Source organism: Triturus cristatus, chromosome 8, assembly GCF_964204655.1.
Source record: "Triturus cristatus chromosome 8, aTriCri1.1, whole genome shotgun sequence".
NCBI lineage: Eukaryota > Metazoa > Chordata > Amphibia > Caudata > Salamandridae > Triturus > Triturus cristatus.
In genome coordinates, this window is record NC_140591.1 from 379,142,033 (window position 1) to 379,214,121 (window position 72,089).

Consider the following 72,089-nt stretch of genomic DNA (forward strand, 5'->3'; position numbering starts at 1 on the left):
AGTTTAAGAGTTCAATCTGGACACGCAGTCTCAGTGCTTGGCATATAAGTTTGAGAGTTCAATCTGGACACGTAGTCTCAGTGCTTGGTATATAAGTTCTGTTCTCAGATGTTAGATAGAGGCTTGTTGGCGCAGATGTATCTGGTGCCCTTAAGGGGTTCTGTTACAGGGGGTTAGGAATGGAGAGGGCGACTAGATCCTTCCTAGTCAGGCTGGCAGAGAGTCTCTGGGTCCTCCTACTGCTGGGCAAGATCAGTGGGTTTCACAGGGTCCCTCACTCACTTAAGAGGCAGCACCTAAATCCTGTCACTCTCAGAGGCATAAGTCCCTGGCTAGGCCCTGGTGGATTCTTCCAGCTCTGCTTCACCCCAACGGCCAACTCACCACAAAAGTTTCCCTCCCTCTCTTAAGTAGCCCTAGGTCAGGTGACCTCTGGCCAAGGCGGCAAAAGAAAAACCACACCTCCCTTCTAGAAGGTTCCAGCACATTCCAGGAGCTTCCCCACTCTACCTATGGGACAAAAAGGCGTGCTGGAGTCGCAACATTGTTGTGGGGTTCCAGCCAGCTCCTGGCAGCTAGGGTGCTACTAGAACAGGCCACTCTGCAGTAGCAGGGGCCTGTGGCAGCCATCTTGGGTGAAGGGAGCACCTGCACCTTAACACTACAAAAACGAAAAAATTCAGGGAAAAAGGGCCAAGTCCAACACACTCCAAATTCCACAGTGCTGGACCAACGGAAATATCTATCCCTGTGCCACAATGCCACTGAATGCTTCCCGATCAACACAATTATGCAGTAGCGTACTTATTTGTCCTACTTATGCAGTGCTGTAGTAATGCCCATTTGTGCTTGCCTTTCACAATGCACAGTGATGCACATATGTACCACAGCAAATACATTATGCTTTCATTAATACACACTGAGAAACACTAACTACCTCGCATATAGACACAGGCTGAAGTACAGGCAGGCAAACAGACACACTGTGGTGCACACAAAGGCTCAACACACAGATTTCCAAATGCGCATGCACAGCCAGACACAGACTGCTCAGTGTACAGCAACCAATAAAGATGTGCAGAAACACACTACACACACAAACATGTGAGCACACAGGAGAAAGCTTTTCTTTAGAGCCTGCTGCCGGAGCACCCGAACACCGAGGCTGTCTAGTCTTGATTCTACCTTCTGCCTCTTCCCCCACCCTACATTTCCAGCCTCTTTAGCTCCCTCTTGCAGACGCTTTATCGTTTCTGCCTGCTCCCTGTGTCACAATGCTCCTATCTTTCTCTGCCTCATTTTTTCACACTTTCTGCAGTTCTCTCTCTTAATCAGTGTCTAATGATAAAATATATATCTTGGTTTCTGTCTCCAAAAAGTGAGTGCCCACCAACTGCAATCACCCGTACCAATTAAGCCCTGCACCCCTGACAACACCTCCTACATATGCCAAAGTGCAGCTAAAACTCATTTCAATCATCCACTCAAGAACACCAAATTCAAATTGGAGCGTTTTGAAACTCCACCTGGTATAAGGAAACGCTTCATAAACGCTTCAACACGATTCATAAAGATCCATGTTATTTTATGATATTGGAGCTTTATAAAGCACGCTACCACGAAAAATGTCTTGGTGCTATAGCTTTTATTCATAGCAGTGAAAATTCTGCAGCGCAGAGTTAAATCTGTTTTATTTCCTATGTCTGCGGAATATTAAAAAAAAAACTTGCGGCTTCTTCGGCCTCTCTGCATTTTTAGGTCTCACCTAGCGTTGCAGCACCATGCGTTGCTCGCTCTGGCGAGATATATTGTAGATGAGGAGATTTCAGAAGGGGACTTGAAGCCCCGCCGATCATTTTCATTGGGTCGTGTCAGCGTTTATGCTTAACGCTGGCTTCCCATTGAAAATGATGCTTCTTGGTCACTGCCCTTTCTCCTTTTCATCCGGCCCATCCGGACTGGATCGTCTGCCTTTCGGCTGTCGTGAGGCATATTCTTATCTAAAGGGGGGTGTAGTGGGGATCATGTTTCTGAAGTCTGGTTTTATTGTGGCTTGCACAGGCAGCCTCTCCTCGCTTCAGCCCCCCACGCCCTCCGCCCACCTCGGAGCACACGTCCGCTCAGGGAACCTCTCCTCGACCCCCACCCCCCCGCCTTCGAGCACACGTAACTTGTTTTAGACGCATGCGCATATACCACCACGATGCGTTCACGTTACTGTTTTAAAAAACACATTTACCTAATTTTACGTCAGAAATGTGTCAAGAATTGTTTTCTATCCTATCGTGGTCACTCTGTCCGTTTGCCTATTTTCGAACGTTTTTCTAAGGCTTGTTGGCCTTCTTTATGTGCTGACGATAGACACTCTGACGTCAGTATACTGCCCCCTTTGCTGCCCGTGCATGCTTTGCCAGCGGGGCTGCTCCACTTGCGAGCCTGAGAGTGGTGGCTATGGGGAGCGACTCTACCTGCGATATTACGTGGGCCATAAGCAAAAGTTCGGTCACAAGTTCCTTGAGTTTGAGGTTCGACCAGATGGTAAGTTCCCGAGGCTGCTAGATGGGGAGTTTTACAGCACCTATCAGGAGCCTAGGCGCCTACCCGAAGAAGGTTCCTGCGTGCACATTGATAGGGACTTGGGCTGCCCTTCGAGTAGTGTCCTCATGAATTTATATTAAACACTAGTTTTGATAGGGTCAGAAACTGTACTAAGGCGGTTGTTCTGTTAAACCCAGTTTAACACCTTCAGTCTCATTGATTGCGAGAGAGGCATCGGTGTCCGGGAACCACATTGCACAGCCCACTTTTCTCTAGACGTGGGTCTGACACAGTGGTGCACGTATGCAGTTTAGGCAAATCCCGCATCTTAGTACACGTAACGCAGGGAGTAATTTAGAGTCATAGCCATATACCCTGTCCATGGTCCTTTGTGCTTGCGGGGGGCATTCTGATGATTTGGTTATTAAGAGCATTTCCGAGCGTGCCCATACATGCCAGGTCTGCACTCTGCAATAAACTCACACATCTTAGCCGAAGCATTGTATAGTAATTGCCTATTATATGCTTCATGTTGATAATATAACATAATAGAACCATCTTTATTCCGGATATGACAATAAAGGTGCTTGATACAGGAAGAAACATGGATCAAATGTGATGGTTAATATGCTGTTCGCAGGGCAACCTCAGATGTGTGTTTTGTTTTGTTTTTGTTTTGGCCAATAGCCAAAATTTATCACCGGGCCACAGTTTGAAAAAACAGAATTCTAGTTACAAATTTAGTCAGGTTGACACTACAGGACAACATTGCGATATATTTGTGTAGGATTTGTAATTTTGGATTTCCATCTAGTATTAATTTTTTTCTCTGGTGAATCAGACCTTTCTAAAAAAGGAGCGTTTCCTCTTTGGTTTCTGTTTTTTGGGTGTAGCCATACTTAGAAAGAAAGTCTTTAACTCGCTAGGCTTTTAGCAGAAAAACTAATTGGAGGCAATATAGATGCCAAAAAGAAAGCATTTAGGTAATCTAAGGAATGCAACGAACTTTAAAAAGTTGACCTGGGCATTTGGTGATCTAGATGGGCTGCTCGTGTTCCATATATGTGGGCTTTGGTTGTTGTTCTGTGATGACCTGTCTATGATGCTTAAAGACTTTGGGGCAGATTTACAAGGAAATGATGCGTTCTGCATTGATGTGTGTGTTTCCTTGTGCTGCAGTGATAGTAATATCACACCTATATCTGCAGTGATAGTGGTCTCATACCTGTAACTGCAATTATAGTAACAATACATGGGTATATGTAATATCCACTCAGAGTCCTTATTCCAAAATGCGTGAGTATTAAAATTTGTAATGCATTAGATTATTGTTATAAAAAAACATTAATAAAAGCCAGTACATTTACAATACAAAACTCACTAGTACAAATGCAATAGATTTCAAATTTACAACAAAGTGAGCTATTGCCATTTTGCATTACACCATTTGATTACTGCTTCACGAAGGGGAAAAAGACAATAACATTTACAATGCCAATAGCTGAAAACAATGTCATTGCAAGACCTATTGCATTGTAAATGCTTGTTGTTTTCTATAATGAGCTGGTGTACGAAGCTTTCCTCAGTGTCTTGTCTGGTGGCAGTAAGAGAAGAACCGTTGTTTATGTTCACTTTTTCAGTGATGCTTATAGAGAAGTTCTCAGAGAGCCCAAGTGAGCAGTATTGATAGAACGTGTGAAATATGTGCACAGTCCACCACTCTGCCTCCAATTCACATTAAGAAGTGTGCAGAAATGTGTACGTATTAATTACGGTGTCCAGAAGTCTTTCATGGCACACTTCGCAGTAACCCGTTTTCAATGCATGCTTTGTTCGAGCAGTGAACCCAGCTGATCGCTCTCACTGCTGGTGATATGATCAGAGATGTGCCCAGTCCACAAGCCCAACACTAAGAAGTAGTAACGTGTTTTACTTTACTCTTTATGTTGTCACCTATACTATGACTGCCAACAAAAGTAATTTTAAAACTTACATTATTAGCCAGGTAAGTAAGTGGTACTGTTTGTTCATCCTCGGCAGAAAAAAACGTTCGGAGTTTGCTTTGTTGGGATCTGCACTTTACAAACAGCTATCCACAGCTAAAGCCAAGTCCACTAAGGTAGCTTACTGACTGACATCATGCCTGTTCGTGTTACTTCCTCTTCACGGAGTCTATAAAAATGTGTGCCTCGAGGTGATGTCCCATTCATTTCCCCCTTTTCCGTATGTAATATCCTGCCTCTCCCCCACCGCCTCAGTAAGGCAATGCTCCCATTCCTCTAAATAGTGACGTCACGAGATAATAACTAAACACAACAAGGAACCTCAGGTGGACCTGCCAGTGACGCCTGTTATTGAAGGGGCGTCCCAGATCAGAAAGGAGCCCTTACAGCAAGATACGGTGATTTTTTGTTGTTGTTGCAGATTTATATAGCGGGAACTCGACCCGAAGTACTGGAGCGCTTTACATGTCACAGGTTACGTTACACATTCAGGCACCTGGAGATTAAGTGATTTGCCCAGAAGTCTAGCCGAAGGACCACATCCTCTGGTAGAGTGTGCCCGTCTTTGGCATAACCTCCGTATTAATTGAGTTTTACACAATTAGAAATTGGCCAATTGTTTCACTTTCCACATGTTCACTCTCTGCTTCCCACTCACCTTTACGCAGGTACCAAAACTCACAGGAAGACTTGCACAAGCTCTACGCACGTCCTGTAGCGCCGGAAGTGACTTCATTGCTCTGCAAGCACCAACGGAAAACCGTTTGGGTGCAATGGTATTTTAAAAGAGGTAGTGGCGCGGCTTCGCTTTTCTATTTAACAGACTGTGTGCGCCTACATCTGCAAGCAGGAAAACGATTGATTCTGGCATCTCAGGTAAGGAAGGGCATGTGGGACCGGTTGAGAGCAAATTGGATTCTGGATTATTCATGTGCTTACTCCCCCGTTTAGTTTTCTCATCTCTGTGCCCACGTAAGTAGCCTATACAATCAACGCTTATGACTACAAAACTCCAGTAACTAAATATTGAAAAGTGGGGGGAGGAGTCAAGATGTTCTTTTGAGCAGGTCTCTATGCTCCGACTGGGCCCACCGACATTAGTGGCCCTGCAGATGCTAGCAAGGTCCTGGAAGGGGGTATTGCTGCTGCCGCACACGAGGTGACCCACTGCTGGAGCGTCGCAGCGCTCACAGGGGCTCAAGAATTGACAAGGCCACTGCGGCAAGATGGTGACCGCAACCTTCCCGCTCTGCTAACTTGGAGCCGGGGTCGTGGGCTAGCCTGGGCCAGGAGAGTGCCACACAGTGCCTCCTGATGCTTGCTGTGTGTGCTGCATACTCCAGTGGTTCTGGCTGCCCAGAGGCAGCAGATTCGATACGTAACTGCACATCATGTAGTGAGTCCACCAAGGAGGCTCTTGCATGGATTGGAGCCGCCGAGGAGCTGAGGCTGCTCTAATGACTAGCTGGATTACAAGAAGGCGCACCCCTTGGATGAACTACTTCACATGCCTTAGAGACCGCTGCCCCGCAGGATGGTGTGATGCAGTTTTAAGTATAGTCACCATACAGCTCCCTGCCCCCTCCACCCTCAGACTAACCCTATGCCTGATTAAGAGTGCATCGGGATACGTATGGTGCGCATAGGTACGTTAAAAGGTCCTATGAGAAGGCCTGGGGTAAATTTCCGTTCCGCTCGCAGAAATTGCAATAATTTGACATTTTCGCGTTCCGCGGAGAGCGTGAAAATGTCAAAATTTCCGCAGTTTAGCGATAATTTGGTTCTTGCTCGCGCGCGATCGCCTTACCTGAATCCCCGCGTTCGCCGACAAGTTTTCCCGATCCGGTCGCGTTCTCCACAAGATATTGGATTGTTGGTAGCCATTTGCGCTGTCTCGCGACAGTTCGCGCCCGCAGTAACATCATGCGTCGCGCGATCACGCCTTTCTTCTCGCGATCATGCACCGCGAGAAGAGTGAAAACAAGATGGCCGCGCCCGCAAGCATCCGCATGGGTAAGTTGGCGAGCCGCGAACACGCAGAAAATACCGCGAACGGGCGGGAAAAAAACTTCCGCATCTTCGCGATATTTTCGCGTGTCTGCGGAGATTTTAAACATTTTTGCGATAATTTGCGAAAGTCGCTTTCGCAAATTCCGCCCACCCCTACCTATGAGAGTCGTCGAGTCACTATAGTGTATGCTTTATCTCTCACTTTTTCCATCACCCGCAAGCAGTTAAGAGGACCTGTCAGGCACTAGACAAAAATGTTTACCAAATAGGCTCAAAAACAGAATACACAAACCACCCACCCCGCACGGTGTTGCATTGTACCCAAGTAAACAGGCACTTTAGCGCCCCATATAAGTGTAGTAAGTGCTATATAAAAGGTACAATACAGAATGTCTCGACCCATGCCACAGAACCGACACTGAAGCTGAATAAATAAAGTGCAGCAGCTCCAAGTTCATAACTTATATTGCAGGCGTGCACAGTTAGCAGATCCTCTTTTGAGAATCGAGAACCTGAACATGGAATCCAAAAGCACTGACTCGAGAGTTGCTTATTTGTACCGTACGATTATATAAACTCGACCCTATTAAACAAAAGTATGCTTGCATAGCGGGTGAACACTTACATTGTGTTTTATTTGTGCTTTAGTTCTGGCAAGAGATACCTAGTTAACCTATGGTAGCATTCAAGTGTTCTCAGCAAATATCGTTTAACTGATGAGTTAAAAAAAAATATATGTTCAAGCATGCACACCGGAACATCTTGAAAACCTAGAAGGATTTGGATTTCATTAATCGTAATAATTCTCCCTTATCTCCAAACACTGATGGATCACATTTTTCTGCAACTAAATATAATATTCTATCCACCGACAACACAGGTTTTAACCATTAGAAAATTAAACATCATCATTTTTTCCTAAACAATATCAACTCCCGACCTCTAAGAATTAAGATAAATGTACACATCTGGTGTTTATTTTGATTTCTGTTGTGTTTGCTGAGGGAATACAATATAGGTTTTCGATTTCGTACGCTGAAATATGGATGTTTTAAGCCATGCTTAGGTAGTACTCTATTTACACTCAAATATTTTCATTTTGGTAAAGGAAACAATCGGCTGCTCAGCAAAAATAACACATCGAAACAAAAAGGGAATTGCTAGCAAATTATATTTAAGAAATGTAGAAAGTAGGCAGGACTGCGTGTAGGACTTGCTTGCAAGAAGATGCCCAGCTCGGAGGTACCAACCCACTGAACTGTTATCAAAATAAATACACTTGTGGTAATCAAAGTGTTCAAAATTCGAATTGTCTGGAATTCTAAATCTACTTTAAAACATTTCTGCAAAAAAGATGCTGCAAGGTATTTTTTTAATATCAAGGGCCAGATGTACTAAGCATAAGGTTGGTGTGGACTAGGGTTCCTGGAGTTTAGGGTTTAGGGCATGTTTGTTTCGTGCATATTGGAGGTGGCATGGATTGGCTGCGATTTGGTCTGTTTTCGTGCATTTTTTGCTGAATGTGGGTTGCTTTTGAATGGGCGCGAGTGGGATGTTTGGTATAAAAGTCGTACCCATTCCAGTGATGGGAACGGGGTGCAGCATGGTAAGATGTTGATAACAGGTGGGATTTGTGTCCCTACAAGTTTCAAGAGTATCAGTCAAGTGGGACTGGTAGAAAAGTAATTGTTTTAGAAGAGCTGGTGATTAGTGTTATCCAAGGTAATCGTAACGAGCAATGGTTTTCACCTGTGTGATTAATAAAAAGCTGTTTTTTGTTGTACGCTGTAGCTTGCTGAGTAGTTGTAAAATATAAGTTACAGAAAATCTGTTTAAGTGTTATGGCTTGTTTATGCACAAAAGGCAATATATTGCTCTATTACTAGTGAGGGTAAGTAATAGCAACATTTTGAAAAATGAAAGAGGGAAATGATAGAATAAATTGATGTAATAGCAATATGTTTTTCTAGGAGTTCTGACAACCTTGGTTCACTGCACGTGCAGCACCATTAAAATCATGGCAATAGTACTTGCTAGATAACTGCACTTGTGACTGTCTGTTTAGTAGTAATATATAGCAGTATTCTGCGTTTATCGGGGTCCTTAGAGCTTTTGTCCCCGGTGCGACTCCACCTGCTGCACCATTCAGATCAAGCCCCTTTTATCTGCCATGTAACTTCTTTTATAGTAGTAAAACATAGCAATATTACGTGTTTAGAGGCGTTCTGACAACTTTTGGGACCTGTGATACTACATCTGCTGCGCCATTCAAATCATGACCCTGTTGTCTGCAAGGTAACTGTACTTGTGACTGCCTGTTTAGTAGTAAATATAGCTTAGCCCTTGTACATTAACTTTACTTTTAGTGTGCGATGTTTATTACAACATTAAGAATTTGATCACAATGACCAAATAGGTTATGTTGAAAAAATCAATCTGATAATGACTATAAAGTGCAAAGAAATGTACTGAGGCATGAATAAGAAAGGCCATAAATGTTCAAAGGCTAAACCATCTGCTTTACACAACTAATACAAGCATTGGCATAGCCAATAAGTCTCGCCTTTGGGACCTTATAAGTGTTTAGCCATGCAACAGTTGATGCTGTTGTACCAATGATATTGTGCTGTATAACTAAATACTTATAAGGTCCCAAAGTCGAGACCTATTGCCTATGCCAATGCTTGTTGGTTTAGGCCTGTCAAGGCGCATAATTAATGTTTTTTAAGTTCTGTTTTTCAGTTATTTCTCAATAGATTATCTGATTTGAGTATCTTTACTATTGAAACTCTCCATGTGGACATTGAACACCACTTTAATCCTTAGGCATTAACAGGCATAGCATACCCATCGATTTTAAGAACGTTTTTTTTTTTTTTTTTAAGGACTGAGAAAGGAAGTGCAGATTCAAGCCCAGTTTCAGAACAATGACTGTAGGTGAAAATGTCTCTTTTTCGTCCCGAAAAACCGGCCTTTCCCAAACTGTAATTTCTGTGCATTTGTGAACAAAAAGCACCAAAATGCAAAGTCCACTGCTTTAACATTAAGGAATAGGCAACTTGGGAGGGAATCACATGCTTCTCGTTTGCTTTCTTTCTGATTACGTTGCCTTTTTCTGTGTTATCATGGCAGGAGTAACCCTCTGAAACACAAAACAATAATGCTGTGGTGACAGCTCTTGCCAGCATGTTCGGTGTAACAAAAATATGTTTTATGATTGTGCTGGGTATGTTTCACATGAATCGCACTCTCCCATTTGTTCTAACTGGAATGCACTGGTCTGGCGAGACTTATTGAGAGGGCTCCAAAAAGTGGAACCAGGCCCACCTAGAGCTACAGTGCATGTGCGCGGGCCGTGCTTTTGCGCGATTACTTTCACTTTCGCGGCCACTTTGATGTTTGATCGCGATCACTTTCGCGGCCGCTTGTTTTTCTTCCACTTGAGCAGCCTCTTAAATTTCCTCGCAATTGTTCTTGAAATTCAGAAGAGAAGGTCATTTTCAATTGCAAGTCTCCTATGGGGATTGCCTTTGAAAAGGAAGCTGATTTTCCCTTCTCTTTCCTAATAGCAATAAAAAACAAATGTCTCTGCAGATATCAGTTCGTGTAGGCATGTCACTTAAAAGACTATAAACAAAACGTGTAGTCCTCAATCCACATGATTGTGAGGTTGGGACGCACACTAATGATAGGGAATCTGTCTGCTTTCGCTGTCTCACGCAACCCACTTACTCATGTGAAAGATGCACCGAGAGCTTTGGGATTTTTAAGTCTATATTTATCCAGAGAGTGGCTAGAAGACTAGTTTCTCTATGTTCAACTGCACCTTCTAAAAGGCTCTGTCGGTTAACAAATAGCAGAATGATGGATACGTTTTGAAAAATTATGCATTTTTTTTTTTTGCATCTTTTAAATAGCGCGAACTCGACCCGAAGGTATTGGAGCGCTGTACGTGAGCACCGTATTTACATTACAAATTCAGGCACGGGGAGATTAAGTGATTTGCCCAGAGTCACAGGATGTGGACGCGACCTCGAGGCTCGAACCCTGGTTTCCTGCACTAAAGTCGGCAGCGTAGCCGACGGACCACATCCTCTCCCCTAGCTATTATGTCACGGTTCTAAACCTAACATGCGTCACTGTGACGCTAAGATATATGAATCGAGTAAAATGTCTCTTAACCCTTTCGATGCGCATGATGGAGCGGTTCCGTCATGTGCATCGGTTACGCTGTGCGGATGGCGGAACTGCTCTGTCATGGCCCCGCCCGCGCACGAACCCTTTAGCACAGCGCAGTAATCCGCGCCGCGCTGAGGGGGTTAATAGCATACGTTCTCAACTTGATTTATTGTCTGCGTTCTCTTCCTAGTATCTCAGATCAATCTATTAATAATGCTTTATACTACGCCATGCTCGCCACTATTGATGATGAACTGCCTTCCAGCAAGGCAAAACATGAAAACCAAACCCAAATTGTTTCCCTCATTCAAAACGAATTGAAAGAACTCTAAAAAAAAATTGAAGCATGCAGAATGACCGTCGCGACGCCTATGTGAGCAATCATTGAAAAATTATAATCGCTGTATAAACGTAAATGGTCCATCAAAAATACAAACTTTTCTTTTTTTTCTCACAGCATGTATCCTTAATGCAAGTTACAACCAAATGGAGATTTTAAGCAGTGAATGAACTTTCTTCCATGGTCAACTCCTTAAATGACTGTGTTCTTAAGCTTTGTGCGATCAACTGACCATGTATTTCAACCAACATTTGAGAGCCTCTGCTCTTTCATAGCTAGATCCTTTGTTACAGACAATTCTATTGGAATTCTTCCTGAACCAATAAATACATTGTGGACTAAATTCTCATTACTTGACCTGGATAATGTCGTACCTCTTAGCCCACTGTTTTGGTTCACTGCTTCACCCTATCCCTGTCACATTTCTTTATTTACTGTGTATGTTGCTGCAACATTAGTCAATATTGTTGATTCTTCACTTTCTCAAGGCACTGTTCCTGAAACTTTTAACATTGGCACTGTTATTACCCTTCTGATAAAAGACAGAACTTGATGAGATATTACCTTCAATTGACCAATCAGTCTGCTAACAACTGCTGCAAAAATCCTAGAGATAGTTAAAACCAAGCAATTGTGTCACTTTCTATAATCCAATCAAATATTGGACGATTCCCAAGCTGGCTTCTGCCCCCATTGCCGCATAGAATGTCTGTGCTGGCAGTAATGGATGATCAGTGCATGCATGCTGGCAACAGTCATATTAATGCTCTTATACTCCTACATATGCCAGAGACATTTGATACTGTGGTTCACTAGCTTCTTATTAGCCTTGGCATACAAGATAAAGTCAGCAGTAGCAGGCACAGATTGGTGGTAGGAGGGTAGGAGCGGGCGGGGGGAAGGAAGCAGGAGGTAGGGGGAGGATGTGTGAGGAAGCAGGGGAAGCATCTAAAAAAACAAGCATTTGCAATGCAATAGGTCTTACATTAATAAAAGTTTTAGCTATTGGCATTGCAAATTATAATGCAACGCCAATACCTCAAGCTTTCAGTAATGCGAGACCTATTGTATTGCAAATGCTTGTTTGTTTTTTTGATCAACATGGCTAAAGCCATTTGGGTTAATCTCATCTCTTCTTTCCGATCTTTCAGGGCGACTGTGTTCCCCTCTTCTTTCTCTTTCCTTCCCCTTCCTTTTTCTTTATATCCCTCTCCCCTTCAATTATCGTCCTACTCTTTTTATCATCGATATCTTTATTTTTGCAACTTCTGCTTATGGTACTTAATCGCACTATTTTTCTTCTTTCTTATGTCCTATGTTATTTCCCTCTCATGGTATTTATATCCTCTTCCTCTCCTTTCTCTTGACTTGCTTTCATTTTCTTGCTTATCATTACTTAAATTTTATTGATGCCTGGTTTTCGTGTTATCTCATGGAATGTTAAAGGTATTCGCAATCCTGTCAAAAGCAGGGTGTTTTATCTCATCTAGCGCGATTGAAATGTCATATTACATTGCTTCAAGAAACACACCTTAAATTGCAAGATTTGTCTTCACTGCGTAAACAATGGGTAGGAGATGTGTTTTGCTCTCCGGCAATGAATAAAAAAATGGTGTTATTTTGTTTCATAAGTCTCTAAATGTTCAGGTACAAAATGAGTTTCATGATAATAATGGTAGATGGTTGTTTATAAATACTATTGTTAATAATATCCAACTCTCCTTTTGCAATATTTATGGTCCAACTGGCATTGAGCTAAATTTTTGGAATGATTTTTCCACTCTTCTTTCCTCGCATGCTGTAGATGACTTGATTGTGGGCGGAGATTGTAATCCACTCATGGACCCCTTTCTTGATCAGAAATCACATGCCAAATATGTTCCCAATAAGTTGCAGAAAACTTTTCATAAAGCCGTTACTTCTAGACGTCTAATAGATACATGGAGAACTTCTCATCCCGACACTTTGGAATTTTCCTTTTTTCCCCCATTCATAGATCTCATTCCCGTATTGACTACAATTTTCTCACTCAATATGCCCTACAATTTATATCCAACTCAGAAATGGGCTCTATCCTTCTCTCAGACCACACCCCTGTCATTTTAGATATGGATTTCCTTTCACCTTCCCCTACATCTCGTCGCTGCTCTTTAATAATTCTCTTCTTAGATTCCCAGTTTATTGAGCAATTTACGCTTTTTATTGAGTAATTCTTTCGCAACAATCTTCCCTCTACTTCTCCATTTCATTTTATTTAGGATGCCTTCAAGGCCACCGCTAGAGGTGTCATTATTGATTTCGTATCTCGGAAGAAGGCTGTTCTAGAATCTTCCCTCTTCCTCAAACAAATCAAAACACTCGAACATCAATAATTCTATTGATACCCTATCTTCTCATATCAAAGCAAAAATGCAATATAACAAACACTCCTGGGAATCCGCATGTAGTAATCTCCTTAAATTTAATGCAAAAATGTGTGGTGGACTGAATAAAGCGGGCAAATCTCTCGCCAACTACCTTAAAATCAAAAAACAGAATTCCAAAATAGTAGCTATCACCGACAACTCGGGAGTTAGGCACACCACAGATGAAAAAATTCTTGATTGTTTTGTCCAATATTACACTTCCCTTTATACTCCAGAGTCTACCCCCCTCCTCTGCACAAATTGACTTTTTTTTTTTTCTTCTTTCAAACCATCCCTAAAACCCTGATAATCTTGCATCCCTTGATGTTCCTATCCTAGAAATTGAAATCATTAACACTATTAATCTCTTACCCAAAGATAAAACACCTGGCCCGGATGGCTTCACTGTTTGATTTTTCCTTCACTTTAAAAAAACTTTTAATACCCCATTTATTCTCACTGATCAATCATTTTCTTAGCAAAGTGGAGTCTAAGGGATCCTTCACTCAGGCAATGTTGTACTTAATTCCCAAAAGGACAAAGATCCCTCCTTTTGCAATAACTACAGGCCCATTTCTCTAATCAACACTGATTGCAAAATCTTTGCTAAACTACTCGCCCTCCGCATTAATAAAATTATCCCTGACGTCATCAATATTTATCAATCTGGGTTTGTCAAAGGTAGATCGATCACCAACAATTCAAGAACTTTCCTCAACATTATTCACTTTGCTTCTAAAATAGATTTGCCAGTGGCTGCCATCACACTGGATGCTGAGAAAGCGTTTGATAGGGTAAGCTGGGATTTTATGTTTGGTGCATTGAGATGGCATGGTTTTAGTCCCCCCTATTATTCGATATATTTAATTATTATACTCAGCTCCCTCTACTTCTATTTGGATAAATGGCTGCCAATCTAAATATTTTCCTCTCCTTAGAGGCACCAGGCAAGGATGTCCCCTTTCCCCACTTCTTTTTATTCTTGCGTTAGAACCCTTCTTAGAAAAAATCAGGCGCTCGCTGTTCTACACAGGCTTCCAATTTCAGAACATTGACATTAAGATTACTTCTTAGACAGATTATATTTTACTCTACATCTCTAATCCGTCCACTTCTTTACCTTCTCTTTATTACAAGAATACTCCCTAGTCTCTGGTTACAAATTGAATATTGATAAGACTGAAGTTTTACCTTTAAACAAATTCTGTCTTCCTCATATGTTTCATGGTTCAGGCTTTGAATGGAATCCCAGATGTATCAAATGTTTAGGAGTCCTCTATGCCAATACTATCAGGGAAATTATTAAAATCAACCATGCGTAAATATTTAAACTCTCCGTCCTGATTGAGGGTTGGTCCCCTCTTTTCTTATCCTGTTGAGGGAGACTAGCCACTTAAAATGATGTGTCTACCTATTAATTTTTATTTTTCAATGTTCCCAGTTTCCCTTCCGCTTTCCTTTTTTAGCACCATTAACCGTTCTCTAACAACATTTTTATGGAATAAGCGCAAAGCTAGGATTTCCCTCTCACCTACAGCAACCCAAAGAATTCGGTGTAGTCAATTTTCCTAATATCAACTGCTATCACTCACAAATATGGCCCTTTTTAGCAAACTCCTCTCTTTCTCCCTTAACGTGTTGGAGTACATTAGAACACCCGTAACTTTTTACCCTTATTTTTCACAGCTATTCGCTTGTCTCAACCCCCGAAACGTTTTTCCACTCCCATATTTAATCATTCCAAGGTTATAGCTCTCCTTATTTCGTTTCCATCTGTCCTCTGAAGATTTTTTTCTCCCAGTCTCCAATCTGGTACAATAAATTCTTAAAGATCAACAATAGAGTGCTTTTTTTGAAGACATGGATTGATAAAGGTATTATCACTTATGACCATTTATTGTTTCCCCGAGGGATTTCTTAGATATTCATGACTCGTTTGGCATTTCCAACACACATTCTCTTCATTATCCCTTACTGAAGGCCTCTCTAACTCCTTTCTCAAAGTTGCTCTCCTACTACCCCTGCTCAGACTTCTCCCCCCTCCACTTAACTTTTCTAACACACTCAAAGCTGCTATCATTTTCAAATTACTTTCCCGTCCTTTTGTAGAAAGATCTAAGTCTAAATTCGAACTTCTATGGGAGAAAGATCTAGCCCAGGAGTTTTCATTTCAGACTTGGGCTTCTATCTGGTCCAAAATACACACCTCTTCTCGATCTGCCAGCACCACACAAACTCTATATTTTTTCTATAACAGACTTTTTTTCACTCCCTCCGATCTGCTCAAATTCAGGTTACTAGAGTCCAAAAAATGCTGGTCTTGCTCTCGTGAGAATAGTGACTTTCTCCATATGTTTTTTCATTGCACGATGGTTAAATCATTATGGTCTAGTATATGGTCAAAACTAAACGACTTCTTATCCACAAATTTTCCTTTTCAGATTTTACATATATTTTTGGGTGGTTCTTCACCTTTATGGGATGTTCAATGTTATGTACGTAATTTTATTGACCTCTATCTAGCCATTTCTTTTCAGACTATCACCACCAACTGGAAGGATACATAAAACATTTCGTATCCTGCTTGGTGGAACCTGCTTTGCCATCACCATAGACTTAATCGTTCCTATGCCACCTCCGTACCTTTTATTAATCAAAAAGGATTTGTTATGGTCACCTTTAACCCATTTCCGTTTCAGACATATGCCCTGAATTACCCTTCTCCCTTTTTAAAGTACCCAATGTTATTTTTAATACTTTTCTAGTTTTAACTGTTTATAGAAGAATTTATTATTGAATATGCATTTCATACCTTCCCCTCCTCTCTTTTTCTCTTTTTTTCCCATTACCTTTTGAAAACTTTAAAAGGCATTTTTTCCTTTGTATAGTTTCTATTTCCCTCTTTTGGGAATGATTTGCATCTATTAATTATCCTCTTTTTTCCATTTATTGACATATGTCTGTTATGTTTTACTATATTTATCAATTTCAATAAAGCTTTCTAAACTTTAAAAAAAAATGAATCCCCATATGTAGTGGGAGGAGATGCGGCCCTAGGTATTAAGGATGTTTGCCCACTGTTTTGCCTGTTCTACAATTTGCATTTTTATAGCGCTTAGTACCATTTCTAGGGTCATACTTCAGAATCTGAGAACCCTTATACGGTTCCAGGGTACTAGTTGACTGTGGTTTAGTTAAACTGGTATGTTGACTTTGGGGGTTTACATTGGCTCATCATCCTGTGATTCTGGGCAAATCACTTAATCTCCTGGTTCCTAGAAAAAGTGAATGTGTCTGTCTGTAATGTAGCTGGCGCTCATGTCAAGTGCTCCAATACTTTCGGGTCGAGTTTGCGCTGTGAGGGGACAAGTACTCGTTGAAGGTCTCCAATCTCTGCCTGCTGCTACTCTTGGGAACTCTACTACAGACTGTGCCTGTGAACAGCTCGTATGACCAGATTATGCACAGTGTAATTTATAGTATGTTGATTTTTCTTGGACCCCTGTGGTTTGTAGGGAGCACAGGCGGTCCCAGAAGAGAATGTGTTGCTCATCAGCATTAAAAATACAAACCAGGTGCATTGCTTTTTAACCATGGTATGTAAGGCAAATTAACCTTTTAAGGATGGTCAAAAGACATACAACACATTCATTTTACCTTCTATAATGTAAACAACAGTTAATTTTCTCTCTTTTATGAATTTTGAATATCTTTTTCTCTGTGAAAAAGACAGTAATAGAGCCCATAAATGTACTTTTTTGATGACATCATCCTCCAGTGTAAGGCTATGTTTCTGTATCGCTGGAAGTGTTCATGGGGTTGTCTGACAGGATTACTCTACTAAAGTATCATACCAACAATAAAAACTGGTTTTCCCTTTCCAACTAAGTTTAAGATCACACATTGCTACATACGTTTCTTTACATTGTTTATACTGCCAGAATTAGTATAAGGTAACTTGCAGGAATGTCACGTTTCAGCACTGTGCCCGTTGGGCCAAATAACCCCTGTTAGATGCATATTAGTTTATTGGACTGGCACTTTATGGTTTTAACTGATAAACTGTAGCTTCCCGTCTGAGTGCCTTGTGCCAGACATCACTAAAGAGGCACTCCTATGGCTAATAACCTGTCATATTTTCTATTCATTCAGGTATACATTAAGATTGTTTCGAACGTTGCAAAAGAAAAAGGCTTCAAAAATGGTCCATTCTAAAGTTTTCAATCTTCCTGCCTTTCCAAATTCCAACTGTGAAACAGATGCGTCCAGAGACGGAGCACAAACCAAACGTGCAGGGCAGCAGCATTAATCATTGCACACAAACCCCTGGCCAATATCCAGACAATATTAATGGGACATTCTTGAGGGATGTTCATTCTCTAATTCGGTGAAATAACGTGTAGCGATATTGCAGTGTTCAAGTTTTCCTCGGTGAGACATTACTTACCCATCCATAGTTCTGCCTGTCGAACTGTGTAACAAGCGGTAACTAACAAATTTGATAGTTCAAAGCCTGCAAAACCTGGCATCTTGCACATTTTTCTCGCACACACTTTTCACAGCGTTTCACCAGACAAAATCTGTGCCCAGGGTGTGTGCAGATTTTGTACACAACAGTTGCGGCTCGCAATACTCGTGGGTGGGGGAGAGAGTGTCACGCTGGAGTTACCGGGGGGGAGGGAGGGGGTTAAAGATAAAATAAAGGGTCCCCGCGCTGCCTCTGCTCCTGCACTGGGGTTCCTGTTCCGGAACGGGCATACTCCCTCCCAATGGCAGTCCCGGACAGCGCCTAGCCGGGCACCTGTTGGGAGGCCCTTTTCTCTATGTAGGCTGCATGCAGTCTACATAGAGAAAATGTAGAGTGCGCATGACTGCTTTGGTCGGCCCCAGGGTCAACCAAACAGTCAGGGTACTCAGAGTGGTGCAAGCCACTCCTCCCCAACCCGCCCACTCGCCCGCCCCAACCAGGCATACCCCTGCCTCTGTTTTCACACCGCGCGAGAAGCAGAAAATAAAATGGTATTTAAAATACCACTTTATTTTCTGATTTTCGCACTACGAGAAAGCAGTGGGCGGCGCTCCTCTGCCCTAAAGGAGGAGCTGCCCCTGTTTTTTTTTTTTTACTAAAACATTACTATGCTAAACATTATTTGTTTGAGAATTATTTTTTTGATTTAATATATTTGTAGGTATTTGTCATATGTATTTAACATTCATATATTTTTTTTTTTAGACCTTTTTAATAAATATATTTGTATTTTATTTTTAACCTACTTGTATGTGTTTTATTTATTTTGTTTTTCAAATATTTTTGGTAATATATTGTTTGTATTTTATTTTTAACTGACTGGTGTGAGGATATTCATTCTTACCTGTCCGCAATTCAACACTTTCCTTACTGTTGCTCTCACTGGAGTGGGATAGCAATTTTTACCTCTCCGCTATCCAACACTTTCCCTATTGTTGTACTCTCTGGAGTAGGAATAGTAATTTTGACCTTCACTATCCAACACCACCCCACTGTTACACTCACTGGAGTTGGAATAGTTATTTTTTAACCCATCCGTTATCCAACACTTTTCCTGCTGTTGCATTCACTGGAGTGGGACATTTAAGATTAAAGATTTTTAAATAGTTTTAATGTTTAAATTTATAATGTGTTTTTTTTTTATAAATAATGTTGTTACTGGTGTGTGTGTGTGTGTGTGTATATATATATATATCCAGACGAAAGCTGCACCAAAATTGAGGCACCACACATGTGCGTCTTTTCAACCTTTTAATTTCGCCAAGTTGCAGGGAAATCATGCTCACCATCACAGCGTAAATCACCAAACATGTTTCGGGCTACCTTAGCCCTTGCTCACTGGTATTCTTCGGGAGGCACAGCACAAGGTTTCCCGCCGTATTTGCAGCATTTAAAGTATAGTCCCGCCCAGTGGGCGTGCCTCGCAACGGCATGCTGGTCTCAGTAGTTTTAGGCTGATTGACATCACTCATGGATATCGCTGTGTCTCCCAAATGTCTCTTAAACCCCAAATGGGTAACTGTAAATGTCAAGTCTGGGTCCCTGCTCGTAGTCTCGCCAAAAATGGTCACGCCATTCCGTTGTGCGCCGATAAAATCACAGCGCACTGGAGCTGCTCGTCCGCAGCGGGGTGTCTCGCGACCTGGGCAAGGCCGCTAATATTTCCAGACGAAAGCTGCACCAAAATTGAGGCACCACACATGTGCGTCTTTTCAACCTTTTAATTTCGGCAAGTTGCTGGGAAATCAGGCTCACCATCACAGCGTAAATCACCAAACATGTTTCGGGCTACCTTAGCCCTTGCTCACTGGTATTCTTCGGGAGGCACAGCACAAGGTTTCCCGCCGCATATCCATGAGTGATGTCAATCAGCCTAAAACTACTGAGACCAGCATGCCATTGCGAGGCACGCCCACTGGGCGGGACTATACTTTAAATGCTGCAAATGCGGCGGGAAACCTTGTGCTGTGCCTCCCGAAGAATACCAGTGAGCAAGGGCTAAGGTAGCCCGAAACATGTTTGGTGATTTACGCTGTGACGGTGAGCCTGATTTCCCTGCAACTTGCTGAAATTAAAAGGTTGAAAAGACGCACATGTGTGGTGCCTCAATTTTGGTGCAGCTTTAGTCTGGATATAGATATATTACCTACTGGCGGTCGCCAGTAGGTAGTTATAGTTAGGACCCTCTTTCCATAGGAAAACCGCAACATTCTATTTGGAATAACTTTGGCACCGGTCGACGAATCCTCGCGAAATTTTCAAAATAGGTGGGGCGCTACGCTCCGCTCCTACCCTGAAAGTCTCGGGGGGGATTCGTCAAGCGGGGGCTGAGAAAAAAGGGGGGTCCCAAAACACGTTTTCCCATGCATTTTTCCATAGGACCTTTAGACACAGCTACAGCCCGAACGGCTGAACAGAGTTACTTGAAATTTGGCAGACAGGTAGTCTACAGGTCAAGGAAGTGCCTTTTGTAGGTTTGGTGTAAATCTGTTCAGTAGATCCTGAGAAAATTGCATTTGTATCAATATATATATCTGTGGCAGCGCTCCGTAAGCTTACCGTAAGCTTACCGTACGCGTACGGTGCCGTGTGCGAGCACGATTCTGACTGGCTGTTAGATCTTAGTAAACATTCGAATCGGTCGAAACCAGGAAGCTGCGTCCGTCATTTTCTCTCTCGCACTCTGAGGGGTGGACGAATAACAATGGAGAAAACATGTAAAGGGGCTGTTTAGACAGCTCCTAACCACCTAGCCTTGATGAAGGTGTCCCCAAAGAACCACCAAGGCCAAAAAATCAATTTTAATTTTTTTTGAAAAATCGCCGATTACGCTTACGGAAAAAAAATATCCACAATCTCACCACCCCGTGTGCAAATGGTGCCCGAAGCGCACCATTTGTGCATGGCATATATATAAACAGTTATGGTAATCTAAAAGATTTACTTTCACAACGAAGCGCATAATACGTCCTCCATGTGCGCACGGTGCGCAAAGCGCATAGTGCGTACATGGCCCATCAAGCGTAAAGTGGGCGCGCACCGTGCGCGCACGGAGCGAACTGCGTTAAGTGGGCGCGCACGCCACGAATGGCGTAAAGTAACTTAGCATTTAAAAAAACGTACAAATTCACTGAAAAAACCATAGGTTTCACACACGTTATAGTTAGGAATTAGCATTTAAAAAACCTTGCAAATTCACTGAAAAAACCATAGGTTTCACACATGTTATAGTTAGCTGGACATTTTACTGATAAAAAACCAATGAAATTCCCCCGTTATAGTTAGTGCAGGCAACTATAACTCACGCGACCGCAATCCTCTGCTGATGACATATGTGTCTTTATGAAAAAAAAATATTTGTAATATATGTATAGCTAAAATTTAATGGAAGAAGACCTGGGCAAATAATTGTCTAAATACAGTATTCGCATCAGCAGAGGATTGCGGTCGCGTGAGTTATAGTTGCCTGCACTAACTATAACGGGGGAATTTCATTGGTTTTTTTATCAGTATAATGTCCAGCTAACTATAACATGTGTGAAACCTATGGTTTTTTCAGTGAATATATATAATTTTTAAATTGTACAATAAATTAAAATGAATAGTTTTAAAGTATATATTTAAATTGTGTAACTTTTTAAAATTCAATTTATTATGTATATTAAATCTACTTTGTTGTGCTTAAATTACATTTTATATTTAATTATTTTTTATATATTAAAACGCACAATGTCCCATACGAGAGGAGCGCCTTAACAGTTGGTGCCTGCAGTGAGACCAGGACAGTGTCTCGCTATGTATTATTTGCAAATATGATTACGCAGCACTCCTTTTGGCTTCAAAAGGTCTTTATTCAGATGCAAATCTCCTACGCGTTTCGAACTCTGTTCTTGATCACGGTAGTTTAAACAAGAAGTCCTTTGTCAGTTTTCTGTTTTTATACGTATGCATACTGCTATTCATTACAATTCATTCTGGGTAAGAGTTTTTCATGTAGTTTCAGTCTACAATAAGCTTTATTGATCCGTTTTGTCCTGCCAAGTTAGGGAGCGAGATTGCAAAGATCATCATATTTTACCAGCACTAAGGGATGTGCGAGTCTAATACGCGCACTACATGTGTTGTATAACACAAACTAGATCAGATTCCGAGGTCGGATGACCTATCAAGATCAGTGCTTCTGTGTGGATTCTTGGTCCAACTACAATTACGGCTATCACCAGCTTGCATCTGAATAAAGACCTTTTGAAGCCAAAAGGAGTGCTGCGTAATCATATTTGCGGATAATATCTATATATAGATATATATAGAGATATTTTGTACAACTATATTTTTCAGATCGATATTTTTGTACATACCTGTTTACGTATAGGGAGTCAATATTTTTGCATTCTATATTTTTTTAATCGCTATTTTTAACATCTCTATTTTATACTTTGATATTTTGTCAGTGAACCTCTGTCTAGACGATATGGCGAACATGTCCTGATCTGATTGGCCCTTTCGATAGAGACACTGGCCGGATGAGACTTTGTTTTGAATGTTAGATTTATATAATTTAAGGATGTGTTTTTCCCATTCCGATGATGAGACTGGTGACGCTTGGATTGATTTCCTTATTCCAATGCCCCAGAATGCCTTGTTTCTGCTTTTTGCTGCAGTTTGAATATCGACCCAGTTTCTATCTTTTTGTTCTTGCTTTTCTTGCTCTTTTTTTTCATTGGAAAAGTTTTTTCCTCTTTCTTATTTCTTTGTCGTGTGGCACAGAAAGATTGAAGTTGCATTCTGGTTAAATTAGTTAAGTGTACTGACAGATTTTCTGTTTGCTTTCTGTTTTGATGGATTTGGCCTTTTATTTTGACTAGTTATATTTGCCTGAAGGGTAGCCATGACTGATTTACGATATCTTCGTATCTGGTTATGGGATCACCTTCTCTTATAAGGGCTGGCAAAAAGGAAGAAATTGCAGTATTCTTTTTATTGATTGCTTTGGAATTCCAATGAATCCTCCCTGACTTTTGGTTTACATCTGCCCGACCGTTTAAGGCACATAAAGACCATGGGGAAGTAGACTGTGTTAAAATTTCAATTCCCATAGTCAGATATGCATGATCACTTTCGTGTGTGTACTGAATGATTAATGATTGAAGATTCGTGAAAAGATCTATACTGAAAATTATAAAATCTAAAATAGATGATCTACAAGTACCAATTCTAGTGAATGCGGTCGGGATATCTCCTTCTACCATTCCGTTTAGAGTGACGCCATTAATTGCTGCTATATGAGACAGAAGCAGTCCCTGGCCCCTTTCTCTCAAAGATTACTTTGTGTTGTCACTGCAGCAGAGGCCACAAGTAGAGGCAGTGCAAAAGGAGGCCTTGTGATTCTACATAAAGAAGAAATCGATTGGGATCCTGAACAAATTGAGCTCTCTCTCCCGAACATGCAACGCGTCAACATCAAGTGCCAGAAAGAAAGTATGAAGCCTGCCCTGGATCCACTACTCTAATATATACATTGTGGTGGGCGGTGCTAAATGCTGGGAATGCACTTTGTGCATTGTCATGCACAAGGTGACAGGCATGTCCGTGACAATGTAGGGGGGTACCATAGGTATCCCCCATGTGCACCCCCATACCCTGGGGCCCGCGACAGGCCCCCGAAAGCAAATTCCGCTTGGCTTTCCATGGCTGGGTTTCCGCCATGGAAAGCCCTGCACAGCTGCCCATGCTAATATGGATGGCGGTGTCTAGCAGACACGCCACCATATCCAGTCCCTTTTCCGCCTGGTCGACCGGCGGAAAACCAGCGGACGGTCTTTCCATCCACTGGGGTCCCCCTGCCATACTAATATGGCGGGGGGAAATGGGTGGGGGGTGGGGTATGATGTAGGGCGGATCGCCACCGCCATGCGGCCGGTGGCGATCCGTCCTACATCATAATAGCCCCCTTCGTTTTCTGTTTAGATGGAGAGCCTCTGCTTTTTTTAATAGAATAATTACTAAGCACTGGGGGAATATAGAGACACTTATCTTCTCTGCCCTTGTCTGTGTCTGAGGTTGTGAGTAGGATTTGGGCTTCTTGAGTGGATTGTTTTTTCTTCTTTTTGTCCATGAGGTATTGCAGTATGCCTGTTTGACTTTCAAATATCTGGTCTGTATTTTCCATGTTCTTTTCTAAACGTGATAATAGATTCCATGATTCTCTGCAGAGACAAGATGGTGCTTGAAATGGGGTCTCGCCTATTCGGAGATTGTCGCTTAATGAATGATGTGAATTCAGAAGATTGTTAGAGGCTTTGCACGGCATCAATAAGATTACTCGGTGTGCTGGTGAGCAAGTGTAGTGGATCTTTTAAAGATTCTATATAGTTCGGATGGAGAGGTGGCAAATGGTCTATATCCGGGAGAGTGAAGTCGGTAGCTGGAATTTGTGGAGGTTCCTCCAGCGGTTCTCTTACGATGCTTTGAGGGAAATGCTCTCCCACTGTCGTAAATTCCACAGACTCCAAAGGCGCCGTAGACTCTAAAACTTTTGTAAGGTCTGCCATCTGTTTACTTTTGTGAGCTACTATCTTATATTGGTCCGTGTAAGTCATTGAGTTCTCCATCCGATGGCTGCTTTATCTATAGTGATAATTGATTCTTGGAGGCCTCCCTGCTCAATTGGAGCTGATAAATCCCTGGTTTTCGGAGTAATTGTGAAGAAATTTGTAATTGCGGTTTTCCCTGTTTTTGCTCCAATGTGAGCCACTTTGAATATGCTTTTTATTGATGCTTGGGCCGTGCCCACCTTTTTCATATGTACTGTGCGGGACCGTAACTTTTTTTTATAAACCATACTGTTTTAGTGCGAAAATCACCTGGTTTTGTTTAGTTTAGGAGTCCTTGTATGGCAGCATGATAGAACTAAGTTAGACCTAAGTTAGCCTCAAAACTGACTGTCTTTTACTATTGTAAAGCATATCTCTGGTCCAACCATAGTAGATAAGGAGGTGGTGAAGTGTGGTTATTTCCTCCTTGGGGAGTTTTTAAAGAGTTATTTCTTGATTGTTTCTTCTAATCCAGATTAGAAACTGTGATCCCTTGTGTTCATCAACTGCATGGTGGAGTGAGTGGGAGCCCTCTGGCAGACAGCAAGCCGCACCTGATCCTAGCCAGGCTTCCCCTGCGATCACCTTGGGGCTCACTCTCAGCGGGAGCTGAGAACCACTCTCACACTCGCAGCTTTTGGAGATAATCCTGTCACTTGCAAAAGTGGTGAGCCAGGGATACCTGAGATCCGGAGACCGTTAAAGAATTCGACCCCGCTCGGTCAGATGAGGCTAGCCAATAAATAAGGATGGGTGGGGTTGCGGTTGGGGCTATGGTTAACGGCAGACTGCCGGCTCACTGGGGGCGTCTTCAGTGTCTTCAGCGGTGCCACAGGTGGCCAATGCAATAAGGATGCCCTCCTGCCCAGCTTCTCTGCTCCCTGCAGCGCCTCGCCCCACTTCGCCCACTTGCCCACTTGTTGCAGCATACCTCCTGAGCAGCTCCTGTTCCTTGATTTCCCAGCGAGTCGAAAACGTGGCCGACATAGCTGTTGTGGCAGGTGCAGTTAGCACAGGAGCCACGGGGCAGCAAAGGAGTGGCGGGAACCGGCGTTCGAAAAGTCGCGGCGATTCTCTGCTGGATTTTTGAGAGCTTCCCGACCTGGATCACTAGCAACGTGAGCAGTGTGAGCAACAAGCCTGTTTGGCAGAAAAAGTTATGACCCTACTACATTTTACAACCGTAATTTCCAATTGGGAAGGAAAGGGAGCCCTAAATGGGGTGTTTCTGGCATCACAATTTTAAACCGCAACTTATGAGGTTGGATTTTAAAGTGTAATTCTGAAAATGCCCCTTTTACAAAGTTTCAAAAAGAACAGATGGAGGGAATGCTGAACAAATCAAACATTCAAGCACAGTCCTAGATCTTGGTTAAATTCATCATTTTGTGTTTACCACTCCAACCTGGTTCAGACCCAGCCATTTGGAAATCATTCTTGACCCTGCTCCCCGTGGGAAAGGGCCAGCCTGAACTACCTGGCCAGGTTTTCCCTGGACCAGAAACAAGCATCCTGTTATCGGTTTCAGGGTATCACCCCAGCTAGCTTGAATCCAGTGGTACAGTGAGCACAGGACCCATGTCTGAGCATATCCTTCCTACTTAGGGCGACAAATGCAAAAAACAGATGATGTATGGATCGCTGAACAAGTCAAACACTCACCCCAGTCACAGATCCGAGTTAAAACCATTGTTATTTTGCTCACCACGGCACCCCAGTTTGGACGCAGCCATCTGCAAATCAGTCTTGACCCTGATCCCCATGGGAACAGTGCAGCCTGAACTGCCAGGCCAGGTCCTCCCTGGAGCCGAAACAAATATCCTGGGACTGATTTTGGGATATCACCCCTCAGCAACCAGGCTAAATTGAATTCAGTAGCAGGTTGAGTACAAGTCCCACGTCTGGATATACCCTGCCCACTTAGGGCGACAAATGCCAAAAGAATAGATGATGGACGGAATGCTGAACAAACCAAACATTCACCACCAGTCACAGATATACAAGTTAAATCCATTGTTTGCTTGCTCACCACAACACCCCAGTTTGAACCCAGCCATATGCAAATCTGTGAGTCTGCACTCCATGGGAACAGTCCAGCCCGAACAAGCATCCTGGAATAGGTTTCATGGTATCATCCCATATCAGCTAGGCTAGTGTGAATCCAGTGGCACGGTGAGCACAGGACCCACGTCCGGGCATACCCTTTCCACTTACCTCAACAAATGCAAAACAGCAGATGATTAATGGAATGCTGTACAAACCAAGCATTCCCCCCCCCAGTCACATATGTGGGTAAATCTGTAGTTTTTAAAAATATTGTTTCCTAAATATGCCACCCCATTTGAGACCCAGCCATATGCAAATCAATCTAGACCCTGCTCCCCATGTAGACTATCAGGCCAGGTCTTCCCTGGACTGAAAACAAGCATCCTGGTACTGGTTTCAGGGTATCACCCTTCATCAGCCAGCCTTGCTTGAATCCACGGGCACGAGCACATATCTGGACATACACTTCCCACTTAGGGCAACAAATCCAAAAAGAACAAATGATGGCTGGGTCCAAACTAGAATGGCATGCTGAGAAGAAAAAAGGATGGATTTAACTCGGATCTGTCACTGGGGGTGAATGTTTGGTTTGTGGAGCATTCAGTCTGTCATTTGTTCTTTTTACTCTTAGAAAGTTGGCCTTTTCCTACTGTAACCATTTGGTGCCTTCTGCCTGTTTCCCAATACACGTCTGGGGTGGGTGTCTCCCCCACTTGAAAGGCTTAACTGGGTAGAAGTACTGGACCTCTGACACTACCAACTCAGAACACTTCTGAAACAGAAGACTTTCTATTAGGAAGAAGGATTGCTGGGCTGCTGGAGGGACTGCTACTGTGCTCAACTGCTTTGTTTTGTTGGCTTGCTCCCTGCTACCCTCTTACATGGGAGTGAGAAGTACTGGACCTACATTTCTAAATCCCAGGACCTAAGTATCTCTAAGGGATTGTTTGCTTGCTTCCTGTTTTCTAAAGTCTCAGAGATATCAAAGAGTTCACTTCAACCTGCAAACAGCACCTGGACTCTATCTGCTGTGAGTCTTGTTCTGCCAAGTAGTGCCAATCAATTCCTGGGCCTTGGACGTGAATTTAAAGTGCTGCATCTGCCAAAACCTGCCCATCAACGTTGTTGCACCAATTGGAACTGTAACATCCCTGCCATTGCGGGAACCAGATCTATGCATCGCACTTGGCACCGCCACATCACCTCCGAAACAGCAGCTTCAGAACTGATGCATCGCCACCACTGTGTGGAGAAGATGGACACATCGCCTATACATCGTGGAGACATTTGGTGCACACATTCAGAACCGCCGCACCTCGGAATTGCCACATCACTCACAGAACCGACGCATCACAGATATTGCATAAAGAAATGACGATTCTCCAATTACTATGCAGAGAATCTTGATTTAATTAAAGACAACGGAGGCTAACATTATGCATATACTTTTAATTGCTGCCCAACATGCAGCCCTGTAAACAGCATTGAATACATCACAAAGTAATTTAATGGTTAAACAAGCTCTATAAGTATCATGTGCAGTGCTGCTTCATCCTCTTTTAGCTGCGCGATGCAAGTGGTAAATCGCTTCTTACTTGGTGAATGTAGACTTTTATGCATTAGGATCTATAAAGAGAGAATTCTCACAGTAAAGTACTGGAAGGAGTGAAGAAGGCAGAAGAAATAATACTGACCTAAGCATAATGCGTAATGAGTGTAAACATTTAATATATATCAAAATGAATACTAAATAGTATATACACAACATGAAATATTATAACCCAAAGTCCTCGGGAGAGTAGAGTGGGATAATGTTAGCCTCCGTTGTCTTTATAGTAATTGGAGGATCGTCATTTCATTACAAGGCCGAAGGCTACCTTTATGCTCGTTTAAATTCATTCAAGGCTGTGTTACGAAGATGCTCAACTGTCTTAAATAAAACTTAGCAATGGTACTAGCATTAGACCAGTCAGCTGCTTTAACAGTTTCGCGGAGGGAATGCCCTGCCCAGAAGACTGAATCTAGAGAGATCTAGAACTGCTTCGCTCATAATCGTGCAAATCCATCTAGCTAAAGTAGCAGTGGAAACTGGCTTGTGTGGTTTGACATATGATAGGAGTAATTGATCAGGGCCATCTGCTCTGACTAGCTATTTTAATGTCCTATTCTTTCATACAATTAACCACACACAATTTCCTACAATTGTGCAAGAAAGGGTAAAAAACTGATTCTGACATAGTCTTTGTTCTCTTCCATGTGTCAAAATGAACACCTTCTGAAGAAGAGAACCTGTTAGAAATTTCAAGACCATTGATGTCAGAGACCCTCCTAAAGGACATTAGGCATAAAAAAGTTGCAAGTTTCATAAAAATGTGTTTGAGAGAAAGTAGGGTATTGTCTTGCCAACTGCAGAAAAGTTCAAAAATCAAATTTACATCCCAAAGAGGATTATAGTGTGATCTAGGGGGTCTTTTTAATTTCACCCCCTTCATGACTTTTAATTAAGGCATTACTTCCAATAGCTAAATTATTTATTAAAGCATGTCCTGAGGAGATTGCGGATCTATAACAATTTATAGTTCTGTAGGTAAGACCGGAGTCAAAAAGACGTGATAAATATTTGGTTATTAGTTGAATAGTGGCTTCCAGGGGATCCAAGTTCCCCTCCAAGCACCAACTACACCACTTCTTCCAGATACCCAAGTATCTTTCCCTAGTCCCTGGTGCCCAAGATTCCTCTAGTAAGCTTTTAGCCTCTCGTGAAAGGCCAGAATTTCTCTTGGATCCCCTAAGATCCTCCAAACAAGAAGGTTCATTTTCCCTTCTAGTATAAGAGGATGCCCCTCTCTGTCTGGACCCAGAAGAAGACCAAAGGATGCTGGGATAAGGTGTGGGATGTCTATTGAGTGTCCCATTGCCCCGGGAAAACATGCTTGGGCTTTCCAAAAGGGAGTTATTAGAATGATATTGCTGGACTCTTGTCTCACTTTCCAGAGGACTCTGTATCATGGAGAAGGGGAAAGGCATAAGCCCCTATCTTCCCCCAATTTTGCAGGAAAGCATCTACCGCTAGGGCATTCGTGTCTGGTCTCCAGCTGAAGTAGGTCTGGACCTGACAAGTTAGTCTGCAGGCAAAGAGATCCACTGGGATTGGGCCCCAAAAATGTTCTATCAGAGAAAAGACATCTGGGTGTAACTTCAGTTGCTGAAGTCTGAGAAACCTTGAGTTACAGTCTGCCCTTACATTTGATACCCCTGGGATAAACTCTGCTCCGAGTGTAATTTTGTGTTGCCAGCAGAAGTACCAAATTTGAGCTGCTATATTTGATAATGTCTTGGATTTGCCCCCGCAACCTGTTTGAATAAGAGACAGCTGAGAAGCTGTCTAAACGAATCAGGGTGTTCAAATTCTTTATTTGCTCCTAGAATCGCATTAGGGCATTCAGACAGTAATTCTCAAACAATTTATGTGAAGGGGTTGTTCTTCTAATGACCATTTTCCAACAGTTTCTATGTTTCCTAATTGGGCTTCCCAACCTTGGTTACATGCATCTAGGATGAAGTCCGGCAGCTTTCCAAAGATGGCCTTCCTGTTCCATGCTTCGAGAGTCATCTGCCACCATAGAAGATCTTCTCAGACGTCGTTCGAAAGGGATACCAAGTCCCTGAAAGAAGACCCGTAACTCGTGCTAAATCCCTTAAAAGGATGGATTCTTTGGATAAAACTGACTTTGATTATTTCTTTATCTTTAAGACTTTTTTGCGTGGTAAAACTAGCTGCGACAGGATGGTATTACTTGGAACCCAAGAAATCCGAACTCTTGAAGGGGTCATGACAGATTTCTCTGCATTTATAATAAAGCTCAGATTTTCCAAGAGACCTGTTATCCAGGATAAGTGAGTCAGTACTTCTGACTTGCTCTGGGACATAATGAGAATGTTGTCCAGATATGAGCCAAACTCCTCTTTTCCTCAGATAGCTTACCACGGTATGGAGAACTTTGGTGAAGTACCATGGCGCTGAAGACAGGCCGAAGGGTAGACATAGGAATTGGTAAAGAGTTCCCTTCCAAAGGAAGTGGAGATACTTCTGACAGACCCTGTCCATGGGTATTGTAAAGTAGGCATCGTTGAGATCCAACTTTACCAGCTAGTCTTGTGTTTGTAACATGTCTCTTAAAAGATGGATACCTTACATCTTGAAATGTCTGTAGACTAAAAGGTGTTTAACTCCTTGAGGTTTATTACAGGCGCCAGCCTTTGTCCTTTTTTCTACCAAAAAGATTGAAACCCTTTTCTAATGTTTCTAGAGTAGAAAGTTTCTCTAAGGCTCCCTTTTGTAGAATTTTTGACACTTCTGAGTCTATCAACACTGCTTGATCTCTATTCACTCTCATTTCCCTGGGAATTTTGTGTTGAACTGGTGCATCCCAAAAATATATCTTGAAACCTGATACGGGTTCCAAAACCCAAGGATCTTGTTATTTTTTGCCAACCGTGGGTAATAAAATCTTTGTTTCCTCCCTTCCCCCCTACTTTTATAGGTTTGTGTAAAGTAGTCACGCTGAACTTGATATCCTTGGTTAGAAGGTCTTGATCTTCCGCCATGGAATCTTGTGCGTCTTCCTCGTGGGGAGAAATTGGAGTTTTGGCGATAACCTCTGCTGTAAACAGTCTTCTGAAAAAAAATCGAACCTTTAATTTCCGCGGCTGACAGTACCCGCCTCCTGTCAGCCCGTCCAAAACTGGTGTGTGAGCTGAATACTCTCCGCATGTTAGTCTGAGCTTTACTAAAGGCTGTGAACGTTAAGACGTACTCCCCCCCCCCCCCCCCCCCCCCTCCCCACTTATTTGACGAAGTCATCTCCAAAGAGAAGTCCCCTGGCATCGCCCATGTCCTCCTCAGGGGATAGATCAGCCAATTTTGGATTGTTGGAGATAGCCCTTTTTGCATGGTTGTCCCTAAACTTTTCTATTTCTTCCTCCTATTTTTTCCTGACCTGCTGTTGTTGGTTTTAGGACTCTGGGCACGTTACCACTGCTGATCAGTGCTAAAGTGCATATACTCTCTGTGGAAAATGTGTTATGGATTGGTGTTTTCATGATTGGCCTATTTGATTTATGTGTCAGTCCCTAGTAAAGTGCACTGCACGTGCCAGGGCCCATAAATCAAATGCTGTTGGTGGGCTGCAGCACTGGATTGCGCCACCCATGCAAACAGCCCGTAAAGTGTAACCCTGGCCTGCCATTGCACAGCTGGTGTGCAGTCTGGGACTGCCATGTTACTTGGCAAGTGCACCCACTTGCCAGTTCCTAAACCTTCCCTTTTCTACATGCTAGTCACCCCTAAGGTAGGCCCATGGAACTCCTGTGGGCAGGGTCCATTATATGTGAAAGGTAGGACATGCCCTGGTGTGTGTGGCATGTCCTGATAGTGAATTACAGCCAATTTAGTTTTTAGGTCTTGCCTAGCGTTGCAGCGCAAATGCGCTGCCATCGCTTTGCGAGGCATGCAGTATACACTAGTGTGGAAGCTCCGCCCACTCTCCGGCCCATCTTCTTAATTGGCTTAGGTTCTAAATGCTGCCTTCCGTTTGGTTTTGTTAGTCCCTCCCTATAACAGCCATGTAAGTCATTTGTGTCCTTCCACGGCTACTCGCCCCTTCACAGCACAGACTACTTTTTTCCTGGGCCCCCCTCCTGCAGTCCGATGCCTTCTCGCCGCCTGCACGCATTGCTATTTGCAATGCAATAGGTCTTGTGTAAATGCGAGTCCTATTGCATTGCCAATGCTTGTTGGTATTACTCTAATCTGTTTCACGCAGTGCTTTAGGGTCACATTATATAACCTACCCTGTAGATAAGACAATATCCGCGGTTCAGCAATTAGACGAAAGAAAATGTATGCTCTCCGGCTTTCCCTTATTCGCCGCTCCAATGTCGGTGCCGACCGAGCCCACAAGAGGGCAGCAGAGCTCCAAGCAAAATGACTTCACAGAAATTTATTTTCAAGACAATCAAACTGTCCATCTCAGAACCATCATTTCAGTGTACGCTGCAGAATATGAAACTTTTCTATTTCCATACATGTGGGCTAAGTAAAATTCAGCCATCCAACACACTTAAGAACTGATTTCAGACATTTTCAATTGTGCGCCCCAGGGAGTATTGTCCTCTTGTTCCGATCACGATATTGCTTCAAGAGGAAAGGTTTATCCATTCGTTAAAAAGAACAGCTTAAGTGCTTTTTACACTGGAAAATAAACATCCGGAAATTAATTTAAAAAAATCAGAGATTGACATACTCCAATTTTCCTTGCTGAGTACAAACGTGTCCCCTACCTCTCCTGGCCCAACCAGTCTCCTGTATGTGACAAACTCTTGGGGCTCCCAGACATTTCCCAGGTCACAGCGCGGGCAAGAAGATGTACTCTGCAGGAGGATGAGAGGCTCTGCTGCAGGGTTAACCATACGCAGCTTGTTCTAAAACCCACGGCATAGCAAATATGTAGTAAGTAGGTTTTAAAAATGACTTAAAAGGTTTCTCTTTGCTATAGAGTACATGCAGTTCTCTTGGTTTATTGACTTATTCAAGTAAGTGAATTGTGTAGCTGTGGTGCGCCAGACCCCTGGACTGCTCACTTCACTGGTGTTACATTTTGAAATAACACAGCCTGCTGTGACCTCTGTGTGCATCTCCCAGCCTCTCTTGAGGCTTGCCCAGCACCATGCTAACATGACACTGCTAACTGCGCCAGCCGGAGTCCGTGAGTCAGCTGACTTTAATTAATGTACGCTATAGGCCCTGAGGCAGCTGGGCTCTGTGTTAGGGCCTCACACCCCGTTAGGTGGTTCGGCAGTGTAAACGCAAGTCCTTGCTCCTTTTAGTGTTAATTTTTAGTGGAGCCATGTGACCTTTTTTTGTAGCTGTCCGCTTTTTTTTTTTTCTCCCTCCTAGTGATGACATCTGAGGCTAATATTAGTAGTTACTTCAAGTCTTAATTTCCTGCTTACAGCATTCACTTATGAGTAAGGTGGCCACTGCAGTGACAGCTTTACCGACTTAGTTCACCCCACTCCATGTGAAAAACCTTTTCCCATCATATTAATTTTTTGCATGGCCTTGTCTTGGACAACAAGCACCACCTGGTAAAAGTGATTTGTTTTATTCTCCTTGTTTTACCATGCTCCTTTTCTTTTATTTTTGTCTAATAGGCATTGCTTCTGCCTTTTTATTCTTATTAGTCAATACATTAGGCCAACCAACATTCACAAGTTTATTATATGATCAGCATTGTACAAGAGAAGCAATAAAATAGCAATAGAATAAAACCCATACTTCCTATCACTTTTATGAAATATTTAAGTAAACAAGACTGTCAAGAACAGAAGTATGGGCATGGTCTTCGATGCTATGTCATGTGAAGTGATGCTCACCCTCTTTCATATCTGCCAAGGTTTCAGATTGCTATGTATGATATTTTGATAATTTTGTTGTAATTATGACTCAACCACCTCATGAATTTGCAGCAGTTTTAAGATCTTCGAGTTTCTCAATGCTCAAATGGGCCATATTTCTGATATTTGTTTCCCTCATCTTTTATTGGTTGATTTTGCTGGCGAGAAAAGTGTCACTCATAGTGGTTCTAATGGCACTCATAATTACACAGAAATTATGAAAATGTCACACATAGCAATCTAAAACCTTGGTAGCTATGCTCTTGGGTAATTTCGGCGTTTCCTGCCTCGTGCTTCAGCTGCTCGGTGTTTCTCCCACCAGGACACGGGAGCAGTAAACCCCGAGCCCTGCAGTGCACAAGGAATTTCACTTCCATTACAGTCTATTAAAGGAGCAAGTTGGTCAGAGCACGAACCCGAAGCACTTCCACACGTGGGGTGCAGGAGCCTGCGAGTGGAATGTGAATAGGAAAGCACTGCGCCACAGTGGGATGAGTGCTGGGTGCATTATTGAAGGAAAAGTATTTTTCAGATGCGTTGGTGCTTAATTTGTCAAATAATGAATACCGCTGCCCAAAGCTCTGCTCGGAAGCCCTATTAAATAAATGTTGGCAGGCCGAATACCAGGGCTCTCTAGAATTGAACCACCCCAGGCCTCTTTAATCCAGTACCTGACACCCTTGGCTAATTTATTCCTCTTGCTGGTTCCTGCTGTCTACCTTTGTGACTTTGTACTGTAGTCTTTTTCATCCTCCTTCTGTCCCCTTTGTGTGTTTAGGTCGAGCATTCGAGACCTCTTGTATAAACTTTTGGATATACTAATTATATACTTATATGTGTATGTACTATGTGGGCTTTGGAGATCAGCCCTAGGCCTTGTCTGCTTCCGCTTAAGGACTTTTTTTTTTTTTTCTGTTCAACTGCCTCTATTTGTCTTGATGGAAAACTACCAGCAGAGGTCAGTAAAATACCAGAATCACTTTAGCATGCTCTAGATTACATTCCATAGAAATTGTCTTCCACGAGCACCCGTAGACAATTTTTTTTTCCAAATCTTGTATTTTCAGTGATATGACCACCGAAGGCCCTGATTTTATGTTAAAAACAGAGCTTTGCACTATACCATTTCCAGCTGAAAGGCAATATTTCTCTCCATGTGTTCTCATACCTGGTGTGTCACGCAGTTTGGTGCTTACACTCCCTCCATTTTAAAGAACAGTAGATTTTCTGCACCCACGCGAACGTGCTGCATAGCTAAATACAGATAGGTTCCCAAAGGCGAGACCGATTGCATTGCAAATGCTTGTTAACTATTGCAAGGCTACCTGTTCCCATAGGCCAGAATGTGCAGTTTGATTATAACCTCTTATAATCCTAACTGACCCAGGGAACTTGGTAGAAAAACAAATCTAGTATGCCTGAACACAGAATGAGAAAATACTTCTTTTAGTGAAGTTGGTTTTAATATTATGTATTTGAAAATACCACTTTTAGAAAGTGGGTATTTTCTTTCCTAACCATCCAGCCGGCCTCTGCTAGGTTGTGTATTGCATGTCTGGTTTGTGAGTGACAGGGGCTTGGGTGGCTCCAGGAGGAAGGGTGAGTCAGCACTAGGCTGAATGGACCTATCTGCATTGGAAGTGGTGGGAGGAGTAGCACCTGAACCTGAATAGGGCTGTGCCTGCCTTCCACAATGCTGGCTTCACCTCCTGTAGTGCGTCTGACACTGGCCCTCACTGACAAAGGAAGAAGTTGTGCACTGGCAGAATGCACCCAGAACTGGTTTGGACTAGGTACAGACACTCTCTGCCTTCAGAGAACAAAGGATTTGCTGGTATAAATATTGGGGCCCAAACCCCAGAACTTTATGACTCTTTTGGACCAAGAAGACTGCCAAGAAGACGAGCTGGAGAAGCTGTGAGGAGGGGCTACCACTTTGCTGTGTTGGCCTGCAGTGGCTGCTTCTGTCTTGGGCAGTGAAAGGACTGGACTGAACTTTCTGCTATCTACTTTTGTGAGTTTCTCCAAGGGCTTGAGGTAAAGCTTGCCCCCTATTCAAGAAGTCTCAGGAACAGCAAAGACTTCAAGCTCTTCTGCCCTCAGCACTGGGAGCCATGTGTTTTGTGCTGCAACAGAAGAAAAGCAACTCTAAGACGTCTACGACGCCGCTGCCGTCTCATTGTCCTGACGGCACCTCAGAGGGCACCGTGTCAACGCTGCACCGCGACCCTGGTCTCACTGACGACTCCTGCTGACGCCGCCACTGAGCCGTTGCTCGCACTGCGACCTGTGGGCACTGCACTCTGCACCGCCTCGCTTTACGACGACGCCTTGGTATCCCAGACGCTCCACGCCGGAATCAACGCCGCTCCTTGTACCGTGGTTCGAGGGCACCGCTTGTAAAGTTACAGGACGTACCACCCTTATCTCGCACCCCATCCTTGGCCTACCGACGCCGGTGCAATCGACTCCAGTTCATCAGCCGACGACAGCACGTGTAACTTCGAGGGCCCCCTACAACTCCTGCACTGACCTTCGGACGCTGTGCTTTTGGAAGCTCAACGAGAGGTCGCCGACACTCTGCATTTCTAACAAGTACTGTTTGCCGGTATTTCCGACACAGTAGCTGGCCTGCGACTCCGCTGTAAGCCAGGACTGTTTGGATTTGTTTGCTCAGGACTCTGGGATAGCCCCGGATGGAGCTATTGACCTCATGGAACGGGTTTTCAAGGTTATTTTGATAACTGAAGATTTTTAAGTACTGTATTGTGGATTTTTATCATTTTTGGTCTTGTCTTAAGTAGTGCTTACACTGTATTACTGTAGGTTATATGCAAATGCTTTACACACTGTCTCTAAGATAAGCCTGACTGCTTGTGCCAAGCTACCAAGGGGATGAGCAGGGGTTATTTTAGGAGTGTAACTCCCTTATCCTGACTAGTAACATTGGTTCATCCTTAGAAGGACAGCTTTTTGTCTTTCTGTTATCAAGTTAGTGTTGTCATTGCCCAAAAGCATATAGCACGCTGGGTCCATCCTCTCAGGAGGTCGACGTTTACGGAAGTATTATTTCCCCTTGCTACCTCAGCCATATCCAAAATGTGCGTAAGCGGGACAAGTATGTCCAGGAGTTTAACCTGCCATTGTTTTGGACATTTCTAAATGCCCTTTCTGTGATATTTCCCATATTGAAAAAGAAAAGTAATTAGTTTGGGGTTCAGGTTAGGTGTGTTACAGGCCTTGTCCCCAGTAGAGGGTCTGGGGCATTCGCTCTTGATTAGATTGCGGGTTTCCTTGTCAAGCCCTTTCTTGACCCATTGACTGAGATGTTTGGCTACATGGTCAATAGGCCCCTAATCAGCACTACGTGGGTGCCTAATGGTGGTGGGGTTGAACATCTCCCCTCAAAGGGATCCTTGATCCCAGAGGAAGTTGAAGCTTGATCTAAATCACTATCCAGCATATCGGTAGTGTCAAGCGTATTATCCTCTGGATCGAAAATAAAGTCATCCACTTGCGTATCATCATAATCAAGTTAGTCCACAGAGGAGTTATGGACGTTATTAGTTTCTCTTGTGCTACGAGGGTCACTTCGTTCTATCATGCCGTTATGGACAACTCTTCTTTGAGCGCCGGAAGTGTGGCTTTTCTCTATTGTGCTGTGAGGAGCACCAATCTCTGTTGTAGAGTGAAGGCTATCTTTGTTAAAGGCGTGATTAGAGGCCTGATCCAAGTGCTTCCTCTTCTGGGAAGCATTCCCCCGTCTTAAGGGGTTCAGAAGTAGATGGGGAGTCTCCATCTGAGAGGGAGAAAAAGTTCTTCTCAGAGGGACTTGCCCTGTTCCTCTTAGTTAACGTGGTGTCCAGTGCCTCTTTAGCTGAGGACCTGAGTTCCTCTTCTATGAATATTTTCCCTCAAACTATCATTTGATGGGGGATTAATAGGATCTGAGTCCATTCGATATGATAACAAGGCACAATTTAGGATAATCTGGGTGCCTTAAACTGATTGCTCACTTCTATTTAGTGTGGACAACTTTCCTTGTTTCTTGAAACGAAGGTTATATTCAATCCAATATTGCATTAAAACAAAATAGCCACTAGAGGGAGTCAGCGTATTAAAATAAATTGGGAAAGTTGAAAAAATGGTTGGCTCCTGCAAAACTCTTCTTGCAGTTAATCCGTTTCAGCTCGTGTAGTGTACTACTCAGCCAGGATGTGCATGTTAGAATGTTGAAGATTAGAATGTTGGTATGATTCCGGCAGTTGCTGAATGGGCTGAGCAGATACAGACCGCTCCTGGTGGGGCTCTTCTATTATACAACTTAATACCAAATAAACCTACATGAAAACTACCAAGATTGGACTTCTTCTTGTAACATTACATTTGGCGACGATTTGAAAACGCCCTGCGCGTCAACTTCCAAGAAACCTCAAGATAAGGATACCTCAAGATTCAAAAATTCTGAAGCAGCAGCTCAACTCATCTGGCACTATGAGCCCCACTAGTGACCCCCCACCGGTCGCCCTCGACTCCAAAGTGCCACTTTCTAATTTCGGATCCTGCTGTTTTCCAGTGGCTTTCAAGAGTTTCTTGTCCGCATGCCAGTTCCTGCCTGCATGCCAACTACTGCGACACTGGTCGTCCTCAACTCCTGTGTGCCACCCCTGCTTCATTTCCCTCTCCACTGCTTGCTGCCCTTAAAGAGATGCCTGTTCGTTTTCCTCCTAACGTTATTCAGTACCATGCACCTTCCCAGAGTCTACTCTGCCCTGATCCGGTCTTCAAGGATAAGTCCTCTACTTTTTAGGGATAGTGCTTCCTTGGGAAGTTGATGGGAAAGCTGTGAGTTGCCTGCGTATGTGAGATTTGCCTGCCTTGGCAGCTGTTCGACATTTCCACTCATTCACCACTTCACTTTGCGTGGTTCAAGATCTTGGCGGTGAGTTATTAATTTAATTTACACTCTTTTACGGTAATCCTTGGTGCGCTCCTCAAAAGCAGTTCAACTGCCTTCCTGACATTTTTAAAAATCGCTCGAGCGCACATACATTAAGCCAGCACGCGCTCTCACCGTCATTTCTGCTGCCTAGCTACCCCGTCTCCGTTCTCCAATGACGTCTCATGCGTTCAGCTGTGTTATCCTCCCTCCACCCCAGCAAGAATCTACCTGCCTGGAGCCACCCGGTGCGCCGCCGCGCTGCGTGCCTCCATTTTGTCTGGCACTTTGACTTCCTATGTTACTGCCAACCACGCTTTATGCTTTTCATAACTTCGTTATTTTGTCTTCACGTCCACATCAAGCTCTTTCATTTATTTGCTGGTGCTAACGCTGAGGTATTTTTCAGCTTATGTTCGGTACCGTGAGTACATCAAAATCCAGTTTATTTTATTAAACAGTGCCACCTAGCGGTTGTTTTTCATTACAGCACCGCTTCTAGGAACTTCAAGTTCACTCGTTTTGACAGCGCAAATTTACTTTTTCCAGTGTTTCATCGTGCAGATTTTCCTACCAACGTACTATTGCATTCCTTTTCATCGTTTTTCCCTGGAACTCAGCACAGTTCTTCACAAGTTTCCAAACCACGTTGACCACCTCATTTATTTTATTTTATTATTTTCATGGGACATTGACACACCTCATCTGAGCAGAGTGTCTCTAAGTTTTAATGTGCTATGCTCAGTACATCTTGCAGTGCTGCAACTTCCTCCATTCTCAAAATGTGTATTTTATGGTGTTTTTACTGTTTTATTTGCATGTTCATATTTTATTTCTATGTGCATTGTATTTTACTGCTTTATGTGGTCCTCCTCCACATCCTCCACATTGTGCCGTGTTCTGCACACCCTTCACCCCAACTTCCTTTGGGGGTTTTCAATGTTCAAGGTGCTTCATACGTTACTTTACGTTGCTTTACAGTGCCTTCTTCTCAAGCTCCTAGGAGAATTTTCCAAAGGCATGTTTCACAATAGTATATAGCATAGCATTAATATTTGTTTAATTGCGTTACTTTTCTTGCATATCCCCTGTTCATGGGATCTATGACAGTTCGTAATTTCACCTTACATGGTACCAGATTGTGATTTTACATTTTCCTACTGTCTAGTGGATTCATTTTCCAAAATCCACCTAGGTGTACTTTGTATGACATTGTTATGCATTCTGTCCATCAATTGTTGTTTTTGCATTTGCCACCCCGAGTGGGACGGGTATGCTCAGACGTGAGTCCAGTGCTCTCCATGCCACTGGAATCAAGCTATCCTGGCTGAAGAGGGGTGAAACCCCGAAACCGGTCCTAGGATGCTTGTTTCCAGTCCAGGGAGGACCTGGCTTGGCAGTTCGGGCTGGACTGTTCCCATGAGGCACAGGGTCAAGACTGATTTGCATATGGCTGGGTTCAAACTGGAATGGCATGGTGAGCAAAAAAACGATGGATTTAGGCCCAGATCGCTGTACTGGGGTGAATGTATGACATTGTTATGCATTCTGTCCATCTATTGTTGTTTTTGTACTTTCCACACCTCCCTTACATATTTAAAGTGCATTTTCTCTTTCTTTTTTTTCTGCACTTACTGTTCTTTTCCCATTTCCTTTCTGCTCGCCACCTCCACAATGGTCTGGCCAACCAGTGTGTCCTGGTGGTGATTATCATCTCAACTTCTTATTCATGTTTTTGCGCTTCCATTGCAGCGCAAACTTCTTTCTTCATTTCTTTGCTTGTTTTTCCTTACAGTACTCTTCCCTTTGCAACTTTGTATTAATCACATCTGTTGTCTCCGTTAAATGGGGAAGAAGGGTGTTCCTTTTCTATACATGCTTTGCTTTCATTGTTCTTAATTCAGTGCTTTTCTCAATGCTTTTCTTTCAAAAGGTTCAGAACGTAGTACACATTCATTACGTGTTTTAAAATGTATTCTTTATCACATCACTTCAAGATTTATTCACCTTATGTTTTGATTGTAACCTTTTGTTGTACATCTTTGAAGTCTCCTTTCTCATTGTAAAGAAGGGAGAAGATGTAGTGTACTGCTCAGCCAGGATGTGCATGTTAGAATGTTGAAGATTAGAATGTTGGTATGATTCAGGCAGTTGCTGAATGGGCTGAGCAGATACAGACCGCTCCTGGTGGGGCTCTTCTATTATACAACTTAATACCAAATAAACCTACATGAAAACTACCAAGAATGGACCACTTCTTGTAACATCACAGCTCGAGTGAGAGCTGTAGTCATGGAAGCGCGTCGCGTCGGGCAGTGTCAACATAAAGGAAGGACACCTGCCTTCCAGGAAGAGACACTCTGGCTCCGGTTGTCATGCCGGTTGCCGAGCTACCTGGTGTGTTTTAGGATTGCGGGCGCATTTAGTTCCACCAGCAGTGTTTATTTTTGAACGAGTGTTGTGAAAAGCTGCTTCGGAGTGCCAAATTGGTATCATACGCGCCCTCAGTAAAACACACAAACCATGCTGGCTGAAACGTATTAGGAATCCTAGAATGGGGCATTTTAAAAGACGCACAGAATTAAGACAGCATTATTAAGAGAGCAATTCTAAATAGTGCTAATCTTACCAGGCCCTCCTGTAAAGTGGGAGGGTGAGGTTAGACAGAAAGCTAGATTAAAGAGTGCGATTAAGCAAATTGAGAGCATCGGTAGTAGGCATCATAAGAAGTTATTTAAAAATCAATAATTAGTTATATTCAAGGCCCTTAAGATAAGAAATATGCTTTAGGCAATGTTTTATTAAACTAATTCACTATAAAACTTTACAAATAACAAGAGAAGCCAAGCTGATATACTTATCTTGTGATGGGCAGCTAATAAATGAGGAGGATGAAGCAGTGCACAGGATACTTGTAGTGCTTGTTTAAACATTCTATTACTTTGTGATGTATTCAATGTTCCTTAAAAGGCTGCATCTTGGGCAGCGAATAAAAGTATATGCATAATGGTGGCCTCCGGTCCTGTAATGAAATCTTGTGCTTTACCCCAGCTGTGTGGGGATCACAAGCATATCTCTTTGTTTGCGACCAGGATCATGGTACTTTTGCTCAGCGGGCCTGCCGTGGGTTCTGTATATGGCCCACACTCCTTCGCGGTCAGCCTGAACTCTTGACTGTCCCAGTCCAGCGTGACCATTTAATCTATTTTTTGCATTTATTGTTTGAAAATTCATATATTGACTTTTACTTATTGGGTTTTTGTCATTTCAGTTTTGTTTTATTTATAAAATTCTCTATTTTTCTAAAGTGGCATGGGGTCTTTTTGTAATGTTTTTTCCCTGTTACTGCTTGATGTGTTGCACAAATATTTACACATAGCCTCTTTAGTTAAGAATGACTGCTCTGTGCCAAGCTAGCAGAGGATGAGCACATGTTAATTTAAAGTATGTTACTGACTTACCCTTACTAGGATTGTGGTTCCTGGTAGGACATGGTGCCTACCTCTGCCATCCAGAACCCCAATTTCTAATATGTGGCCTCTACTGCCTATTGGTTGATGCAGGGGACAGGGATCCTAATTTGTAGGTCCCTGCCATTACAGGTCATGAAAAAATGGGTGGATCCCCATGGGTGTTATGTTGCAGTGAGTGGACAGTGAAATACACTAAGCCTGGCAATGCATCTGGTACCTCTCACCATGTCTAAGGGTGGAAAGGCTGGACAAACTAGCAGAGTGGATAATGGAAGTTTTTCTGGTGCTGGGAGGCGACTTGAACCTCACTTTACACAGAGGCTTACACCGGGTTACCTTTACCGGAGGTCCACCTAAACCGGGAGAATGCCTACAAATCTTCACTGAAGCAATAGGGATAACGGACTTATGGTGGGTGACACACACTCAACAGTTGCAGTATACCTAAGCCTTCTACTCCGTTGGCTCCATGTCCAGACTTGATTATCTAATGGTACCCAGACACAGGGTTGTAGAGTTTAGTAACTTATGGTACTTGTCAATGGATATATCTAATCAATGCTCTATAGAGGCTACATTGCAGATAGTGCAGACCCAAGCACGGGTGTGCTGGATACTAGACCCCGGGACCTGATGGAATGGAATACTCGACGGTCCTTAGTTCAAGAAACGGGTCATTACTTCTGTGAAAACACTGGGTTGGTGGCCTCCAATGTAGAGTTATGGGAAACCTATAAAATTATCATGAGGGGGCATCTGATAGCCCATGTTGAAGGGAAAAGGAAATAGCAAGAGAAAGTCTAAAGTGGGCTGTAGGAACAACTAGTGTGCAAAGAGGCAGACTACACAGCCCCCCTATGGGAAACCGTGCGCAGTGGATAGAGCTGCTACAAGAGGAGCATTGAGTCCAGGCTAAACAAGAGGCAAGAACACTGTTCCACAACAAGCACGCCTGGCTTTGAGGTGGACAGTAAGGCAGGGAAGCTATTGTTATGGTTTGCCCACTGGGAAGGAGGACAGATAGTGTAAACAGTGGAGGACATCATTCTGTCCTTTGTAGATCACATGATTAGACATACCAGTCAAGGGCAGGAGAGGGCCTGGTTAATTTTTAGGTGATCTTCTGGTTTCCATAACTGGGGTGGACGCAAGAACAATCCTAGGGGTAGAGATAACTGAGGCTGAACTATCTTAAGCAGGGACCCAGTTAAAAAGCAGAAAGTCCCTGGGTCTGAACGGTTTACCAGCTGAATATTACAAATGCTTGAAATCTAAAATAGTGTGAAACCTCAATGCCATGCTTGGTACTGCCAGGAATGAAGGAAAATTGCCCAAATACCTGCGGCAGTCCACAATGTACATAGCCACAAGGAAGGGGTTCCGCCAGAGCAGTGCGCGTCCTACAGGCCGATATTTCTATTCAATGTGGAAATGAAAATCCTGTCCAAGATATGGCAAACAGTATAGGTGGTGGATAGTCCTATTGCACCAGATCAATCCAGTTGTATGCCTTAGAGGGGGATGAGACACAATTTAAGGAGACTATTTGGATGCCTGGTATGCAAAAGGCAAATAAAAGCTGGCTATACTCCTTGCTCTGGATACTGAAAGTGTTCAACTTAGTGCAGTGGCCATACCTGATGGCAGTCTTATGCAAGATGTGTTTTGACATGTCTTTTATAGAATGGATATAGTTACTATATAGAGATCCACTGGAAAGTGTCCAGGTCAATTGTGATGTCTTGCATGAATTTAAATTGGGCAGAGGCATGTATCAAGGTTGTCCACTATCGCAAGATCTACAGAAAGACTCGCGGCTCCTGAATTGGGAATCTTTATCTTGCCTGACCGGTGGGACGCTATCAAGGTACAAATATTATCAGCTGTCAGGATGGTGGGCAACAAAATCTTGGGGAGTTGAATCACTGAACCCTAAATTTGATTGTGTATCTAGGAGTGGCAGATGGAAGCAGGAGGTATCCTTTTGGTACTGGGCCATCCTAGAGTCGGAACCAATAACAGAACCCGAACTGCATAAGCTTTGGGGGAATGCTATAAACTCAGACTCTAACCTCATGGAATTATGGGGGGATTCTTTTACCATGTTACATGCAGTGGTCAAATTAGCTGCACTTAAAAGAAACCATTTATATACTGCATATAGAGCTTATATTTCCCCAAAAAAGCTAACAAAGATAACAGGCCTATGCCATCTTTGTCCAAGATGTAAAATGCCTGCAGCTGATGATTGCCATATGTTTATAGATTGCCCTGAGATAGTAAGCTACTGGGCTACGGTGCAAGATTTTTTAGCTGAGGTATCACATAAACATATTGAAGTCACGCCAGAAATGATTATATTTGGACTGCACACAGATTACCACCTCAATGACCCGACATCTAAATTTATCTTTTATGTGGTTATTTTGGCAAGACGAGAGATATGTAGAGCCTGGAAAAGCATAAATGCTCCAGCCTTTACAGAATGCCTGAAACATATAATATATACTAGTGAATCTGATATGGCTTGTGACGGAAACCGTTATGAAAAAATCTGGGCATCACTTGTTACATGGAGGAATAGATAAAGAACATTCCAATGATTTAACCTGGGCACTGTTGGTTTGATCCCTCCAAAATAGCGCGGGGGTGATCTGGTTGCGCGAAAAGGAGTGGACGTTTAAAAACAGTGGTTGCTTGAGGGTTTGAGCCTCTCTCTCGCTACACACCGGTCTCCAACATCAGGGCCTGGTCATTTTGATCGGTGGAGAGGGGTGGTGGCCTCCCATCAAGAATGCCCATCTTGGTATATGAGGAAAAATAGAAAAAAAAAAAAAGGTTGTCCACTATCCCCCTTGATCTTTGCTGCTGTAATCGAGCGGCTGGCTATGTGGATATGGGGGACTGATCTGCTTTGTGGATTGAGGTGGGACAAAAATACTGGAAAGGTGTGATCTTGCTATATGTGGACGACATTCTTCTTTACCTGGCGAACCCCAAGAACCTTGTCCTGATGGTCCTGAAGATCCTACAGATGCTCGAAGTACAAGGGTATCTTCATCAACTGAAGAAAATCAGTTGCCTACCCCTTGATGGATTTTGTGCCAAGGAGTGACTGGAACTGTTCCCTTAAGTGGGGGAAAACTGGCTTTACATGCTAGGGTATTTTTCTGAATACAGATCAGGACAGATTCCTCCTTGACAAATTAGGGGAAAACTGGATGGGTCTATGCTGAATAGGGCGGCCCAATATAAAATGATGTAGACGCAGTAACGCAATAGCTTCTATAGGACAGGAGTTCACCAAGAATAGCCTTCTATGACCCAGGTAGCCCCATGACAGTGGGGTATCCCTCCCAAACCTATGATCATACTATTGGGCATCATTGTCATTGGTGAATAATTATTGGGCCTTTGCAACAAAGCAGGATCCCCCTCCCTGCTAGCGGATATAAGGGCCATTGACACGAAAGGATACCTACTTAGCTTTACAGAGCGAGAAGGAAGATTCTGATGCAGACAGCTCTGACGGCAATGGTGGTGCAGATCTGACAGAGGGCAATGGCCAATATTGGCTGGAGGGAAAAACTTTCACTAGAAGCACTACTCTGGGAAACTGTAATATTAAAGGAGCTGCGAACAATAGATGGTTGTCGGAAGTGGGATTTCTTTAGCATATCTAAATTGGGGATATTTGACGAAATGGGGATGATCTATTTCCAGAGATGCAGAAAAAGTATGACCTGGTCCTCTGCTATGTGCAGTTGAAACACCTCAACACATCATGGGGAGATACAGAATGTATGACTTCTCAGAGGAAAGACCACTAGAAATGAGGGGCCTAAGTGCCCCTCTTCACCAGAATGTTGTATTTCATATTTAGACCCCACTGATCAACAATAGCCTGTTCCCCTTCACCACGTTAAGGGAGAAATGGAAGCACAACTTCGGGAGACTCTAGAATGATGCTTGACGAAAGGTGTGCAGCTTCCCACGGGAGGTGACCATACGAGCGGGGTTCCGGCTGGTACTCTTACAAACACTACACAGGGCATATTCCACGAGAACAAGGTTATTAGCAATGGGTAATGTAGAAGATGACCGGTGTATTAGGGGTTGCAGGCAACAAGGTACACTACTACACATCCTAAGGTGCTGCCCAAGAATATAAGTGAACTGGGACAGGGTTTACAATACACCGTCAAGGGTTATCAGCAGCACCCTGAACCTCACCCCAAAACTAATGATGCTGGGTATATGGGGAGACCAATTCATGGATAGACATATGAAACTCTTCTGTAATGGTGGCAGGCGTGACATGGTCCGTATTCTAGGAACTATGTGGCCTCCGATGATAGCTAAGTGGGAGTCACACAGTAATTGGCACATGAGATCTGAAGAGTTGGTATACAAATCTTGCCTCTGCCCTTGTAAATTTGGAAAGGGCTTTTGTCCAAGAAAAAACATGGACGAAGATAGGGAGTGAGAAGGGGCTAGAGTGAGTCATCATGGTGGTCCCTTGGCTGGCCTGATGCAAAATAGACTGAGATGTCAGCCAGCCCTGGCAGGATACTGGGGAGATGCTGGGAGAGTCTAATTGCTTGGTGCACTATATCAAAGATAAGCATGCACTTGAGCTTGGATGTTAAGTTGTAATCTGCGAACCTCCGTGTTAGCCGGTAATTTTTCATTTTTTGTTTGTAAAAATTAGTTTTATAGCAAAACTAATAAAGAGAGCTATAAAAAAAGACAAAAGGGAATGCTAGAAGTTGGCAGATGCCGGCATCTACCAAAAAGCAACAAGTGAGCCATCTGTTAAACTCTGATATCACCTACCCTATTAGAGGTGGATGAACCAGCAGGTTTCCAACTGGGAAGCATTCATTGGCTTTGACGTTTGAAAACTTTGACCAACTGCTTGTCCTCCACAGAGCTCTCACAATCACACACTCCTAAATGAAAAAAACAAGCTGCAGAGCAGCTTACATCTAAACAATAAAACAACTGAAAATAATTACTGATTACGTTTGCTTTTTTTCATGGCCTATTCTAATCTTGAATATCAGTTCACCAAAATGCCAGCCACAGGTATTAAATACCACTTGGAACAGGCATGGATCAAACATTTCACAGATATTTTCAACCCAACTAATAGAGGTGACGGGCTTTTACCTCCAAATGACTGTTTTGTTTTGCCTGTAGACTTTTGAACTTTAGTAAGACCATTACGGTAGAGGAAGTCCGCACAGTGATTTTACGTTCTGCCAAGGGGGAAAGTGTCCGGACCAGATGGGGTTCCAGCTGAGTGTTTCAAACATAATCTTGACTTCTGGGCTCCCTGTTAACAAATGTTTTTAGAATGACTATTATGAAGGGCCCGCTAGAGTCTTGGAGGTATTCCATTGTAGCGCCCATATTTAAGAAAGGACAAAGGGGCACATGCATCAAGCTAATTATCGGTTGCAAATGGGCCTATTTGCAGAATCGGCTCCTTTGTGACCGGTAATTAGCCTTTTGGGTGCATCAAGTCCAAAGCCATTCGCAAAGTAGGTAATCGCAAAATTTGCGATTACCTATTTTGCAAATGCAGTTAGGGAATCGCAATATGCGACTCCCTAAATGCAATGCAAGAAGCATTCTCAGAATGCGACTTTGCATTAAGGAATTGCAAATTACCATCAACTTCAAGTTGATGGGAATTTGCAACTCCTTAGAAAAATGCACAAAATGGGGGCATGTGTGTGTGCGTGCCACATGTGCACACATGCCTATTTTGGGGTTGCTTTAGGGTGTCCTTTTGGCCCCCTAGGACCCTTGAAATTGAATGCGCAATTTGCGATGACCTTTTTGACAAACGCATGTTGCGAATGGTTTCCCATTCATTCCTATGGGCCTCTAGGCCCATAGGAATGAATAGGCAGGCATTCACTATTAGCGAATTGCAATTTGCGATTCGCTAATAGAGAATGTGCAGGAATGGCAATTTAGCGATTCCTAAATGCATAAGGAATTGCGATTCCTAAATAGCGATTACTTAATAATCGCTATTAAGGAATTGCAATTCCTCATGTTGATGCATGTGCCCCAAAGAGATTTTCCCTCCAATCATAGGCCGATCTCGCTTCTGGATGCTTCAGCTAAAATATTTGGCAGGGTCATTTTAGCAATACTAGAAATTTGGGCAGTGGACTTCTTTACTGAAGTGCAAAATTTATTTTTCCCAGGTTTGGGAACAATGGAGCAAGTCCAAGTCCTTGAACATTAATTGAGCCTAGGTAAATCTGTCAAGGCCAGGAGAGGAGCCCTTCACATGGTGTTTTTGGACCTCTACTGTGCTTTCAACTTAATGGACAGGAATATTCTATGGCAGATTCTGGGTCCGGCATAAGTTGAACCCGTACTATTGCACATTCTAAAATGTTTCGATCACGATACCCTATGAGGGTTCAACATTCCCAACAATGAGTGTATTTCTACCCCCCCCCCCCCCCCCCCCCATTTCAGGTTAAACAAGGTGTCAAGCAGCACGGTTGTATTTAAGCCCCTTTTTTCTTTTTTAGCTCATATAAATCCCTAAGAATCCATTTTAACATCATGCACCTGTGACGTCCCTAAAATAGGCTCTAGGTTTGTTCCTGTTTTGTTGTATGCCAATGACACAGTATTAATTGCACAAACCGCAAATGAGCTACAATCACTTTGAAAGGGTTTTGATCAATTTATGCAAGAGCTGAAGCTCATGGTGAACCATAAGAAATCCTATGTAATTACTTCTTGCCCAAAGAATACCAGCTCAAAGAAATTTGTTTGGGTAATAAAGGAAGTGACCCACTAGGGTCACCCGGGTAACTCTCGATTTCCTCTTGCCTTCCAAGAATGAAGAGTGGATGACGCAGTAGAGAATACAAGCAAACCCAGTTTTTTCACAAGATGCATTGGAGTCAAGTCTGACCAGCCTCCTATGATGGCTGATGAGGGACTGACTCTAACAAGCATAAAGTTACATTATGTAGGTTGCGGAGCCCACAAAGACCCGCCTATTATGGAAAAGTACTGGTAGTTGTCGTAATACAATGGGGGCACAGAACATAAGTTTCGATGCCGCAGCCTGGTACCAGCTATCTACTTTCCAAGGTCGTCTAGCCTATGCTCCCTTCTAGAAAGGTGGGAGAAGGCCTCTATGTAACAGAAAAGGCATGCGTTAATGAGCAAGTTTCAGCATTGGAGAAACATAACTTACCAAGGACCATTTCTCGTAAATGAGTAAGTAACCGTTTTAATTATAATAGAAAATGGCGTCTTCGAGAGCTAAAATGGTGGCACAGATGTCAACCTAACAAGCGCAACATCTGTATTTACTGGTTGCGTCTACACACAATATGCAGATATAATGTATTAGATGTATAAATGCTAACATAATATTGAGTAAAACACGAATAAGATGACCATGTTACGTTTCAATTCTATCAGACCCTCCTTTTAGCATTTTATGCTAATACGGATAACCTTTATTCTTGCTATCAGGTAAGGGTCTTTACAATTCTAACAGTGTAGAGGAAAATATGGGTATACAAACGATAATCTTTCGGGTACGAATATGTATATAGACATAGCCTGCGTAAAGAGAAATATGACACTAAGCATTAGCAGTACAAGTAACATCAGGAACGGAATCTGCAAGAGAAGTAGTTGAACCAAAAACTCCTTCGTCCAACTGCATAAGAATACCAAGCTCTCTTTGAAGCATTATATTTGCATTTGTATCATGAATCGAAATTCTTTTGGGAGTAACATGTGTTGTACATTATGAGAAACATAAGGGAAGACACTGGATCAAAACACAGCAGCATACTAAAAGGACAATGAAATATTTCACCTTTTCTAAAATCCAACCCCAGAACAAAGACCAGCTCCAATTTCCGCTCTCTATCTCTTTAACATTTTCCAAAATGTCTAAAATATGCTGTATAATATTCTTTTCCATATTCGTGATACCGACCACACGCTGCTCTCCTATTATTGCGCATGCACCACCGTTTTTGGCTAAAATAAAATTGCCTGCGTATCTCGTTTGTTCGGAGTATATGTGCATACCTTCCTACTGAGTGGTGATTTCCTGTAAAGCTGCCACTGTAGAGTTAAATAAAATTTGCAACATACACACAAAATACACTCTAGCTTGTTCACCCCTGGCCATGGCTGTACCACCAAACGTAATAGAGGAAAGGATATATCCAAAAGTGATACCATTACTATAATTATTAACTTCCAAATCGCTAACTCCCTTACAAAATTCCTTGGTCAATGTTCTTTTTACCCATCTTATGTTTGGTCTACTATACCTACAAGGTACCGCAAGAGGTAGCACCATTCCCAAAGCCACGTCCTCTGTACCGTTGTACATATTAGAATACGTACCATTTGATAAAAAATAAAAACCTGAATGTGCATTGAGTGCACCTTGATAATCTAATGGCGCATATCTAGTATTCATTCCCTTCATACTAGGATCATCCTTTTTCCCTAAACGCTTTACATTTTTATACACTACTTCTCCAGAACAATTTAGATACAAATAAGCATCAGTACTGTTTATTTCAGGACAACACACAGGATAAATACTTGCCTATTGAGTAACGGTCTGATCTTGGTAGTGCCAAGCTGTCAAGGTGATATTCCTTCAACCAAGGTATAGATCAACACAATACATTTTGGGCATGCATCCAGGTTCCCCTGTTCCCCTCGGCTTTCTGTAATATAAGCAAGGTCCAGGATACCCCAGAATGAATTCACCTTTTACCTCTATGACTTGGGGAAGACGAGCATATGTGTGTAATTCACCAATGACAAGGGGTAGGCGGTCCATAAACTTGTAACAGAATCAGTGGGATAACAAGCTGTGTTATCCCCAATTTTTCTTCGATGTGTGTCTAAGGAGACATTGCTATACATGGCTCTTTTGCTACGATCTGAGGAAACCGCCTGATATAGGACATATGATGAGGTAACTTCAGAACACTTCAACATCCAGAACAACCCCCCTCCCACCAATAGGAACAACAATGTAACTACAACCCAAAATATTTTCTTCCTGAGCAACCATTCAAAATCAACCTGCCCCGTGTGCAGGGCAACAAGAAACTGTTCATCTTCTGCAAGAGGTCTACCAAACATATGAATGTTTACTACAATTTTACAAATCAAATCACCAGAGAAAGAGACGTCATATGATGGAGCCAATGAAGGAAAGGACACAAAAAAAAAAAAATGTCAAAGAGAATCTTGGTCCGTTCCAAGCCTCCCTGGCAGGCTTCTATTCAATCCTCGGTGGTGCTATTGAGCACGTCGCGGTGGAGCCACACTGTTGTAGCACATGCAAATGTTCAGTGTTCTCAGGATAGGGCACTCTCCCTCCTTGGAAAATACCCTCAGCTTATCCTGTCCTGCATCATACGCAGTGCACCAAATCTTCCACTCCCTAGTCTAATGGGAAAATGCAGAAACAAGGGGCATTAGCACTAATCTTATCCAATAAAGTCCATCCCTAACTACACTCACTTCTCTTTTGGTGCACTACCCTTCCGTCGGACGCAAATTGTACCTTTCTACTCCAGGTACTGTCTCATCTCGGAGAAGAATCTGAAATTCAGGGGGCACCGAGGACTGAGACTCGGGTTCCTGCAGATCAGATGAAGTGGAAACCTGGGCAGCCTTAATTTATGGGGGAGCTGCCGCATTCAAAACAGCATAATTTTCTTCCTCTGTCTGCTTCCAAACTAGTTGGGCATCTGAGAACGGAAGAAATCTTGGGACTTTGTCTCGGTCTCCAATGCCATCATGCACCCAGGCGTCGTAGGTAAGGGTTAGCGGTACCAGTCTGCAGTGGGAAGCGTGAATCCAATGCTTCCGACCTTCCACTCTTACCGCTGTCCTTGTGATGAGGACCAGATCGGGTCCTTTCCATCTAGGCTCCAAACTGTCTTGTGTCTGGCGAGTATAGTCGCCAGGCTGAATGATGTGCCCAGGCCCCTCAGGTGCGGAAGGTAACACCTCTTGTATCTGTCAGTGAATAGAACACAAGCTTTTAGTGAGTTCATACAAATAATCAACCAATAAAGACTAATCTGTCTCATAAAGATTCTTTGGGCTAGGGACATCCCACACATTTGCTGGACGACCAAAGATCACCTCGTAGGGTGATAATCCTGTTCTAGAATGGGCTGTCGTTCTGGTGGACAATAGGGCAAGAGGTAAGGCATGTGACCAGTGCAACCCAGTACTTTCCTTGATTTGTGTCAGTTTTAGTTTGAGAGTACCGTTGTACTTCTCAACTAAACCTGCTGACTGAGGGTGATTGGCTGCATGGAATGTTTGCTTGATGTGCAGACCATCGCACACCAGTTGGATCACCTTTGCGTTGAAGTGACTTCCGTTGTCACTCCAAATCAAACTGGGCAAGCCGTAGCGCGGGAAAAACTCCTTATTAAGAGCCTTTGCCATTGCCATGGCAGTGTTTTCCTTTGTTTGGTAAGCCTTAATCCATTTGCTAAATGCACAAACTACCACTAACACATTTCAAATTATTAACTCGCTGTAGCTCTATGTAATCCATCTGGAGTACCTCAAAAGGGAAAGAAGGAGGTACAAAATTACCAGAAGGTGTAGGGGTCCCCATCCCAGGATTGTGTTTAAAACAAATCATACAGTGCTTTACTAGATGAGCAGCAACTTTTGAAATATTGTCATTTTGCCACACAGTTTCTAGCAATTTAGAAATGCCTTTGGCGTTAATATGGGCCGGACCATGTGCCATGGTAACTACGGGAAGTACATATGCATCTAGTAGCATCTATCTCTGTTTCTCGGATTTGTCAGTCCTGCATCCTTCGTCATCTAGACGCCCTGAACTCTCCTGCCACGCTGCCAACTCCTCTACTGCTGTCTCACTCTGTATCTCCCTAACACTCTCCAGCAAATTCTCAAACATACCAACGTCTTGTACCCATCTAGCAGGACCTGCCGCAAACCTTTTCGTTGTTCTCGACCTGGCAGTCTTTTTTCGCTATCTGATCTGCAGAGGCATTTCCCCTCCCCGCATCATCCGTAATTGCTTTATGAGCACTACATTTGACTGTTGCCAGTCGTTTGGGAAGAGTCAAAGCCGCCAGGAGTCTCTCTACCAACTGACCATGCTGAATTTTGGTCCCATGTGAAGTCAAGAATCCTCTCTCTGCCCAGAGTCGTCAAATTATGGGCCATCCGAAGGCATACTGGCGGTCAGTATAAATATTGAAAGCCAGTCCTTCACTTAATTCACATTCTCGCAAAAGAGGTATCTGCTCCGCAGCTTGCGCTGATTTATGAGGAACACTTGACGTCTCAACTACAGTGCGCCGCGTGGTAATAGCATACGACGCTGTAGTGGTGCCATCTGGTAATTTTGAAACAAGAGCCATCAACATATAGTTCCCCTTGAGGATCAGATAAGGGCACATCAGTCAGGTCTCCCCGTTCCTTCGTCTCCTCCACTGTACGAACCAGACATTCATGGACATCCGTGTCCTCTTCTTCCGAAGGTAGGGAAAGTAACGTGGCTGGATTCAGTGTGGCACATCTTTTGATAGTAATATGAGGTGCAAACAATGTTAATTTGTAACCAGTCAGACGATCACTGGTAAGGTGTTGCATCTTTGTTTTACTCAAAAGTACATCCACAGCATGCAGTACCATTACTGATGGCGCCGTCATGGCAGTTCCCGGCGCAGTCTGGAAACATTCCTCCCGACCTCGTCTGGAACGTGTGCCTTCGTCAGAGCCTCTCTCGACACCAGCGCCGGCTCCAATTGCGGCGCGTGTGACGTCGCCGACTCAATCGGTGCAGCCGACTCCGCGAACGGCGCCGCCGACGCCGTGTCCACGGATCCGTTCTCGAAGAGAGGCTCAGACTTATAGGAGAGGAGCAGTATCGTGCAGAGGAAGTGGAGGAAGGTGAAGTAGACGACTCAATGGATGAGTTTAAAGGTATTCAGGAGGCAAGCGGGTTGGACACCATTCCTGAGTGGGAACTTTCTTCTTCGGGGTCTTCTCCGCCTCAAGAGCTGGCTCCTTAACATTTGATGATAAAGAAGGCTGCAGAGCTTTTAGACTTACAGTAGCCTTCTGCTGAATATAAGCCGAACTTATTGACCGAGGTTCTTCATTCGCCTTCCTCAATTGTCGAGCCTCTGTTGCCTTTTAATGAGGCCATCTTGGATCCTATTATGGATGTTTGGCGCAAGCCACTTTCTTCGTCTGCTGTTTCGAGGGCTGTAGCAAGAAGATATAGAGTAGCTCCAGGGGATCCGAGCTTCCTTTCTTCTCATCCATCTCCAGAGAGTTTGGTAGTGCAAGCATCCTGCTCCAAACAATCTTCGGGGGCTTTTCCGCAAGCTCCAGCTGACAGACTGAAAGAAAATTGAACAGTCAGCTAAAAATCAGCTAGCATGGCACTGAAGTCAACTAAATTAATGCCACTTGTTTGTTGGGCCGCTACATTCATGCTTTCATGCTTTGATGGACTCTGTAAAGCAATTGGCCCCCAAATTGCCTGATGAGGGGAGAGGTTGTTTCATGGAGGTTCTTTCTGATGCTCAGGCTGCGGCTAGGCAGGTAATTCAGTCAAGCCTTGATACGGCTTATTCTGTGGCCAGAGTTATGGGTTCTTCCGTAGCCACTAGAAGGCAGGCTTGGCTCCGCTCTTCTGGATTTTCACCTGATGTTCAGGCCACTCGGGTTGACTTACCCTTTGATGGGACTAAGCTTTTTGGAGAAAAAGCGGATTCTGCCTTACAGAGGGTCAAAGATAGCAGAGCTACTGCGAAGTCATTAGGATTACAGGCCCAGTCGAAGGGTTCTAGATTCAGAAAGTATAGGGGTTTTGGGAGGTCTTCCTTTCGCTCCTTCCGTCTCTATCTATAAGTCCTATAGAGGAAGACAAAGGGGTCGACGTGGTTCTCGCTACAATCTCTCCTCCTCTTCAGCTTTCTCTGCTCCCAATGAGGCTACTGAAAGGCAGCCCTAGATCCCCCCCCCTCCCCCCCCCCCCCCCCCTCCTGGATCATGTGGGGCCTGTTGGGGGTCGGGTGTCCCACTTTCTGCAAGGTTGGAAACTGGTCACGACGGACCTTTTGGGTTTTAAACCTTGTAGAGAATGGGTATGCCCTTCCCTTTCTGGAATTTCCTCCCCCTTACCCTCCTTGCCAAGGTTTTTGCTCAGAGGACCATCTACTTCTTCTGCAGAAGGAGGTCCTTGCATTACTTCTGAAAGGTGCAATAGAGGTGGTTCCAAAGCAGGAAAGGGGCCAGAGATGCTACTCCCGGTATTTCCTGATTCCCAAAAAGGATGGCAGGTTGCGTCAGATTCTGGACCTCAGTCTTGAATTTTTACCTGAAGCAGAAGAAGTTCAAGATGCAAACCCTTGCACAGGTTCTTCAGGCATTGCAGCAAGAAGACTGGATGGTGTTGATCGACTTGCAGGATGCGTATTTCCACATCTCAATCCTGAAGTCGCACAGGAAGTATCTCCGTTTTACGGTTGGGTCGCAACACTACCTGTTTGTGATCCTCCTGTTTGGTCTTACTACTGCAGCTCGAGTCTTCACCAAGGTGATGGCGGTGTTGGCTGCTCATCTCAGGAGGTCGGGGATTCCGGTTTTCCCCTACCTGGACGACTGGCTTCTGAAAGCAGAGTCGCCAGAGATGGTGCAACATCATCTGCAGGAAACTTCTCATCTGTTATTCAACTTGGGTTTTTCAATCAATGTGCCCAAATCTCACCTGGTGTCCTCTCAGCGCAACCTGTTCATAGGGGCGATACTGGACACTACTGTGTGTCGAGCATTTCCTCCTCCACAAAGAATTCTCGACATTCAGGAGATGATCCCTTTGTTCCACAATGGAGCGGTTGTTTCAGTTCTGAAGGTCCTTTGCCTGATTGGTCTGTTATCCTCCTGCATTCTGTTGGTCAACCATGCACGCTGGCATATGAGGACGCTCCATTGGTGTCTCTGCAAGCAGTGGTATCAGCACAACGGGGATCTCAGAGTCAGTCAGGATCTCCAGAGAAACTGCTGCGGATCTGTCTTGGTGGAGGACAATCTGTCTCGAGGAAAGCCCTTTCATCTTCCTCCAACGGTGGCCACAGTGATAACGGATGCCTCCACCCTGGGGTGGGGTGCTCATCTAGGGGATCTGGAGATCAAGGGTCTTTGGTCTCCAGAGGAAAGATTGTCTCGCATCAATCTTCTAGAATTGCGGGCGATACATTTGGCGCTCAAGGCTTTTCTCCCTTCCCTTCACAGTCAGTCTGTTCAAGTCCTGATGGACAACACTACCGCAATGTGGTATGTCAACAAGCAGGGAGGAGTAGGGTCGTACCTTCTCTGCAGAGAGGCTCTGCGACTCTGGTCCTGGGCTCAGGACCATCGGATTTGCTTGATGGTGAATCATCTGGCCGGGATGCTGAACGTACGTGCGGAACGTCTCAGTCGACAGTTTTCCGCCGACCACGAGTGGAGGCTTCATCCAGAGTTAGTTCAGCACATCTTCCGGACGTGGGGGACTTCTCGGGTGGACCGGTTTGCCACTCAAGAGAACACGCATTGCCCGTCATTCTGCAGTCTCCAGTTTCCGATGCAGGGGGCGTTGGGGGACGCGTTTCAGTTGAGTTGGGGCTCATAACTCCTTTATGCGTTTCCTCCCATACCCTTGCTTCCTCGGGTTCTGAGGAAGATTCGCCAAGACCGGGCCCAAGTTATATTGATCGCCCCGGATTGGCCAAGAAGGGTGTGGTACACAGATCTACTTCACCTTTCGTCGCACCCTCCTCTCTGTCTCCCGCTTAGGGCAGACCTCCTCTCGCAGTCGGAGGGGCAGGTTCTACACCCCCAGAGCCTGCACCTTCATGCCTGGAGATTGAACGGGGCAACCTGAGTTCCTTCTCTCTCCCGCCTGATATGATGGATGTTATTTTATCGGCCAGGTGCCACTCCACCAAGTCCATTTACTCCTATAGATGGTCTAAGTTTGTAAAATGGTGTGGCGAGAGATCCATTGATCCTTTAAAAGCCCACCTTTCTGATGTGCTTCAGTTTGCTCTTTCCTTGGCTCAGCAGGGTTGTGCTGTGGCCACGGTTAAGGGCTATTTATAAGCCTTATCGGCTTTTCTGTGTCTTCCAGATGAGCCATCGTTATTTAAATCTCCTATTGTTTCAAGATTCATCAAAGGCCTTACTAATAGGTTTCCACCTACTCCCTTTGTAATGCCACAGTGGGACCTTAATCTTGTTTTAACTTTTTTGATGGGGTCCCCTTTTGAGCCCCTTCATAGCTGTCCTTTGAGGTTGTTGTCTTTTAAAACGGTCTTTCTTGTAGCCATAACATCGGCAAGGACGGTGAGTGAGCTTCAAGCTCTTAGTTGGAAACCCCCGTTTTTAGCCTTACATGCTGAAAGGATGGTCCTCAGGACCAGGGCTGCTTTCCTTCCTAAGGTAGTTTACTCCTTTTCATCTGGGCAGTCCATTACTCTCCCTGTGTTTTATCCTCCCCCTCACCCTTCCAAGGAGGAGGAGAGACTTCACCGCTTGGACCCTAAAAGAGCAGTGAGCTTTTATTTGGACAGGACAAAGGATTTTTCTTTGGAGATCTGCTCTTCGTGGGGCTATATTGGACACTCAAAAGGCAAAGCTGTGCACAAGAGCACTCTGTCCAGGTTGATCATCCTAACCATCAAGAACTGCTACGCCTTTGCTGGTAAGGTTCCTCCTGAGGGTATTAGAGCTCATTCTACTAGAGCTAAATCTTCTACCTCTGCTTTGGCCAGGGGTGTTCCAGTTGCAGACATTTGTAAGGCAGCGACTTGGGCCTCCCTCCGTACTTTCGCAAAGCATTATTGCTTAGACTCTGAGATGAGGAGGGAGGGCCATTTTGCGTGCTCTCTTGCAGGACTTTTTGGTATAGGATAGGTGGACACCCTCCTCCGGGAGTGGGACTGCTGTCGGAATCTATTTACAAGGTGAGGAATCCACTGGCAGATGTATCCATCAGAAGAACAACTAACTTGCCTTCGGTAATGATTTTTCTGGTATATATAGTCTCTGCCTGTGGATTCCTCACTGACCCACCCGCCTCCCCGTTGTCCACCTTTGTATACCTAAAAAGATCCCTTTTTTGGCTGGTTGTTTATTCATTGTATTTTCTATCTAGTACTTTTTATAGGAAATGCTGATGTTTTTAGCTTTCCTTTTTGACTTTGTGCTGTATATATTGGTTCAAATGTTGTGTACTATGTATACTCAAGTCTGTGTCAGTCCACCTGTTCGCCTCGGAGGCACGGAAAAAATGGGTGGAACTGTCATCACGCCGACGTGGCTCTCTTATGGCTCTGGTGATGTCATACGGAGTCGTGAGCGGAGCCGTGGGATTATGACGTCGGTGTGGAGAGCTAGGAAAAAATTCTGTGGAATGCTGCCGCAGGGGATGTTCACAAGGTGAGGAATCCACAGGCAGATACTGTATCCACCAGAAAAAGCATTACTGAAGTTAAGTAACTTGTTCTTTTGTTACGGTAAAAGGGAAATAGATGAAAATGAACTCCACACATTCAGCAATTAGGAAAGCAAACTTGTACCATATTTCTGTTTTATAATTCTGAAGTTGATGGAAAAAAAGGTTTTAATAGGATGAAAGCAAATCAATATAATTGGTGATGCTCCAAAGATAAATATTCACTGAGAACCGATTTACACACATTATCATTCATGTGCAAAATAGTTTTACCAGTAAAACTGCATGTCTGTGCAAATTTATAAGCTATTTCAATGGAAAATGTGTTGTCTGCAAATGACAGTGCGCTGACATACGATGCTTTAGTTACATTAAAAAAATCTGCCTCATGTATATTAATATGGGGCACAAAAGTTTGTCACTGTAAAGATTTTTGTGGATCTAAATAGTTTGGAAAGTTCAACGGGCTTGGCCCACAGGGGGAATAAATTAGATGCAGGTCTTGTCTGCTCTGCTCCTTTCCTGGTGAATTAGCACTGCCGAAGATCCGTCTCCCTTCTGGGCAGCTCCTTGGAGAGGCTCACTAAGCAGCCCACTTCACTTGACTCTTATTGGGCACTTTGGGAGAAGTGGTGGCTTGATAGTTGCTGGGATGGAGTCAGCAACCTGAGGTCTGTGGTGGTGCCATCTTGGGTGAGCGACGCTGTCATTGGGAAGAGGCCCGCATCCTCTCACAGCAACTGTGCGGCAGTGGAGGATCATTGATGGCGGATCTTTACCTACCACTGGTGAGCATGGTAAGGGGAGACTGCACCCCTGACACAAATGGCCATGATGGAGCTCCCAAGCTATGCTTTGCACCGCTTGGTCCACTTATGTGACAGTGGGGCTGGCAGGGTGCCTCTGCCTACCCAAGATTGCACTCCAAAGGACCTAGCAGCATGATAGCGCTCCCAAAAAGCGGGGCCCCGCTCTCTAGAGATTTAACTCAGTGGGCTTTGACTTTCCTGTTTTGGAGAGAAATGGAGCACTTGGAACACCCGCCTCTTAGTGACAGTTGACTTGTACTGCTGCCCTGCAACTGCATGACTGAGTCATCCCAGACCAGAGGACAGTTGTCAAAAGAAAGGTGAACCACTCTATAAGCCAAAGGCAACTCCTGAACTCCCTTGGACTAGAGGTACTAGTACCCTGCAGCCCGCAGGCAAAAGCACACTCTGGGAACCAAAGAATCACTAGCCATCGGGCCATCCGAGCGATCGTCCAAAACTAAATGGTCTAGTTCATTGTGGAAAATGTATTCCTGACCTCCACCAAGGTTCAGTAGCTACTGTTTTACTCCGGATTCCAGGATGTCAAAGTATCTGTAAGCTGCGCTTGCTACCGCCAAGGCTTGTTGGTGGCCAGCCGGGCTACCTTTGTTCGACCATGCACCTCGAAGGAATCCTGCAGCATTCTCAACCAGCTCTCTCAGTGGCCACGTTGTCGAGATTTTGCATCCTTTTCCTCACCTGCACCATCCAAGCAGCAAACCCAACACCTGCAACTCCCGCGTTCAGAACCAGGGACAGTCAATACATCTCTGCACCGGGCCATACCAGCCAGGTAAAACTCAACTGAATGTTGAAGCCTGGTCCTCAGACCTGCATCACCTTACCCCATAATGGTTCCCACTGGACTCAACTTGAAAAAGACCAAGTGTCACCAGTGTGTTTTCTCATTGACCGCAGTTATCGTTTTGCACCAGTTAAAAGCACTGTTTTTTTTTCCTTTCAAAATCCATAAATCTGGTTATACTCATCTGATTGTCTTAGTTTTGGTGTCTGAAATTAAATATAAATCTGCTCTATTTTTTATAAATTGGAGTTGGATCTCTTAAGTTGTCTCAATTACTTATCGTCCATGTTGGTACTCTGCATTGCTTAACATGTTACTTTTGTAAAGAAATCTGTGCCACACAACCAGGACTGAGCTAATAAATTATTAGTGTGAGTCCAAAGGACCTATTTTGGCTAACATGAAGGTATTGCAAAAGGAAGCCTCACCAGCTTCACTACATAATACCCTACTTTCATACAGGACCACAATTTCGTCCTTAAATTACCATTAATTATCAGAAACCCACTGCACTTGTACATGTGAATGGTACACTGCCACAACCATTTCCCCGCTCATATTTGCACTTACATTAGAGCCCTTTGCCAAAGCTATTAGGAGTTCTGACTGTATTATGGGAGTTAAAATTGGTGGTGACCTATTTAAATTGGCTATGCAATGCTGCCACTACCAACCCCTGAGAGTTCAGTAACACTAGTCCTGGAATAATTCAGGCATTGCAAAGCATTGCTAATTTCAAAATCAATATTACTGAACCAGAGGCCCTGCTGTTGCACCCTCTGCCGCTGCAGGTGGAGACACTGCAACACCTTGTTCCAATATCCTGGATGGTAGGTCACATATAATATCTGGGAATTAGTATAGTACCCAGCTATATGCATATTACTCTCGAACCTACTCCATTGGAAAAAGTCAAGCTGGAATGGCCAAGCCAGCTCCTCCCTGAACAGGAAAACAAGCAACCCAGGACCGGTTTCATCCTTGTTATTGGCTCATGGAGCTTGTTTTCATTGACCCCGTGTGCTGGGGACCCACGTCTGGGCAGCAAATGCTAGCAACACAAACATCTATGCTACAGGAGGATTTTCAGTCAGAAACCCTAGGTTCAATTGACTGCACTCATGTACACCTAGTGGGCTTATGTAGACAGGAAGTGTGCTAAACCCGTAAAATGAAGCACACTACATACATGCCAATGCTGTGTGATGTAAACCTATCTATACTGAACGGCTGTGTTAGGTGCTCTGAATGTAACCATGTCATGATCCTGATAAAAAGCAACATTAGACATACTGTGGTGACACATCACCCTTAAGCTGCTGGCCAGATAAATCAAGCCTTCACCATCAATATTACACTGCATTGTGGTCCTTGTGATCAACGCTCAATACATTTCAGGAGTACCATTCGAGAGCTGCTACCCCCCATGACACTGCAGACATGGATCAATGTAAATGTTTGTAACAAATTATTTCAGTCATTATTCACATTCATGATGATTCTCAAGCACAATCAGCTTTTTAACAACCACAGGTACCTCCATTACACCTCTTATTTCTCTTACCTTGGATTCCACAGACCTCAAGACCTTCTTTTCTGTCTTCCACTCCAGACATGTTGAGGGGTGGTCATGTTTTTCTTCCCGCAGATTGAGGTAGAGCTGAGGTGGATAAATATTGTCAGTTGCCATCAATGTTCCATCTAATTTGTTTCCTCTGTGTGCGGCAGTGTAAGTTTTCTGTGCGCTGCAGCCAATGCTATGAGCACCAAGAACCAGACCGCGCATGTGGGTGCATCGACAAATATCAGTGCAAAAATCACTCCAAACGTATTTCCACACATGAAGCGCCACATGATGGGTTTTAAGACCGGTTTGCAATTTACATACACACACGGCTTTAGTAAAAGCACAAGACTCCAACGGTGGTACAAAGATAAGATTTCACTAAAGATTCTCAACTAAAGCTCTGTTCATAGGGTGGGGAAATGTTGGGAGCCTATACAAGATCACATAACTGGGGATACATGCAGGGGGGCACATGTTATGCCCCCCCCCTGTGTGCATGCACCCCTAGCAGGGCATGAACTGTTGACACAGCAACCTCCGAATCAATTCTTTCAATTCTCTGAGAACCCTTTTGAATTCAATTTGGAAAATTCTCTTTCCAATAGAGTAAGACTAGGTGGCTCTCCCTCCTCCAGAGCACCAAAGATACATGGACATTTATGAAACGGACACTTATGTATATATTCTACCTTTACTGAGTGAGTTGTGTGTGCCTACATACCCAGCCACCTTCCTTTTCTCTGTGTATGTGTGTATATAACAAGCAGACCCGATCGGCGTTTTAGGTACTTCGGACCTAACTTCCCCTGACAAACGGTCAAGAGGGGATGTTATACACCGATTGAATACCAGAGGCATAACCACCTCAGAACCCAAGTACTCCCAATAGAGGTATTGTGAGTAAATCGTCATTACCCACTACACTCACAGCACACTTTAGGGTGTGTGCTGATATCTACACCTCACCTGGCCTTTACTACTTTTTGAGGGCATTCACATTTTTTCTGGTCCTGACGAAAGCCTTAAGAACCATCTAGAAGGCTGAAACTAGTAGACCTTATTTACAAGGGATACCAAGGAAAATAATATTCCTTAGCAGAGATCCCGTTTTTATTTTTAACTCCTGTCCTGGGACCCTTCTAATAAAAAAACTTTTTCTAAAAGGGCATTCCTCGGAGACATTTTTAACCCATAGTTACACTTCACTTTCTGTTTCACTCAACATCCAGCTCCGCTGTAACTCAGGCGTCGCAGCACAGCTGGATTGCATTAGGCAATCCAGTTGGGCCCCGATGATGAAGCATGCCACCTACTAGGTAGGTGGGTGAGGGGTTTTCTTACAACAGTTGTGTACTCTCCTTTCAAGTTTCTCAACAAGTGACGGCGAAAAACTTTTGCTTAACGTCACCTTACAAAAAAAAACAAAAAAAAAACTTGTCCACTTTGTTTTGCAATATATACACACCTACACACACACACGCACATGCATATAATATACTTACTTGGGCACAGACAAATATTCAAGTGTGTAGTAAAGCATTCTGGTATAGGTCAGAGCAGGATTGTCCAGGGGAGGTCTGCAAATCAGTATTGGCTGAAACATGTCAAAACTACAAAGAGACTATGAGAAACTGGGTTATTAGTTGGGAAGGATGAGTCTTGTGCAAGTAATAAGTCTGCAATTGTCTTTTGACTCGGAGCCAAGTACCCCATTATAGCACTTGGCTAGGGAAGCAAGGTTGATTTAGTCCAAGGCCTATTTAGAAGAGATGGTGTGGACTAGCAATACCAATTTTCTGGCATGCAACAACAATACTCCAAAAAAATGACCAGTTAGTGCCTTTTCTTTTAAAATGGAAAAGTACACTTATTTCACAACCATACGCACCTAGTAACTGACGAATATATACATCAGGTAGATGAAAATAACTTTGACATACTCATATCACATTTCACCCTTAGTGGGTACTGAACCACATAATCACAATCACCCCCACTTGTATCAGTTATAATATCACATTATAAGGTTGTATCATTATATATAAACAGGATGACTGGTTTGGTCAGGTTATTACCTTTACCACATTAATAACAGAAACCATGTAACACTGTGTAAAGGCTATACAATTAAAGGGATGTCAATAGGTAGAAGGCAGGCCTACAGGCTTTGTCACGATTTCACCATGTTTATAAAATAGCATTATATTGTGATTTACCCTTGTATCATAATTTAAACCAATGGAATTAATAAACATTTTGAAATGCGTTTTATAAAATGTTTAGGCATTGCACTGTTCATTATTACTACTGTCAATAAAGAAATGCAATTCAGGGCAACCATTTTGTGTGGAGGGGTCTTTGTTCCCTTGGCTGGGTAGCAGGGTAAATTATTTGCCCCAGTGGGTGGGGGGGGGGGGGTACAAAGGTTTGGAATCTGATGAGCAGAGTATGATAAATAAAACAATTCATGTAGCGCCGTAAGATGTGGATGTATTATGTTGAAGCCCTGTACATTCAAATTCACTGTATGAGTTTTACCAATTTGAGATCTTGCAGGACTGTGGAAGCCTGTTTGGAGTGCAACTCACTGCAGATTTGGCCTAGATGTATAATACAATGAAAACACCACAGATTTTCCAATAAGCCTTACTGACCTCTGTAAGAATGCTCACTAATATAGGGCCTACTCCAGGTCAGCACCTATTAATGCAGAGTCCCTTCTGTGCCAGAATAGCTATGTGCAATTACAAGGCTGTGCATGACTGTAGTTTCATACGTGCAGCCAGCACACGTGTGTTTACATGTGTTCATGTTTAACCAGCTTGGTGCCTCTTACACTAACAAAGGCAGACACTGGCAGTAAACACGCTCACTCACTATGAATTTACCATGCATCAGACTCCAGTAATGAGTCTCACCCACAGTAAAGGTTGAATAACCAGGTAGTTAATTGCAATAAAAACATTCTAGTTTAACTAAATGGCCAGAACGCATGAAATGCAAACAATTTAACTATGTGCATAGCTGCCAAGGTTTCAGATTGCCATGCATGACATTTTCATAATTTCAGTGAAATTATGACTGACATTTCAACGACTATGAGTGACACTTCTCGCGAGCAAAATGTATGCAATGAAGACGTGTCCAGTCTGTCGCAGCCGCACACTGGCACAGCACCGCTGCAGGCAGCTCTCACCTCAGCTGAGCGCCCAACAGGCATCTCATGCGTGGCCATGATGCTGAGAGAGAGTCAGTGTTGATTCACGATGCTTCGGTCCGGGGTCCAAGGCCGGGTAATGTGCAAGCAGCACTGGGCACTCTCTCAAAGTTTATGCCGGGGACAGCACAACTCGGTCCCGAGTCCACCACGCCGCTACTGACCGACCTCACTTCGTTCCTGGCTGTGTTCCAGGACGTGAGGTCACATCCCCCCAGGGACACCAGCCAGTACGATGCAGCCAGGCAGAGCAGGGCCATGGCCAGATTGTAACATTGTAGCACTCAGACAAGATCATCATTAACTGTTTATAGAGCGAGCCTCAGAGTTCCAGCAAGTCTGCGAGGAGCAGCAGAGCCGGCGCACAGGTGACCAGGCACCGAGCAGCGCACTAGCAGCCTGGTGCAGCCAGTTTCAGCGCTGGTATAGGCAGAGTGAGACAGTGAAATGCGTGAGAATGCATTTCAGTGCAGTGATAAGGAACACCACACTGAAATGCGTTAGTCACGTCTGATGGTGATACTTGACAGGCCTGTATGAGCAATAGTTAAAGAAGCAAGCGACTGCATCTGTTTGGCAACTGGCATACACCTGCAAATAACTATGCTGTGCAGTTAGGCACATTTACCAAGACCTTCAGCATTTTGTTTGTCAAAAATGAATTTTTTGTCATTAATTTGTACATTGCTTGGAAGAATATTAAATGATACATAAACCCCTCGTGTATCTTCTATAGCAAAAACAAAGCAGTGTTCTATAAATAGTTAAAACGCATAATATTCCTATCAATAACAGTGATAGATGGGCTTGCTCTCATAAATAATTATCAGGCATCCATCTGTGGCCAAGAATGCCTTCATACCAAGCAGGATTTGCCTACCGCCAGTTCTCCTTGGATTATGGTAGAGTTCACCCTATGAATGTTAATGCTAATGAGACTATGGTCACGCTGGAATGGAAAAGTGGCAATGCTGTGCTCTAAAAAAAAAAAAAAACTACTTTTGCGACACAGATTATGAGCCTAACTCTGCAGCAGGAAGACTGCATAAAACATTCCTAGACAACTATTCACTGAAAGGTGCTTAGGGCAGCAATAGCAGTTTAAGCAGCAAATAAAGTAAGATGACAAAGACCTGGTTTAACGCACTCAGGCCTTTTATTTTCTGCTACTTTCCCAAGCTATTTTCTCTTTTGTTCCTGAGACGAACCACAACAGCGTTCACTCTATCTAAAAGAGTCTGTGCAACAGCTTGATCCGAAAAGTTGAATACTGAGTTTCCTACCTGCTTGCAAGACAAATCTCCCATCTGTAGTGACTCATTAAGTTTTCTGCACATTGCAAGGATGATAGTGTTAAAACACGAATTCCTGCTTTTGATGACCTGGCTACACGCGAAGACTCTGGCAGGTCAGGAAGGCACCAATGATATCCCTAGCAATTACCAGCACTTCTCTATTAACAAATTAAAGGCAGGAACTCCACAAGCACGACGTGTGTGACGCACACGTCATGATTGTAGAATTGCTGCTTTTCATTTGTTGATAGGGCACAGCTGCAGGGCAGTTGAGGGCCTTTGTTAAAGTAATCATGTTAATTGCAGCGCATTGCGGGCGCAGCGATTAACATGATTTCTTAAGGCGCTCAATCTGACCATTTTCGCGCCGCACGCATTTTAAAAGCGACGGCTCGATGGTCCTCAGTTGCCTGTGCGTGCTTTGTATTTTACGGTACGCGCTCCAGGAGATATAGGTGCGCGCCAGCCCATGTGCGAGGGAACAGTGGTTGCCATCCTTTAGTGCTTGTACTTTGCAGCTCAATTAAGTAACTAGAATTTCAAGGTTTCAAACCGGTTTTCTGTGTTCTCAATATCATGCGGATATGTTGTTCCTGTTTTGATTTTGTCTATGATCTCTTTCCACAGGCCTGCTTTTGTTCATTTTTAGTGACATCTTTCGCTTTTGATGGTATATTAGACGGTCATGGTTTCTTACCATCTTCTTGGCCAGAACCTCCAGACAACTCATACTTCCTCTCTCTGTCCAGCTTCATGATGGAAGAGTCTGGCAGATTTTTTGCTTGTGATGGCTGGGTGATGTCAGCGGATAGCAGTGGGTTCCGTTTGTCTTGTTTGTGCTTTGTCCACACAAAATAAATGCCTGAATAGTCCCACACAGGGAAGAGTTGTTGGTGTACCTTCGGGGTGTCCTAAGGCCCTTTTAGGTCTCGGCTAGGCAGCGCTTGCACTGTCTCCTCGAGAGATGCTGTATACAGTATTGTGGGGGAAGCTCTGCCCATGCTTTTGATTGGCTCAAATCTAAAATGCTACATTCTGATAGGTTGCCAACATATTAGTCCTGCCTCCATACTTCCATGACATCATGTTTATCCTTCAATGGCTATCAGCCCCTTTACTTCAGCAACTCTTTTGTTCCCCTGCCTCCCCCTGTTCCCTCCCGCAGTCCGACTTCAATGGCCACCACTCCTGTTCATGCCTTCTTTTGCGCCGGCATTTTTGTTTGCAATGCAATAGGACTCGCGTAAAGACGCGTTCTGTTGCATTTGTAAATGCTTGTTTATCGTGTAATTGATCAATGGATTTGCACTCTTTCGTCTCGCATGCGCGCGATGCCTTACATCCCCGCATGCGGGACAAAACAGCGTTGCCCGCGGGACAGAACAGCGTTGCCCGCAGCGCCTGCACTCGCCCCTCAGCCACAGCCGCTCCATCCCAGCTCTCCCTCAGCCATGGCCAGCCCTGGCAGCCTGCATCACCAGCGGCCACGTTTCCACGTCGGACATGCTAACCAGCGTCAAGGGCCGAGATGTCAGCGGGCCCCGGCCCGCCCCTCATTGGCCCGAAGTCTCATCCCGGAAGTTTCCCCGGCCTCCCACCTCACTGTCCCCGGCTGGCGGGCCTCTGTTCTCATCCACCCCTCTGCCCTCTGCCCACAGTCTGCTTTCTGGTTTAACTTGTGGCGCATCAGATTGTAAGCTGTGCAAGATTCGCAGTTGGCGATTGCCCTCGGGGTGTAATTTGCCACATTTCTGAGCTGGGCTGTTTTACGACACCCTAACGATACCTAGTCTGTGGCGAGGACTCCGGGCTCCTACGTAGCAGATTGCTACCCCATCCACATTTAGTGCCTCGCCAGGGACATTAAGCGCTAAATACATACCATACCATACTCTAGGACGGGGGCCCTTGAAGCACCAGTAGTGCCCAAGTGTGAAACTCCGGGCACAATTCCTCGAGTGAGCAGGACCAGCGATATTCACGGGCGCACACGTAGTAGTGAACTTGGTGAAACGTTCAGTTCTGTCGTACGGTACCTAGCAAATGTAAATAAAATAGTGTGAGTCCGTTCATTTGTATGATAGTGGCCTCGGTTTGATTAGCGATGTAAATCTGTGTGTTGCTGGCACAGGGCGTTTGGCCAAATATATCACGCCCCCCCCTGATTCTGAAGAGGTAACCTTTTCTCCTCCCTCTGGACAGTGAGGAAGGAAGTGATGGAACAGGTAAAGCTAAATTTTGTATACCTTCTCTATTTTGCATGAAATATTAATTACGTAATCATTCTAAATATTAATTTGAACTAATTGGTTTGGAGTGGAAATACTAATCAACAAAGTGCACCTTAATAAACACGAAATACGCGTGGGACTAAAATGCAAATTGCATGGCAACTAATTAAATGATTAACTGTGGTACGCAAACTATCTTTAGGCTGTGTTGAAATCGAGAATTGCATGATTCATGTTGCTTTGTGATGGTTTGTGCTTCCAGTGCTGCAGAATGGTGAGTAATATTGCTTTGAATGTTGCTACAGGCTAGGAAAATACTTATATATATATATATATATATATATATATATATATATATATATATATATATATATATATATATATATATATATTGGGATTAGTGCGGGTTTAACATTAGAATCTTCATTTCTATATATTATTGTTATGTTTGTTTTTGCTTAAGTTGGCATTCGGGCCTACTAGGCCGCAGTACTTAAAATGGAGTTCGAAAGTGGCCACCGTCATATGAGCGCGATGTCCACTGCGCAGACGCGGATGGCTCTGAAGATCTCCAGGCGACCTCCGATGAGAAACCAAATGTTCTTTGTCAGGGATAGGAACGTGGAGGACTGTCAAGACCCAGACTATTGTGAATGACTGAGGGGACAATGAACGACCTGTACAAGAAGGTTTACATGTTACTTCGGAACTTTCGCCTGTGAAACTACGAAAAGAATACAATTGGGAAGATGTCATGCTACTCTTAAATTGTTGCACATTGTCTTAAAGTAAGGAAAAAAAGGTATATAAGGGGGAAATTTAGAAGAGAAAAAGCCTGTTTCATTATCCTGTTGGTGGATGTTGGTGTGGAGGATAGATTTGCAGGTTCGTTGGCGCGTTCGCTTGGTTCCTTGGCTAAATTGTGGGAACTGCGTCGTGCTGAGGGAGATTTCCTGTACTTACCTGGGTTTCTCTTGATTATAAAAAGGACGATTCTATCTGAAGGGATTTTGATTTAATATGTGGGTTAACTGGTTCTTCTGGAAATGGTCGCCAATATTCAAATTTAGGTAAATATAAAGGTTATGTCAATTTATGTTCAAGGTCAAAGGTTGGAAAAGCGCTCGATAGAAATCTGATTTGAACTGTAATCCTGAATATGCCAACACAGAGTGAATTAATTAGATAAACTAAATATTGGTTAATAAGAAAAGAGTTTGTGATTCTTTAATAAGGTATTGAAAGTTAACCGAAAGACTCCGAAGCTTTAAATGTGTTTTAGCTGGTTCTAAATCACCATCAACCAGTCCAACTAATTGGTCCATCAACCCAGTGGTGGAGTGTCTTGATGTCAAAGTTAGGATTCTATAGGCGCAGATGTCTATAATGTAAATGAATTACTCCCGATAGGTAACAAGGTACCCCCCACTTGTCCAGCGCTTCTTTTCCTCCTGTGTGCAGACTAGAGTGAGAAGTGTGAGTGTTGGTGTTATGGGCCCCACCTATGAATGTGTGTGTGTATGAATAAGTGTGATGATGGGTCTGTAACGCACGGAGGATTTGTATATTTGCTGTTTTCCGCTGAAGCAGTTTTCTGGTAGTAGAGTTATGGTTTTATTGCATTGGTTTGGTTATTATTGATTTATGTTCTAACATTCTATGTTGAGTCCTGTTGCATTTTATGTTGTCAAATGTTTTTGAAGACTTCCGGGACGTAGGAAGGTGGATGCCCTGTATGTAGACGGGGAAAAGGTGTGGCAAGTGAAGTCGCACGGAGTTTTTGTCTGGTTGCCCTGTATGTACACGGGGAAATGTGTGGCAAGCGAAGTCGCACAACGCATTGTCTGGTTTCGAGTTGGTAACATCGTCGTGTGTTATCGGTAGGGACATTTCTGTGTGAACGTGCATGAGTGAAATAGCAACAGGTTCTCTCGTGAAACTCTGGCCTTCATTCTCAGGAGCAGTGTAGTCTCTACATGTTTTTATCCCCAGAGAAATGGTTAGCCTCTTTGCTTGTTAGAAGGGTAAGGTAGAGGGAAGTGCTACTTTATCAACAAAACGGAATAATTCTGTGGTAGGGTAGAGGTAAGCGCGGCCTACTGGAAATAAAGAATTCTTATGTAAATGGGCAAAACTATCCCTTTGGTTTAGCGAAACAGGCAAAGGTGGTGTTTTTATGTCGTTACTAATAGATTTTGCTTAAAGAAAATGTAAGGAAAGTTTGCCGATTAATTTTTATAAAGGAGGGATCAGCAGAAGCAGGAGTAGTGAGAAACGCTGACGTCAGAAAGACTGGCTGGGATTGGCCAGCCATAGACAGACTAAGCTTTCACGGATTGGTGCGAGCTGGTGTGAGCCGCGCTAGGAGTGGAGAATTGCCATTGTGACGTAGACGCCCCGGATTGGTGCGTTAGTGTGAGTCGCGCTGGGATTGGAGGACTTCAGGAGTGACTTAGATGCACAGGATTGGTACGTTAGTGTGAGTCGCGCTGGGATTGGACAGCATACGGAATAGTCGTAAGGGAAGTGATTTGAAAAGTCTAGTGATACAGAATTAGGAAAGACAAAATGATGGACTACATTCCACCTGAGAGAGAAAAAAATCATGGTTTGGAAAAATCAAGACTATTTAAAAAGAAAGCCGATTGTGACTAGGGAAGGACAGATACTGCCTCCACCGAAATCGCCTGCATATTTTATTGTAGCGAAATATGGGTACCATACATGTATTTGGCTAGAGAATTGGGCAAAGTACACAAAAGAAGATGGAGTCCTAGCGTTTCCAGAAAGTGGCTTGTTTAGTTTAGCCGTATTAAGAAACTTAAGAGAAAGAATGATGAGGTTAGAACCGAGACCTAGACCTACTTAGTTCGAGGCTTTGGCGGAGTGGGAAGAAGAGATGTATGAAAGAGAACGACATCGGAGTGGAAGAAGGTATAATTACATGTTTGGTAGACATTGTGGTCAGGAAAGTCATGAGGATCGAATGAGAACATGACGGAACGCAAACATGACTGATGGTACGTTTCCGTTGAGAAATGCTGAAGAGAAAAAGTGTACAGAAAAGAGAAACAATACAGGGTCAGAAGGTTATAAGTATGGTGTGA

General features: G+C 43.6%; 1 pseudogene; it reads left to right on the forward strand.

The window, feature by feature from the left end:
• Window positions 1-2,451: 2,451 nt before the first annotated feature.
• Window positions 2,452-57,483, forward strand: LOC146802158 (uncharacterized; annotated as a pseudogene).
• Window positions 57,484-72,089: the final 14,606 nt, after the last annotated feature.